A 72089-nucleotide genomic window follows, 5' to 3' on the forward strand; every position below is an offset into this window, starting at 1 on the left:
GCGGTTCGGAACGCTAAAAGGGGCTGTGGGGCCCCACAACCTACGAAAGTACGAACAAAGATCTAAAAAATTTCGGACGTCATTGCTCTAATGGGGTGCCGGGAAGTCTCTCACAGCTCAGATCTTATCAAGATAGGACGAACCCCCATAGCATCGACGATATGGTCTAGTATATTGAACTTAGGACGGGCGAAACGGCATTTTGAAGAGCTAAGCTGTAGCCCAGCATGGCGAAGAGTTACAGTACTCCAGAGAGGTTGGCCATGTGAGAGGAAAATGTGGGTGAAAACAAAAATTAAATCATTCATGTAGCACAGGGAAGAAGAAATTGGCATGGGCAGGACATGTAGTGCGAAGAGAGGATAAGCGATGGTCGCTTAGGGTAACAAACTGGATTCCAAGGGAAGGAAAGCGTAGCAGGGGGCGGCAGAAAGTTAGCTGAGCGGATGAGGTTAAGACCTCGGGACAGCCTCGGGAAGGAACAGCAGTTTACATTAGGTAGCGAAATACTGGAAGTAGTAGGCGAATATGTCTACTTAGGACAGGTAGTAACTTCAGATCCGGACCACGAAAAGGAAATAACAAGAAGAATAAGATTGGGATGGAGCGCATTTGGCAAGCACTCGCAGATTATGACTAGCAGCTTACCGGTATCGCTCAAGAGGAAAGTATACAACAGTTGCATCTTGCCTGTACTCACCTATGGGGCTAAAACGTGGAGGCTAACCAAGAGAGTTCTACTTAAGTTGAGGACAACCCAGAGGGCTATGGAACGAAAAATGGTAGGGGTAACATTAAGAGATAGAAAGCGTGCAGAGTGGGTCAGAGAAATAACTCAAGTTACCGACATTTTAGCAGAAATTAAGAAGAAGATATGGACGTGGGCAGGACATGTAGGGCGAAGAAAGGATAACCGATGGTCGCTGAGGGTAACAAACTGGATTCCAAGGGAAGGAAAGCGTAGCAGGGGGCGGCAGAAAGTTAGGTGGGCGGATGAGATTAAGAAGTTCGCAGGGGTCAAGTGGATGCAGCTAGCACAGAACCGGGCTAAGTGGAGAAATATGGGAGAGGCCTTCGCCCTGCAGTGGGTATAGTCAGGCTGATGATGATGATGATGATGATGATTATGATGTAGCACAGGGAAGTGGACCATATAAATCCTTGCAGCAAGGAGTCCATCATACGTTCGTTGTGGCTGGGGCGTTACATAAGCGGAAAGGCATAACCTTAAACTGATAAAGCCCACCTGAGCGGCAAACGGAGTCTTCTCGCGGTTTTGGTCATTCACTACAGTTTGCCAATAGCCAAATTGTGGGTCTATGGAGAAGAATTTGGCTCCATAGATCCAATCCTGGGCATCGTCAATTTGAGGAAGCGGATAGACATATTTTTAGTGATCTTATTTAGGTGACGGTAATCTACACAGAAGCGCCACGAGCCATCTTTCTTCTTGACCAGGACGAAGGGCGAAGCCCAATGATTGTGAAAGGGCTCAATAATGTTCTTCTCCAGCATTTTTGCCACTTTCGCCTGGATGACTACTGTGACAAATTAAGCCACGATGAGTCCGCACACATAAATGAACTATGGCTAACTTTCAAAGAAACTGTTCACAAATGTATAACACAATATGTACCCTTGAAATGTAAGCAAAAACGTATCCATAATCCGTGGATTACGAGAGAAATTCTTCAACTAAAAAGAAAAGTGTCCAGACGTAAAGGAAGGTTGCGGCGATCAGTGAACCCGGCGTTACGTGAGGACTTAACGACATTAAGTGAAAGGTTGAAATTAATGATTAAAGAATCGAAACATAAGTTTTGCAACATCACAATGAGTAAATATCTTCGTGAATCTCCCCAAAAGTTTTGGAGACACTTGTCAGCAACCAAGACACCAATAACAAAAATGAATATGCATCAGGGTCTCACTGAGGATAAGGCTAAAATTGCGGAGGCTTTCAATGGGTTCTTTGCAAGTGTTTTTACTTCGGATGACGGAGAACCACACAGTTTGCGTCGCATAACAATTTACCCGAATTAGACGAATTGCAAGTGTCATACGAGGGAATTCTGGCTTCACTGCTGAAGCTAGACACTTCAAAGGCTGCAGGCCCGGATGAAATACCGAATTTATTTTTAAGGAGGTACGCTGAATGGACGGCCAGGTATCTCTTCGTAATTTTTAAGAAATCTTTAGCCACAGGTATGCTTCCTGATGATTGGAAGATTGGTAAGGTTACCCCAGTTTTTAAGGATGGTGACACTGCTAACGTTTCAAATTTCAGGCCAATAGCACTAACATCAGTGTGCTGTAAGCTTTTAGAGCATATTGTATCAAAACATATTCGCCAGCACTTAACGCGCAATGATTTTTTTAGTGAATACCAACATGGCTTTCGGGAGGGCTTGTCAACAGTAACACAACTATTGGAATGTTGTCATGATTTTTGTAAAGTGATTGATTGCAGGGGCCAGATGGATGTTATATTCTTGGACTTCAAAAAATCCTTCGACAAGGTTAACCACAGAAAGCTTCTAATTAAGGTAAAAACTGTTTTGGGACATAACTGTGTAGTTCGATGGGTAGAGGACTTCCTAAGAGGTCGCAGACAGTATGTTGTCACTGGGGATAAGAGGTCCGATTGTTGCGAAGTTAGATCAGGTTTACCCCAGGGGTCAATTCTTGGCCCCCTCTTATTTCTGATATACATTAATGACATGATCCGGGATTCACTAGTAAAAGCGAGGCTATTCGCAGACGATTGTATTAGCTACCATGAAATCAGATCCGTTAATGACCAAATTCAGCTTAATGATTATGTACTCCAAATTGATAATTGGTGCACGGAATGGCAGATGTCACTGAACCCACACAAGACAGTTTGCATGACAATTACTCACAAGCTTGAGCCCCTGAACTATGTGTATAGCTTGCAAGGTAGCCCGCTTTCCAGAGTAAATGAATACAAGTACCTCGGCGTGACCATCACCTCAAATCTTATCACCTCAAATATTGACAACATTGTCGCGAAGGGAAACAAGCGATTAGGCTACATTAGGCGCGTCCTAAAACAGGCTTCTACGGACACAAAACTGACAGCGTACAAGATGCTTGTACGGCCTTTACTTGATTACGCATGCGAAATATGGGACCCATATCACAAAAAGTCTGTCTCTAAGCTTGAGCAGATACAGAGACGGGCGCTACGGTTCATTTTCTCCCGGTATCGACGATTGGATTCAGTGACCCCTCTTTATGCTCAAGCCGATGTGTCTCTTCTTTCCCACAGACGAAAAGAAAAAAGACTAACTTTGTTTTATTCTGTAATAAATGGTTTAGTCCTGGTTAAGAAAGAACAATACATAAACGAAGCAAAGACGCGCGTCACTCGTAATAAGCATAATAAGCACGTCCAGGTAGAAAATTTTTTTAAGGACTGTTTTAAATACTATTTTTTCCTGTCACATCATCCGACTGGAACAGCCTTCCTAACCACGTTGTGAATGCTCAATCCCGAGAGCAATTTGCTACCCTTATATGCAAACATTTAACGCAGGAGTGCACATAATTTGTACATTACATTGACTGTATTTTATGAACCGTGTTTTATTGACTGTACTTGCTGTTTTATCGTACTGGCCTGCGTTTATGAATTTTGATGTCAAACCCACTCCTATCTTAGTCCAGGTGGACTAAGATAGGAGTCATACAAATAAATAAATAAACTGTTGTTATGTATTGGAGACAGGGTATGGTCGGCGGCAGATAGGAGGAGCATCACCGGTGTCGATGCGGTAGTTGACAGTAGGCTCATGACTGAAGGCGCTGTTATGAAGGTCGAAGATGTCGTAATAGGACTCTAGAAGCGCACGCAGCTGACAATATTGGGCAGGGAGCAAATCGGAAGGCATAATTGCCATGATCGCGTCAATCTGAGAAGGGTCGTCGGCAGGGTCTGCAGAAGCTGGGGCATACTCAGTGTCCAATGGGGCAACTTGACAGGAGCCAATAGGTGAGGACGTCGCCACGCATATGACAGGTGGACGCACTTGGGATAAATAACTGAAGTTGATGAGTGCAGTAACTCAGAGTTCCCTTTGACTGTAGCGACGATATGGAGAAGTGCAACATTGCGGCGCAACAAGATATTGGCATTAGGTGCAACTTAGTATTCACCATCGGGGACAGATGCGATAGGACGCAAGGTAACGAATAAGACGTCTAGTGAGGGCAGAGAAACGTGTTCGGGCGAATACAGGCGGGGAGAATGCAAGTGTTCAAGATCGATGATTGAAAGATCAGGATACCTCGCGAGCAGTCGATCAGGGCAGAATGTTCTGATAGGAAGTCGAGGCAGAGGACGAGGATGAGGTCATGGGCATAAAGGATCAAAAGAGTGATCTGAACCGGGAGGTGATGGCCAGCAACACTAACGCGAGCGGTGCAGAGTTTGTCAACGCCAACCGTTTCCCCGTCCGCGACACGCACCCGAGACAAAGCCGGCGTGAGAACTTTGCATGTTTACGCAACGACGACGAAGATTCGAACACATAACGGAGATATAGGTCGGACCAAATCAGCTGACCCAATTCAACAGTTCCTTAAACGACATGTTGCTTTAGAAGCAGAAGCGCCGCACGAGCTGAAGGGTTTGGAGCCTACCGAGGGCCAGAGAAGGCTCTGTCGGCATTATTTCCCACCCGAAGCCAGCAAAGCTACTGAGAAGAGGACAATACGCCATGCAATTGAGTTACCCAAACAGCACATCTGTAGCACGCAAAGTCACAGCACTCGCTGAAAGGGAAGTCCTTTTGGCGTGAAATCATACACACACACACGCACACAAAAGCATTGGTGGCGTCCGCTTCCTGCAGATCTCGTCCTGATGACGAAGAACTGCTAGACACGCGAATTTGCGCACAAGCGGTGCTAATGCGTGGACATCTCACAGGCAGAGGCACAACATCAAAAAACAATTCATGTAATTGAAGCCATCTCTTGCAGATAGACAGGCCTGCGTGGTTCCAAAACGTAGAGCTCAGCGGGACATCTAGTTTTTGGAGGGAATGAGCCTGCTGCCCTACTTTGTGACCTCCGGAGAATCGACGCAGCCGAAAGGAGAGCAGCGCATACGACAACCCGGGACCGAATGGTGAGCCATCGGCCTTCTCCCCTTAACATCGTCTTATCGGCAGCGGCGAACGTTTCAGCAGCACAAGGCCTTGTTGAAGATGAGCGGCATGCATACAGACACATGCCAGACATCTTTGCGGCCATCTGTCTTTGGGCGGCTGCAGAGGCCGAACATGCCAATCCGGGTGCTGTCATAAGTGCTGCATGAGCCTCCTGAGGAACCAACTGAGCTGCTTAAAATGTAAAGGTGGCGCCTAGGGGGAGGTCACGATTCAGGGAAGGAGGGTTTGACGATTTATCATTGCCCTTCAGCCACGAAAGAGCTTACACCTTCCTCTATCTTTCGAGGCCAGTAGTCATCCTTCCTCCTGACCTCCTTTTTTTGGAGCTACTGCGGACAGGGCGAGGGGCTGCCCTCCTCTCGTATCCACAAGCAAGCTCGGAGGAGGCAAAGTGTGCGAGGCAATGACGTCCGAGAGAGGGGATGCGGTTCCTGCCGACGAATCGAGAACTCAATATAACAATACCAATAAACAGCTTGGATCCCAGCTGTGCCTCGGTGTGTCGTTCATCGCGGCTCTAGATCTAGCTTGAGATGGCTGCGCGGCGTTTGGCTTTTTGAGCAGAGGGCAAGTTCCCTTGAATCCCCATAATCTTAAAGAACAGCTATAAAACATTCTCTTGACGGACTGATACTACTCTTTTGCGCTTTTTAATGCGGGTAACAGGATTACCAACAGTCTTCTCGATGCGGCAGCACTTTTTGCTGTCCACATTAATTGTATCTGACCTGGCGTGACATTAGGGGAAGAATAATACGACGTAAATGCAAGTGGCAAATACTATTCTATTTGGTTGCTTTACCTCGGAGAAATTAGGTAAGATGCCAATTTAGAAAAGTCATTTACTCTCGTGCGCCATTCATTTCTTCCTCTGTTAGGAAGCCAGTGGGGGCTGTCTTCTCGGACCGACTTGTATTTGTCAAAACAGCAGCTCAGGATTTTTTATTATGACACCTTGACTTAACAACTATTCTCCATTAGGCGTTCTGTAAAATAAAGTTTTCCGCTACCCTCTCTGCTGTTCGCCCTTTACCTAACGCTACTGCATTAGTATCATGATTGACCGAGCCACCGTATCTTTCATATTGACACGGGTGTAGCCAAAGATGTATTGACGACAAGGATGTTTGGACGCTGTGTGAAAGGAGGACGACGTTCTGTGTTGGTGTACACTGGTGTCTCAGAGGTGCTTCTGACATTGATGTGAGACTCTTGACGCTCAGCAACAGCTCGTAACACTTTAGTGGAGCGTGGAGGGTAAAACGTACCTGGGCCCTCAACCTGGAGCTCAGAATTGGCCGCCTGCGTGATTCTTTTACTATAGCCTTGTGTACATGAGCCCGACGCAAGCAGGTCGAGTAGGGGGAGTCGGTTGTCGGGCTGAGCCAACCCGACTCGTCTGGGTTTATATGAACTCGTTTCTGTCGGGCATAAATCGCTGATACACCGTGCGTCGAGCAAGTGAACAGGGCGCAGATGGGAGAGGAGGATGAGGAGGAATGCTCAGACGAACAGCTCACGGTCCCATCCTCGACCAGCGAGGAGGCAAGAAAGGAGGCGCCGGACCGACGCGCCAGCATATGCATGCTCCTGGCCCGGTGGGTAAAGTCGAGCCAAGCCATCTCCTGCAGTCGGGCTGACGGGACCCGACCCGACGTTCGTCTAGCTCTACCCCCCTAGCGTATACATATGCCCGACAGCCGGTTTTCAGCCCGACAGGCCCTCCCGACCCGACTTTGTCTCATGTAAACCCACTGTATGTCGCTCAACACATCACTATCCACAGCGGCAACAACGGCGCCAATCATTGTCAATGCACAGCATCGGCAACCGGACACCTTTTGCGGCACCGATGAAGTCAATGTTGGCGATCGACGCTCCATATGTGAGCGGGTAAGCAAGAGCATCCGCTGGGACGCAACTATTATTCTTGCCAATCTGATATTCCACCTGGCGGAACCGGCGCGCGTCTGATTCGAGACACACGAGCAATATATAACATCCTGGGATCTTTTCAAGCTGAAGCTAAAAGACTTACTTGGAAAGGCAATTTGACGCAAGCTCAGCGCAAAAAAAGACCTTGCTTGTTGAGCGCAGTGAACCACTGAGTCGTGCGTATCATAGACGCAGGATGTTAATCAATCAATCAATCAATCAATCAATCAATCAATCAATCAATCAATCAAAGTATCTTTGTTTCACAACTTTACAAGGCGAGAAAGGTGGCCGGAGAAAAAGCTGCGTAATTGCAGGTTGACTGCGCTCCAGCCACCCATCAGCAGTGGAAACGTATTACATTAGAAACAAAACAAATATATTACACATCACGTACCAGTACAAGAGCGTATTGGCATGCAGAAATAAAAAATCCCAGTGATATTTGAATGAAAAATTAAAATGGTCATCGCACCGTTTTCATAAAAATAAGCATTGTGCCTTATTGGACAGCGCCATGTAAGAAACGGACAAGGTGGCCCATATCCTGAAATGGATCGTGGACGATGTATTCAGTCTTCTACTTTGCAAGGATTGCACCACCATTGACTCCGTCCTCCAGGTTTGCCGTCAGTTTGAACAAGTCAAACATCGAAGCATTACTCCTTGTTTTGAACGACTTCCAAAACCGGCTGCTAGGTCTTCCTGCTAGGACGTACCTAGTCTGTACCAGCCTTCACACCCAGCAAATATTACCCGGCTAGTTCATAGGGAATTAGAGGCTGTGACTCCCATTGCCTACATGTAAGCCCTCAGAAGCCATATTACACTCATTATGGCTATCGTTCATCAGAAGTTTTAGAACGCGGGCCTGAACTTCGAGACAGCCTCTGAACACCTATGTTGGCCACATGCTACACCAATACTTAATGCTGCTGCTCCCATTCAGCCCTTCACTGTGCGCTGCCGCTTCCGCAATCATTCAGAATGGCGCACCTCGGAAAGATGGCCCATTTGTTTCTACTGCTCAGGCGTTGGTCACGTTTTGCGCCTCCTCTACCTCGCTCTTATAATAAATGTGATGACTACAGACTCCGCCTCCAATCGCCATGTGATGACTCTCCCGTCGCCTTCAACACTCCTGCCCCACGCAGATCTAGCCGCTCACCATCCCCTCGGCCCCACCTATCACGATCTCCGTAACCTCGCCGCCCGTCCTCTACCCACTAGTATGACCTCCTTTAGGAAAACTAGCAGTGCAGCTCCCGGAGGTGATGCTGAAATCACGATACGCTCCGAAAATCCTCTCCTGACCATAGCTGATAAACACAAGCTTCTCGACATTGATGTGGATGGCGTACCTGTAACTTTTATTACTAGCGCTCAATTTTCTGTCATCACGTAATCCTTTAGTCAATATCTGAAAGGTACTGACCCCCGCCACGTTCTTCGCCATTCGTGTCGCCGATGGCCATGCAGCTGCTGTCGTTGGAATGTACACTGCTCATGTCAGTATTGTCGAACTTACTACTCCTGTTTGCTCACCGTTATAGACCGCGGTCCACACCACGTAATTATCGGGATAGAGTTTTAACCGCTCAAGCAGCCCTTATCGATTGGTCCACTGCTTCTACGCTTGAACCTCCCGCTCTGCTCCAACAGCGGCTCTCACAATTCTAAATTTGTCACCTGCCACCCGAAACTGCATCGATGTTCCCATGTCTCCGTTTCCTCCTGTTCGTGACGGCGCTTACCTTATTTTTCCTATCACTAGCGTTATTATTCAGCGCAGCGTCATCCTTCCTCACACCGTCGTCACCAGCACCGCCAAACCAAACCTACCTTCCGATTCTGAACTTCAGCCTCTCGGCCCAAGTCTTGCCACAAGGCATCGCACTCGCGGATCTGTTTTCCTCACCGAATGCGCACTTTCTGCTTTCACACCTGAGCTTCAACCTGATCATTGTGCACCCCCGCTCGCGGCCACTTCCCATTGCAGCATATCTCTGCAATGATCGTTCCAGATCTGAACAAGGCCACGCGTGAGCCCTCTGCAAACTCTTGCATTCCTCTCAAAGGTACTATCTGTCGTTTGTCATACAATTGGCAAAGCCTATAAGAATTGTAGCTCTTGAAACGTGCTTTTGCGTGTGAAGTGGACGTGTTTGAAACTGCATGGCCAGCCTGTGCGCTTCAAACTTTTTTTGCCCCCGGGCTCGGCTCACCTTCCGTATCCTTCCGTTAACAAACGCCGACACCGTCGCTGAGCTTCGTAATGGATGGTCGAGACCAGCAAGTCGGTTAAGTATGGCATGGAAGACGTCAACAGAAATTAGAAAGCTGCCTTCGCTCAGAGCTGAATTATGTTTGTAACATATCGAAGGCCTATAAAATTTTATGTACTCCCCAATTTTTATCCATCACAAGTGCCATTATTTGCAAACTGCATTAGGTTTGGTCGTGTAGCAGCGCGTACAAAATAATGGCATTACGCTGAACAAATGTCATTTGGCGGGACTGACAATACATGTTTAATTTAGCAGGGATATTGTTTTGTGTACAATAATCTAACTCGCAGCGAGGCGGGTTTAAGGCCGATATCGAGAAAAAAGAATAGGAATTTATAAATTTCTAGTAACTATTGGTAGCTCTCATATATGCCGGCCACTTGCATCGGGGTTTGTGAGTGCCTACACGGCTTAAAACGTTTATAGAATTAATGTTTCAAATGGCAATAATTTACCCTCATTCGAGGTCACTCGCTCGATCTGCCCTGATTGTCTATGCATGCCAAGTATTGGTCATGTTCTTTTTTGAAATTGCTTTTGAATCGCTAGCCCTAGCTGTCCCTGCCCGATGACATCGAGGAGGACTCACCGACTTCACAGTATGTTTCACATGGTGCCGTACGCAGCAACGATTGACGTTCGCGCACCCCTGCAGAACGGCAGCGGGTGCGTGCAGCTCGGCCGCACGCCGGGGTCGTCATCATGTGACGTCACGCAAAGCAGTGCTCTCCGGGCCCCGCTTGGGAGTTTCAATTTCAATTTAAGTTTTTCTTATTTGAGTTTTTCACACACACACACACACACACACACACACACACACACACACACACACACACACACACACACACACACACACACACACACACACACACACACACATACACACACACACACACACACACACACACACACACACACACACACACACACACACACACACACACACACACACACACACATATATATATTATAAAATAGGCATATATTTTATAAAATACGCATTGTTGAACTTATTCGTCTAACGGTGAAATTCAGTTCTCTTGCAAGCGCCCACATAAATCTTGCTAGTAGTTGTGGACAGTGTTTTTTTTAAACGTAGTTCCGCTGTGTAAAATAAAAGCGATGCCGATTCCTGCATATATTTCGAACCGTGTTTATATTACGGAAGCGTTGACCGAGGAATGAACTTCGTCCGACGAGAACTAGAACTTGTTGTGCACTTCTAAACCCAGGAACGTAAAAAAAGGAAAACCACCCGGGCTTATTGACGCGAGCCATTGCAACTTTTATTTAGTATTATTTTCAAGAGTCACCAGCACATGGCCTTATCACTGTGATTGTAGGGTACGGCACGATCTTGTTAATCATCGTTGTCGCGATATTCGGCTTTATCCCTTTCTTTTCAGTACCCGCGCGTCGAGATTTTTCTAGTGATCACAGAGCACCACTGTATCCTTATCGTTTCAGGTTTTCCCATATCCCTTGACTGGTTTATCTATATCTTTCTTTGTCGAATTTAAATTGAGCGCCGCCAGATTCTGCGAACCTTCATAGTTCGACGACCAACAAGCACGATTACTGCTTTGGTCGCCGCCGTTTCGCGGGCGCAAGTCAGCCTCATAAAATAGTTTTGTAGGGCGCACTGCGATCCCCGGGACAGGACGAGACAACGGAGAAGTGAGTACACTTTAACTGTTTATTCTTTGAGTCACTCGGTGAAAGCTGAGCGGCGGCAAGAAGCCCTCGACGGCACGCCGCCGCTGCGAGGATGAGAGAAAGAAGGGAAGACGCGCTGGCTCGCGCGGTGCTGTAGGTGAGGATGCGCATGGTCACGGTCATGGGATAGCTCAGTCACACACAGCTCAAATTGCAGCACCGAACTCTGAGAAGGAACCGCGCCGCTGCAGTTTATTTCAACGCAACGCTTGTCTCTGTATACGGCATTGTCAATACCCCTTGACCATGCTGTAAACTGTACAGGCAAAGCGACGAAACATAAACATACAACAGATAACTAGCCACCTGAGTGCCATGAAATTCGTTTTCTTTGTCTTACAGTGTTGACAAGGCCATTCGCATCGTCGCGTTGTTTGGCACCACACCGGTGCGGAAATCTGTTGCCGGGGACATCAACCGCTCGAATGGACATCTTCGCGTTGAGTGGTAAGTATTGTTGCTGAATAAAAACAAAACCAAGCATAATCACGTGTGCATGCATATCAGATCAAGCTGCTCTGTTACTTCAGAGACGGAGTCGAGTGAGTCGAAAATGGCTGCCGTCCGAAATGCAAGCTATGTGGCAGAACACATCTACTAGAAGACAGCCGCTCTAGGAGGATCTACAAGAGACCCCACACATAATAAAGGTACGGCAAGCAGAGAAAGAAGACAAAGGGCTACCCCCAAGCCAACCCTGTGAAAGAGGAAGGAGTAGGACCAAAAATGGACCGGTAACCCCCAATGGAAACTCCGGAAGGGGAAGGTCTTCCAGCAGGAGGAAAAGCCGCTCGAGCAGTATGATTAGAGAAAAACGGGGAGAGGGGGGGGGGCAAGGAATATGGATCAGCAGAGAAACAAAGGAGAGTGATCAAGAAGAAGGAGAGAGGCGTGACCTTCGCCTATGTTGTAAAAGAATGGAGCGCAAGCAACCTGGGAGACATCCCCGATACCGTGCAACATGTGGTCAGCGTAATTAAAGTGCAAAGGTTAAAGCAGGGCCTAAGGACCCTCAGAGAGGAAAAGAACAAGATGAAGATCGAGGTGAAGACCTTAAAAGAAGCTGCAGAAAGAAGCGACAGTCCACCCACCACTCAAGTATCACTGACCTCCAGGGAGAATGACATGGTGGTGGAACAATCCACCAGCGAAAGAAGAGGGAGAAGCTAGATACCTAATGATATAGATCAAGAAAGGTGCATGGAAAAAATCACAGAAATGATCTCGAAGGTGGAGCCAAATTTCGTAAAGATCATGGGCATCAAGCTAATTATCCACAGGGCCAAACTCTAAGGTTTCGAGCAGTTTATCACAGTAAGGTTAGGACTCCCTGTAGGTAATCAAGGACAGGAGTGATAAGGAGTCCATCATGGGGCAGTGGAATTGTAGAAGTTTTGGAAATAACACGGGAATAGCACAACCTTAGCAAAAAGTAATACATTTAGAAAAAACTGTAGCATATTGAAAATATATTTTAAATATAATTTACATTCACGAATGTGCTCAAAAATATATTAAAAATAGGTTCCTTAAATTTCTTACTCAATATTCAAAATATTTTCTTAATATATTTCAAAAATAATATATATAAAAGTATGCTTCAAACATATTTATTATTTATTTGTTTATTGTGATACCCTCAAGACCGGGTCGGGCGTTACAGAGCAGAGTGGTATACAAGGAAACATTTGATCAATAAGAGGAAAGCACAGGAAAATATATAAGAGTAGAAATAAAAAAGTAATAAACAGTGCAAAATTAATCAAGCGGGAGCACCAGAATGTGTTGTAAGAGCATTCTTGAACAGTTTTATATCGGTTATAGATACTAGCGCCGCATGAAGGAATAATTCGGATACTTGAAAAATATGTGTGTGCTTTAGCATGTGTGAAACGTATTTAAAGTCCACTTTCGTGAATATAAAATTAATTCCCCAAAAGTACATTTCAACTTTTTCTCAATATTCAAAATGCGTTTTTAATATCAGTCGGAAATGAAAGATGGGAAAGTACGCTTCGAGCATGCTTAGAATACGTGAAAAGTACATGTTTTAGCATACTTGGATTGTATTCAATATGTACTTTTGTATTAGGAAATTAATTCACGTACGGTACACTTCGGGTATTGCTTGACACTGAAACTTATTTTTAAAATGTGCTCTTAATCCTTCAGCTCTAATTTCCACCGCAAGTAGACTCTAACTTGGCTAGTCAACAGCTTGATACTACATTAAATGCATAATCGCGTGGCAGCAGCCCAAACGCGGCGCTAAAAATGGTTAAGGAACAAATACCTCATATATAATTCTCATAACTAGTGCCTTATGGACATGCAATAGGCAAGACATCTATTGCTGCAAGGTGCCTATTGCTTCCTTCATCTGCCAATAGGCTTAGACACGCACACTGAAAGAAGGGTGATTTATCGCCAATGGCCGGGGCTAGCAAGGCTAAAGAATGACTTTCGCCTGAAAATTTATGTAATGTCAACTCGTGACAACTTTGCAGAGCTCAATAGCTAGGAGCATCGAAATGTAGACAAAGTTCGCTTAATCCGACATCAGGGAATAATAATAGCGCAGTGTATCCCCGAGCAGAGCATGAAGAGACTATAAACTCTGGAATTGCACTGGATAGCATGATTTGCATAAAGGTTCTCAGGAATGCATCTTCTTGGTCACGTAGGAAACAAAACCTTAAAACCATCTGCCGCACATATAGATGCATTATAGAGACAACCCTCCGTCATTAACTCGCCGAAAGAGATTATCTCTGCTAATTCGTTCCCAGTTGGACGACCAAATGAAGACCGCAAATACACGATGGAACCTTTGTATATTGATTCGAGCACAATACAATACTTGAAGTAAATACATTATTCTTGCCACCAAAAAGGTATTGCATACAGTTGCACGGGCGAAAATAGAGAGGTTACGTCCCATCCATCCTTTCGTCCTTTCCCGTATTTCTTCCGCTTTTTCATTCTAGTAATTCGTATTTTCCCCGTATTTGTCCAATGGGACTCCCAAATAAACTCCGGGCTTTGTAGCCCCCCCCCCCCCCCCCCATCTTACTTCACAGAAAATTTCCGGTTCCTCTTTTCATTCCCCGTGCCAACTCCGAGACCTTTATTTAAATTAACAGCACTACCAGTCTGCCAGCAATACTTTTGTATTACTTTCACAGCTTCCGAAACGCTTTCGCGGTCTTTACAAAAAAGCGCCGCATCATCAGCGTATGCCAATATTTTCACTTCACATACTCCCAGCTTAAAACCCGGGATGTATTCGTTAGCAGTTACCATTCAAATGGTTCGAAATATATAGCAAAGAGGAGAGGAGACAGTGGACATCCCTGCCGCACAGATGCTCTTACATCAATTCTTTCAGATAACACTTTGTTAATCATAAGGCGTGTAGAACAACATGCGTAAGCCATTTTAACTCCTTTCAATACAACGGCACCAACACCAATATGTTCCAACAAACAGTACAATATTTCATGAGACACACGATCAAATGCTCTTTCAAAATCAACTTGAACCATGGCCACTCTCCTGTTTAGAGCATCGCAGCACTCGAACACACTACGCGCTACATGAATATTATTAAATATGCTTCTGGTCTTTGTTCCACATGTTTGATGAGGTCCAACAATATCTTTTATAATGTATTGAAATCTCTTAGCTAACACCTTCATCAGAATTTTATAATCAACATTTGTCAACGTGATCGGTCTATAGCTTGTAACTTTTAAAAGCATGGCTGGCTCATCAGTCTTGGGAACCAAGACCGTATACGCGTTGCTAAACGACGGTGGCAGATAACCACATCAAAGCACTCCTTGAAAAGCCTATAGAGCATGATAGATAACTCACTTTTAAGGCTCTTGTAAAAGGCCGCACTCAAACCATCTGGTCCCGAGGACTTTCCGACATTCAATTCATCAATGGCTTTTTCTATTTCTTCCACACTTATTTCGTTCTCTAACTCTTCAGTAACTTCTTTGCCTAATATTGGCATCAGAGGCAAAAAACATTCTTTTTTAAATTGCATGCAGGAACCCTCCCAGTCAAAACATGGATGGAAGAAAAGGGCCTTTTTGTACCTTGGGGCTCAAACTGTCTACTATGTAGGAAACCTGAAACAGTTGAGCACGTGTTCCTGGATTGTTGGGATGCGGTGTTTTACTGGGATGTGTTACAAAGGACACTTAAAAAAGACCTACCATTGACGACACGTGGAATTCGGTACTTGACAACTGTTAATGATGATTTTCAGTATGACCTCATCATGCTATTGGGCCTTCACAGTATTTGGAGGAGTAGGATGGCTTATAGACACTGTGACGTCGATGCACGATCTGTATGTGGTTATTTTGTTGAACAAGTGTATAAACTAAAAGAAATTTGGAAGCAGCAAGACGCTGCGGAGGAGGTCTTGAGTCTGATGGGCGAACTTGTGGTAATGAAAGTCCATTAGACACGGTTGTCAGCCAAGGGGTATGGCAACCACGATCCTTTACTGATGTATTTGTACCAATTCATGCAATAAAGAGAAAGAAAGAATCATAATAGCGCAGTGGTTACGGCGCTCGACTACTGTTCCCAAGGATGCGGGATCGAATCCCGGCCTCGGCGGCAGCTTTTCGATGGAGGCGAAAAGCAAGGCGCCCGTGTGCTATGCGATGTCAGTGCACGTTAAAGAACCCCAGGTGGTCGAAATTTCCGGAGTCCTCCACTACGGCGTCTCTCATAGCCTGAGTTGCTTTGGGACGTTAAAACCCCAAAAACCAAACCAAGCCAATAGCCGTTTCTGTTTCTTGTAGCTAGCTCTGAAGATTATTTCTCTTTTTTTATCTTCTTACATGGTTGATTCGTTTATTTATGATGCATTTTTAGTATTTTGTTTCTTTCGAAAAGTGCATCGTATTTCTGGTACATACTGAGTGTATTCGAACTATGCTGCAAATATACTTTTGGCATATTTGTATATGTTCTGTAAGCATAAAAAAAAGGGTCATGAGCACATTTGTAATACTTTGAAAGTATATTATCAGTCGAATGTATTAAGATTTTTTAGCTCTGTAAACAAGCTAAAGATTTTAAAGTCCTTTATAATATGTTAGAAATGCACTAAGCAGGCAAAAAGTATTTTTAACATAGCTGATAAAGTATGCAGTGTTGTACTCCTAGTATATTTGTAATGCATACATTCTACATTTGAAGTATAAAGTCGAAATATTTCGAAAGAAATATTAAATAATTACAATACATACATATAAATACAAGACGACACCGACCGAAGCATCATGCTGAACGCTGCTCTGACGTTTCAGGAGCTGTCATCGTTGCTGCCATTAAGCACATGCCCTTCTTGGAGCCCATGTACGCCTACCTGCTTCTTTGTTACTCCTGAGCCGGTACACCTTATCACCCGGAAAGCATCTAGGAAAGCATCTAGACTGACATCGAATTCCGAACTTGGCGCACGCATTCCGATTCATCTGGCAACATTCCTCGATCACGTCATCGGCACAGAACCCGACCAGCGCAATCCTACTGGAAATATTGTGCTAGACTCTGCGTGGTTAACGACCCGCACAGCGCGAGGATGTGTGACGCGAGGACGTGCGACGTGCGCACGGCGCGAGGGCGTGCACACTGCGAGGACTTTTATACCCGTGTCTTGTGTGTGCGGCTAAATCTGTGCATAGCTATCGACATTCAGAATGCATGGATGTGTGCACTCGCTTAGTGCAAGGAGTGAGGGCATTCTGAAGCTGCAAGACAGCTATGTGATCTCAGACGAGAGACATTTGACATGGGAATGCTACCATGCTATGGTGATACTCTGCATGGCTGCAAGGCTCCTACATCACTCCTCATGTTTGTGTTGCGCATAATACTAATGTGCCAGCTTTAGGTCTTGTGCAGGGCCTCAATCAGTGTCTGCTACAGTTGTGACACAATGTTTTGCAGAAATGATGCTCTCCATGAGATGAGCCTCAAATGTAAAGAATGCAAGCTTCCAAAAGACATACATGTGGTCACCTGGATTGGCTTGATTTGCTGATACACCGCGGTCACAAAACATCTGCTTTCGGTCCACCAGGTTAGAATTTGGATACAGGTTTTCTTCTTCAGCTGCTCTTGGCCTGTTGGATTCGAGCTTGGATACAGGTCTTCACTGTGCGACGTCTGCAAAATGCAAACAAAAAGGCAGGACTACATTCCAAAATCCAAAAATTCAGCTGATGTCTTTCCAAAACATTCTGAGAAAGGGATAAGTAGGTACTCTAATATTAATTGACAATAATTCAAAAGTATCGATTCTGAACTACAGAAATCTGAGGAACTGACACAAGCATGCAGGCTGTTCAGCATCAGTTCACCACAAAATCTAATACCTTAGTCGAACAGATATTTCAAGGGTCTTTGAACCATATCCTATCAATCAATGACATTTGAGTACTCCTTCATGGAAATCTACGATAACTACAGAGTCGACAGAGCAGTGCAAAACTGGAGATTTAAATGGCCTTTGAGAAATAGAAGTGTGCACTCTAGGATATGGCTCAGCACAGAGGGCTAATTGGAATAAAACCAAACCTGAAATGAAAAATTATGCAATCCTGCATATATGATCATAGAAGGAAAACAAAATTGCACACAGAACAGTGCGTAAAGTATGTCATCATTGCAACTTGTACAAAAACAGCTAACAACACATCTCCAAAAGTGCACGAGTATTACTTGAGCCTAGCAGCGAATTATCGATTGCAACAGGGGGGGTACAAGAGCTTACAGTGAGATGATGGTTTCTTTGAATGGTGATCGAGAATGCCATGTAGAAATGGCACAACTCCCCCCAAGTTTACTCAAGGCTTGGTTAGGATTCATGATGCCCCTAAGCCTTCCTTTCAATAAGGTCTTCTTGAGAAATACCCTAACCACCCGAGGCAGTGGAAACAGTGCATGGGGATCAGGTTAACTGATATTCACAAACATGCCTTGACTGAGACCTTTACTCCAAGCGGTCCTCGAGGCATTCTTTTTTTTTAGAAATGAAGCTCCACTTGAATTGCTCCTCGAGTGCAGGAAGAAAACGAGAATCTCGAAGTGGCAATGACACTACTATGGGGACACCTCGACCTCCACTTGCAAACATGGGGCATCGCAGCCTTCACACGCTGTGCGGAATTTGTTCTACTGCATACCAAGATTTTCAAGAGAGTGGATACAATAAAGATTCATAGACCCACTCTCTGAAGCATTGGCTCTGAGAACGTCAATCTGACTCAAAAATACTCAAACATCGTTTCAGGTACGACCAAGACAAGCCTCCTGAAGCTCCTGCGGCTGACATTGAGCATGTATAACTACCATTAGTTCCATATTTCAACGCTGTAGTTGATCATCGCATTACGCTACTGTGGTGTAGGCACATTTCAAGTCGTCACCGGATACCTCAGCAACATTTCAGAGCATGCCGAGTGCCAAGTTGCAGAAAGGATTTGATGGCTAAGAGCAATGAAGTATGTGCGGTGGTTTCTGTGAAACACTGTGGACAGTATTGCAATTGTGGGGAATGGCATATAGTAAATAGGAAGACAGCGAGTCACTGGAGGGGCAGTTGTGCCATGGAACACCTGTGCTGCACACATCAATGACTTCCTGATTGCCTCAAATATACCTATATGTCGAGATGCACAGTGCTAAAGGGAGGGGGGGAATTCTGTCTTTTTAGCTGCGGAGGGATATTTGCAGATGGTGAAAGGCATGGCTTTTCAAGTACGCATACAATTATAGCTCCTAGCTTGCTTGGAAACAGAAGCGGCATTTGCTTCTCGAAAGTCAAATTTGTTGGCTCTCGTGCATGAGCTACAGCATGCTTCTTTGCAGCTTACATGTGTTCAACGCTCGCCGCTGAGCACTCAGAGGGCAAATATGCAACTAGGTCACTACAGTTCACAGCAATTCGAGCAGTTCTCAATTCCTAAATCTTTTCTACATGAGCCATATGTCACCGGCAGCGAATGTTGGTAGAAGTGAATTGTTTTCAGCGATTTTTTCACAGCTGCTTTACTCATGCACTCTGCAAAACATGTTTTACTAGGCTGTGACTTTTTTTAACGTCCAATAGCGACTCAGGATATAAAAGATGCATCAATGGAGGACTTCAGAAATTTCGACCACCTGGAGCTCCTTAACGTGCACTGATGTCGCACCGCGCACGGGCTCCTTACTTTTCGTCTTCATCGAAAAGCGGCCGCCACAGCCTACTAGCCTGTGACTCTTGAGGCAGCTTGTGGATGCTGTTCACAAGGACTTGTCATTAGAAAATGAGCGTGTTACATGTAGTGGCATGCACTTTCCGGGCCAAATTTTGGCCTTAGTGTTGTCCCCGTATGCCATTTGTGCTGCCTGGGGTGGAGGAATATTTCTAGAGGATACGACATCGGAGGAAATGCTGAAATGCATTCAAGATTCTGAACTGAACCTTAAGTAGAGAAAATACTGTTTTCTTCGCTTTATGGAGCTGAGGTTGGGTCGAGGGGAGTCATGTTTGTGAATTCGGCCACAAGAGTAAAATTTGAATTAAAGACTATTCCACATGCATAATTAACACTCATGCCATAGCGTCAAGTCTTCTGAACATTCAGAAGCAAAGTCGATAATCACAGGCTAGCAGAACATGTTTCCCAGGCTGCATATAAAGACAGCTGTGAAAAACAGCTGAAAACGCTTATTGTAAGGCAATGTCGTTGCCACTGTTGTACAGTTCATGTAGAACATGACATACCCATTGAGAAATGCTATGAAATTTAGTGACCAAATTTGTTTATTAGGGTTTGGTTTGAAGTTGCTGCTACACTTGCTCTTTGACCATGCAGGGCTCAGGGTCGAGGGAAGAAAACATGCGTGCTGCTTCGCTACATATACACCCAAACCAACAAATTCAACTCGCTGATTTCAGTTTCCGAACCAAGCTGGGTGCCACGATGGTCACTGACCTTGAAAAGCCATGCCTTCTGCCTACTGTGAATATCTCTCCACCGAACAAGTGAACCAACTGCTTTGACAGCACTGTGTGTCCTAAGACGTACGTAGTACCTTGATGTGACAAACAAGCCACTGATGCCTGTAGCACAGAGGTTGACGTTGTTGACAAAGCTCAATCCCACTTCTAGTGGCCTTTTCTTTCCTTGCTTTATACGTACTTGCTAAGAGCAAAATGGGAATACTGCACAACTTGGTGGGGGGGGGGTTGCTACTTTCAGGCAGTGTCTGACGAGTCCTAATCTAAACATCCTTATCATACACACATGCAGCAGCAAGCATGCAATGCATGTCTAAAGGTGTGCGTCGAGATATCTGCAGGCCGCCACCGAGTGTTCTCGCTACGTCTCTATAGCCAACGCAAAACTTATCTTCGTGCCCACCACCAGGTCTTTTCCAGCATCATCAGAACGCTGTTTAAGTTTTTTAATGCAAAACCATAACTAGTGTGAAGAGGAAGAAGTGCACAAGGAACATGCCAGTCAGTGGAATCGTGATCGCTGCGCGTGCTGGATCTGACTGTGTTCGCTGCCGCTGTGTTCGCCGCTGATCTGCTCAGTCCTGCTGATCAAGTCCTGTTGATCTGCTGAATAAACCCCCCATTCTTACACTAGCCCTTTCACACGTAATTTCGACCGCGACCGTTGTTGGCTGCGATGGTTCTGAAAGAAGAGCAATCACCCCATTGTTGAGCATAGAGCGGCTTGGTAACATAAGGCATGCGGCTGAATTCAAGTCAGGAGGGTCAGATAGCATGACATTTAGGCAAAGCCTTTAACCGCAAGCGCACCGAGTGCCTGCCCTTAGCAAAGATCGAAAGAGAAGCCAAAAAAGCATCTATATCTACTAGACCCCCTCCCATTATCTTCACTCCCCCTTCCCACCTACACGCAGTTTACCGAGTGCCCAGGGCAGCTCGAAGCCATCACTCGTTTAAAGCGCTTCGACTGCCAACTTCCCAGCACCATTTTGTCCTTCCACCGTAGACTTGAGAAAGACCGTGTAGCCCTTTTCTCCCTCCCTCCCAGTAGAATTAAGAACTGTGGGCCTCAGCCCTCACTCAGGGGGATTCGTGAGCCGCCACCCATGCGACAAACGACCGGCATCAACGTGAACAAAAGAAACCGCTTTAATTTGAGCAGTCAAAAATAAACTCTATGATGAAAGGCATGGTGAAACGCATGGCGAAAGAAAACAATCTTGCGAGTTGCTGCACAGCACCGTACAAGGAAGCGAGCATCGATAACACGCCACACAACCAGGTGGAAACACAACAGCCAAGCCGCATGTGGCGAGGCCGGAAAGCGCCTGCGCTGCCAGACAAAAACGCGACGCTTCGAAAACGCACACACTCACGTAGAGCTCCCAGCGAACGCCGCTGCCCGGGCCGTCCAGCGGGAAAAAAGCCCCCTGCGGCTGTTTGCTCGTCGCTCGGCGAGTCACGTGCAACGTTACGCGCCAGAGTCCAGGCTGCCTGACATGCGCAGTAGCGTCGGCGCCGGCCGAGTGCGGCCGGCTGCGTTGTTGCATTGATATGCTCCAAAACAGAGGGGCCAAGGGCCCCACACTCTCCCTCTCACAAGACGGTACCCCTCCCTGGGGTTAAAAAGAGAACTGTAATATTGTTCATAATGGACAGAGTAACGTTCATGAGGTTCAAAAGGCACTGCATGGGTGTTCACGACAAATTAGACATCGTCTAAGTCCAAGAGGTTGTCAGCTGCCGCCGCGTCTTGAACTGCAGGCTTTGGCTGTGGATGAGAGCTGCGGCGAACTCTGTGAGCAGGCGGCGCCTGGCGTCATTTGGAGCACCCGGCTGCAGAGCCTGGCGCAATGTGTCGTGCAGCCGCTGCTGCTCCTGGTGTAGCGCACTGAGGGAGTGCGCCTCTTGAAAGATTATGCATGTATCGCATAGTGAGCACCAGCCTACGTTGGCTTCCTCGGGGAGGGGCCGGATGGGGTCTCTACGGCGATGCTCCTCCACGGTATGGCCGGTGAATGGCGGTGGTGCCGGTAGACTGCCTCTCTCCGGCCGTACCTGCGTCTCCCAGGCGGAGGCCGATGCAAAGCACGCCACCGTGCCGTTGCCGATGTGGCACCAAGTTGCCACGTGCCGCCAGCGCCCGGGAACCTCGCCCCTTGCTTGCCGACGCCGTGGGGGAGCAAGATAGGCGGGTCGACTGAACGGAGTCTGGACCGTCCTGCGATGACTGCGGCTGCGGTAGGCCGCGGAGCTGCCATCATAGCTGGGAAGGCTCCTTTCGTTGCGGTGATCACGTGGCATCCTGTAGAGCAACGGAAAAGGATGGGGACAACAAGGATCGGTCTGCGTATGGACGTTCCAATTCGGAGTGCAGCGACAATGATGAAAGTGTTGTAAAGTCCAAGACACCGTTACTAGTGGTTTAGACGCTCGTAGTAAGGTCTTAGATCATTGATGTTAACGGGGCCAATTGTCCGACCACCATGCATGTTTCGGAGAAGGTAGGCTAGACTGCTGACGCGTTTTATTATTAAGAAAGGGCCCTCTCATCGCGGCACGAGGGAGGCTGCAAACCCCTTTGCAGCATCGCTGAGTGGGTGTGTGCGGCGGAGGACCTTGTCGCCAGCAGTGAATTCCAGGTGTCGCCTTCCCTTGTTGTACTGACTGCATTGCTCCAGGCGGGCAATGTCCAGGTTTTCTCTGGCCTCCTTCAGGGTCCCGGCAAGGCGGCTCGATAGATCCTGGGTGAACCTGGAGTAATTGGATGGTGGTAATTCAGAGCTGGAAGTAACGTCGTGCTCGATAGGAAACCGGAGTTCGCGACCAAGAAGAATAGCTGCTGGCGTAAAACCTGTGGATCGGTTCACCGTGGTTCTTGTGGCGAAGGCCATCTCCTGGATTCGAGCGTCCCAGTCCTTGTGGAGTTCTGTGAAAGCCACCAGCATTGTCTTCAGGTTTCTGTTGACCCGCTCTGTAATGTTCGCTTGATGGTGGTAGGGTGTCGTTTTTTTGTGCTGTACTCCGAGAGCTTTACAAGAGTCAGTAAATGTCCTGCTCGTGAAATAACTTGCGTTCTCAGTTATAAGCTGCGCTGGGAAGCCAAAACGGGTGAACGTTTCTAGCAGCTTATCCCAAATTAGCTTAGAGTCGAGCTTTCGCAGTGCGTATAGTTCTACCCATTTTGAGAAGTGATCAGTGAGCACTAACAAATAGCGATTCCCTCTCACCGATCGGGGGTAGGGACCCATTACGTCACAGGCCACGATTTCCCATGGGTATCGACTCTCTACGGGTTGCATGAAGCCCGGTGGTTTCCCTCCCCTCGGCTTCGCGATCTGGCAAGTGTGACAAGCGCGAAAATACTTGAGGACGTCCTTTCTCATCTGAGGCCATGTCACGATACGACACAACTTGTCATACGTTTTCCTACCATCGCTATGACCCGCGAGGCATGTGTCATGGTAGTACTCGAGGAAGGCTTTGCGAAGGCTCCTAGGGACAACGACCCGAAAGGGGGACTCACCGCCGTCCGCATCAGCAGTAGGTATATACCGCAAGAGTAGGCCGTCAGCTGCTTCCAGGTAGCTGTCGTAGTTGCCGGCTGGTACTGTGCTGGGCCTGCTCAGACACTGGCGTATCTGGATGCACTGGTCATCAGTGTTCTGGGCGTTCAGGAGCTGTTGCCTAGAGACTAATGTTCCCCAGGCGTCTGCGGGCGCTGCTACAGCCAGGACTGCAGGTGTTGGCCCCCCTTCTCCGGGAAGTGGAGCTCTGGACAGGGCGTCTGCTACCTTATTGAAGGTTCCCCTGCGGTATTCCACCCTGTAATGGTAATTTTGGAGGGAGAGAGCCCAGCGGGCCAGGCGGCCAGCTGGGTTTTGCAACTTTGAGAGCCATGACAATGCCTGGTGATCTGTTTGAATGGTGAACTCGGCTCCATCCAAATACATGTCAAATTTCTTTAGTGCGAAAAATATCGCTAGACACTCCTTCTCTGTCACGCTATAGTTGCGCTCTGGCCCAGTAAGGGTATGACTCGCAAATGCCAAAGGGCAAAGCTTCCCTTGATTCTCCTGAAGCAATACCGCACCTATGCCGTACTCACTTGCGTCCGTTTGCACCGTGAATGGCAGGTTGAGGTCGGGAAGCCGTAGGCGTGCCGTATCCGCGATCGCTGCGGACAACGCTCGAAATGATCCATCCTCAGTGTCCGTCCAGGACCAACGGGCGCCTTTCCGAAGTAGCTGACGGAGGGGTCGTGCTAGGTCGGCGCAGTTCGGAATGAAGTGCCGGTAGAATCCTACCATGCCCAAAAAGCGCTGGAGGCTCTTGACGTCTGTCGGCGGTGGGAACTTCAGTATGGCCTGGAGTTTTTCTTCATCTGGGCGGACTGTGCCTTGCTCCACTACGAAACCAAGGAGGTTGATTCTATTTGCCACCAACTGGACCTTGCTGGGATTAAATGGTGATACCTGAAATCTGCATTCGCTGAAGAACGTTGGTTAGACGATTGAGGTGTTCTTCTAGACTCTCCGAGAACACTACTACATCATCCATGTATACCATAGCGTAGTTAAACTTAGCGTCTCCGAGCACAATATCCATTACTCGCTGAAAAGTGGCAGGTGAATTACACAAACCGAACGGTAGCCGTACAAACTCGAACAGTCCTCGATGGCAAGTAAAGGCAGTTTTTTCAGTGTCATTACGGTCAATCGGGATCTGCAGAAAACCTCTGCTACAGTCAAGAGTAGTAAAAAACTTTGCTGATCCAAGTGAATACATGACCGATTCGACAGATGGAAAGGGGTAGGAGTCTCGAACTGTTGCAGCGTTCAGCCGCCGATAACCGACGCACAACCATGCTGTGCCGTCTTTCATAGGCGCGAGAACAACAGGGAATGCCCAAGGACTTTTTGAGGGTCTCACCGCACCAGTGGCCAGCATTTCGTTGAGGGCACCATCCAACAGTGCTCGCTTGTGGACGCTCAAGGGCCTTGGGTTGAACCGGATCGGACGAGCACTGCTGGTGTCGATCCTGTGAGTCAGAACGTTGACCTTCCCAGGGGCCTCCGTGAACATTGCTGCGAAGGGCCTCAGTGTCCTCTCGATTCTGCACCTTTCGGCTGGTGATCCCCTGAAAGACTTCAAAACCGTGAGAATACCACTTCCAGTGACGGTGTCCGAATGGCTGTTTGTGGCCAGTAACTGTGAATGCAAAGCACCAGGTTGTGCTGTGAACTTAAATGCCGCAGTATTCATGCCGTACTGGTAAGTTTGGTTTCGAAGGTCTATCACGATTCCCGCCTTGGCTATGAAGTTACGGCCCAGTATCACTGGACAGGAAAGGCCGGGAAGGTGTAGGAAGCGCTGTCTAATCTTTCGCCCATTTATAGTGACTGTTAAACGGGCTGCCGAGGTGGCAGATGCTACGTGAGTAGACGCCATACGCAGGTTGGTGCTTACACTCCGTAACCGGAGGTGTTTCGCATCACAGGCGTTTTTAACTCTATCGCCGAAAACTGAAACTGTAGAGCCTGTGTCTAAAAGCGCAGGCACTTCTATTCCGGCCACATTCACCGCAACCAGCGGCATATTGTCAAGGTGGGTCTCATTACAACGAGATGTTGACGGAACAGCGCTCACCGTTTGTTCCTGAAGCTTTTTGGGTAATGCCGGAGGCTCCCACGTTGATCTGGGCAGGGTGAGCGGTTCTCGTCTCTGCTTCACCGGCGGTCGTTCACGGTTGTATTTTGTGGCAGCAGGATGGTGCGACGACCAAAATATCCTGCATCGTGGTGTGGTTCTGGCCCCCCGAACTCCGTCAGCAGGAGGGGGCGAACGACGACTTGCACCCACAACTCCGTCAGCAGGAGGGGGCGAACGACGACTTGCACCCACAACTCCGTCAGCAGGAGGGGGCGAACGACGACTTGCACCCACAACTCCGTCAGCAGGAGGGGGCGAACGACGACTTGCACCCACAACTCCGTCAGCAGGAGGGGGCGAACGACGACTTGCACCCGCAACTCCGTCAGCAGGAGGGGGCGAACGACGACTTGCATCTGACACCGCGGGGCAGTCGGCAGGTGCTGCAGGTTGCGTACACGGCACGCCTACCGGCACTTCATGGCAGGCTGCAAGGAGGCTGCGCGGCTGCAAGGAGGCGCCCGGGACCGGTAGGTTGCAGCCGGCAAGTGGTCATAACTGCTTACCGCCGCCGGCCGTCGTCGTTTCCCTGCTTACGAGAGCCGCGGGGACTTGGGCACTGGCTTCTGTAGTGGCCTCGACCACCACACTGGAAACAGACCGGAAAGTCAGTGTTTGTGTCGTCCATACCTTGCCACGTGCTTGGATCCGCAGACCGGCGACGGCCCTGGGTACACCGTGGGGGTGCTCCCGGGTTCCGGCCTCGGAGTGGGAAGGGGCCCGGTGATCCAAGAGCTTGGTAGCTGAACGGGTCCACCGAGCGAGGCAGGGGCGGAGGCAAACGAGGTCCCCCATTTGCAGTGAGCGCACCAGGCCACGCGCATGAGGGCTCCAGGGCGGTTTCTGGAGGGGGCGGAGGCCGATAGGTCAATTCGGCTAACATGGCGGCCTGGATATCAGAAGCCGCTTTTGCGAGATCGTCCAGTGACGAAAAGCTACGCCCCCGCAAATAGGCCTGAAAGCGTGGGTGGGCTTGGCGTATCGCTCGTGTGACCTTCTCTGTTTCTGGTGCAGAGGGGTCGGCACGCTCATAAAGTTCCTGAAATGAGCGTATATATTAAAAAAGGCTTTCCTCCTCTGCCTGTGTGCGAGTGTACAATTCATCTTTAATGCGGACGGCATAGTCGGGGGGAAGGAACTCTGCCCTTAGCAACTGCTCGAAATGAGTCCAGTTTTGAAACGGCTGTCGACGCCGCCAGCGTGCGGCGGAGCCTTTCAGGGCCACTGGCAAAACGCGTTGTAAAATAATGTCGTCTGGTAGGGCTTCCGCGTTACGGTAGACAAGCATTTCTTGCAGGAAGTCTGCTACAGATTTTTTGTCCGTGTGCCCTTCATATGTCGGCACTGCGAGCTGCAAACGGAAGGTGGGTGGTTCAGTTTGTCCCTGTCGCTCAAGCAGCGTAGTTATCCGGCTCAAAATGTCGGTCATATATGCCGCGGCCGCCCCTTTTTCCTCGTTGTCAGACATTCTGTCAGTCGTGTGGTTGGTTGGCTCGTTACGATTAGTAAGTTTACCTGAGCGTAGAAGCATTAGAAATGGAACTGTCCGAGGAGAAATGTTTCGCCCACAGCTTACGTTCCTTGACGCAGTTGTATCCGGCAAGTTACTGGGGCTGGCTCCGGACGGAGGTGGTTCTCTTGCATTGGCGGTCCTCGCGGCATGGGTGCGTGCTCGAAGTGGCGGGTAACAACTCCCTGAAAGCTCAGAAAAAAACCCGTTGGGCGCCAAATGTGGGCCTCAGCCCTCACTCAGGGGGGTTCGTGAGCCGCCACCCATGCGACAAACGACCGGCAACAATGTGAACAAAAGAAACCGCTTTAATTTGAGCAGTCAAAAATAAACTCTATGATGAAAGGCATGGTGAAACGCATGGTGAAAGAAAACAATCTTGCGAGTTGCTGCACAGCACCGTACAAGGAAGCGAGCATCGATAACACGCCACACAACCAGGCGGAAACACAAGAGCCAAGCCGCATGTGGCGAGGCCGGAAAGCGCCTGCGCTGCCGGACAAAAACGCGACGCTTCGAAAACGCACACACTCACGTAGAGCTCCCGGCGAACGCCGCTGCCCGGGCCGTCCAGCGGGAAAAAAGCCCCCTGCGGCTGTTTGCTCGTCGCTCATCTAGACGCTCGGCGAGTCACGTGCAACGTTACGCGTCAGAGTCCAGGCTGTCTGACATGCGCAGTAGCGTCGGCGCCGGCCGAGTGCGGCCGGCTGCGTTGTTGCATTGATATGCTCCAAAACAGAGGGGCCAAGGGCCCCACAAAAGAAAACAACAAAAAACATGCAGGATATGCAAGAGTGACATAGACACGTCCCTTTTGTGTCAACGAGGTATGGGTTGCTTTTCCCTGAGCAGCAACATAGGGAGCGCTAAAGATTTAATTGCTTTTCTGCACAGCGCGTTACAGCACAGGGCTGAATCGGCCGCGTTTGTACCTTACGTTAAACCCGTTATGTGAAACAACTATAGAGCCGGAAAATTGTTGGTTCATAAGCTAAGCCACATTTTTTATAAATTCACAGGTTAATTTCAAACATCAACGTATATCATTGACTCTCAATATGTACCTGTGTACGTATACCTAGCATCTGAACCCGGCTTGCAAAGATGTGTTATTTATAGCCTGGATCCTAAAGCACCTCCAAATGAGGTTATGGCGGATATTTTATCAGACACGCACTCTGTGCTAAATGCCCGCCAGCTAGGTAACCGAGGCACGCTTCTTCTGCTTTTGAAGGATCCTTTAGAACTCCCTACCCATTTTTTCTACAACGGGCTGGTCATTCATCCGAAGCCTTTCCGTCCTGCCCCAGTGTTTTGCTACCGATGCCTATGACAAGGCCACATCAAAAAAGTATGCCCTGCATCCGAGGATACTTTACCAAAACAGTCAGCGGACGACCTCCTCTTCTTCCACTCGAATATCCTGGGGGCTTAACCGTCATCACAAATATTTGTCTCCACAGATTGGCTTGCCCCTTGGGTACGGATCTGAAGATGGTCTTCAACTTTTTGTCAATGAAGAATATACTGTTATCTCACAGCCATCTCGTCTGCACAGTCGTAGCAACAGATATCACGAAAGCATATGTCAACATCCTCTACACTGCAATCCTCAATACTATGTCATCACTTGGAATTCCCTAACAGCTTTGTAGTGCAATTCACGCGTTCCTCTCCCACCAAACGTTTGCTGTCCGTGTAAATGGAAAACCACACTTCAATTCTAATCGTGGTGTACCGTAGGGCTCACTTTTAGCCCGATCTTTTTTAATATTGTATTTATTCCTCTCGTACATGCACTTTCCTCATTTCCTAATATTAAAGTGCTAGCCTACGCAGATGATAATACTATGTGGTCTACTAACCACTCTGTCCAGGTGCAGCAAGACTTTCTGCAAAATGCCACAAGTCTCCTTCAAGAATTTCTCAACAACACAGGCCTATTCCTCAACCTCACCAAAACATGCTATATCCATGTGGGCAATAAGGCTGGCCGCAGAACGTTCAAAGCTAATCCATTCGCGTTGACAATTGAGAATACCCTCCTCCATGAGGTGGAATATAACAGGATGTTGGGCCTCCATGTACATTCTTTAGGAAAAGGCACAGTTTGATTATCAGATGTGCGCTGTTACGTTTCTCCACCGACAAGTGGGACAGCTGACGCGGCCACCGCATAGCAACAGGCAGAACCGCGAGCGGATCGGCCATTTCGGCGCTGTTCATCGGCCGCGCAACGCTTCCTCCCGCGGACAAGTCTCAGCATGTTCCTGCCACGCGCCAAATGTGTGTGCGTGCGTGTGTGTGCAAACGCCGGCCAAGCCTGGAGCTCGTGAGAGAGTGCGCCGCCCTCGCCCGTCTGCAGGAGATGGAGGAGATGCGTTCGGACCACCTGCGATTGAGTCATCCCATCTTGCCCAAACGTGTTTCGCTCTCCCTTTCCTGTGAGTGTTTACCCTTTCCCTGTGAACTGGAAAACCTATAAAAAGTAGCGGCCGATTCCGCTGAGATAGAGACTACTTTGACGCGCCGTGGAGACGACGCTAGACACCAGCTGTGTGAACGTGTCTGTATTCTCTCTGGGTCAGCTTCTCTGCCCGCTCTTTCATGATGTTTTAGTAAAGGTTGTTTCGTTAGAAGACGCCTCGTCTTTGCTGGGACCGTTCATGCCGTCCGCCGTCCACGGAGCCGCCAGGCCAACACTACCGAGGGACCGCGCGCCGCATGTAACAACTGGCGTCAGCGGTGGGCTGAGCACGCGAGCCACACACGTAATAACTGCTGGCAGCGGTACGCTACCCAGGCGCTCGCAAACTCAAACCTAACAATTGGTGAACAGCGGTGGGACGACGACGACCAAGCCGTAACCGTGGTCGGAGGCACGAGACAGGCGATACCGTCGTCCAACAACTGGTGAACAGCGGAGAGACGAGGACGACCAAGGAGTGACCGTGGTCGGTGAAACGAGACAGGCCTGACCGAGGTGCAACATCTGGTGGGAAGAGCGGAGATGTCTCAGGCGTGACCCGTGAATCAAAGCAGCTATGCGGAAAGTCGGGAGCAGTGCAACGAGCCCTGTGTGATGACTGGTTGCCTGCAGCGGAACGACTGCGTTGGATTCTTGGCTGCGAGGTTTGGTGAGTGCGGGACTTTTTTCTACTGAGTTTTGCCAGGCTTTTGTTAAGTAGAGAACAGAGCTGGTAATTGTGTTGTCGTTGTTGCTGGGTTAATTGCAGCAAGGCAATAGTTGGCAGTAGAGAAGGCAGCACTCGGAACAGCCATGGGTTTGGATTTGAAGTCGTTGCGCAAATCGAAATTGCTGGAGCTTGCGGAGGAGTTGGGTCTGGATTTGTCAGACAAACTCAGAAAACCAGAAGTGTAAAGGCTATTCTTGCGTTCGAAGCTGAAGATGACGAGCTTTTGGAATGCCTTGAGATCATTGACGAACGTCAAGAGGAACGTGAACGTAGAGAACGTCACGAGAAAGTGGAACGTGAACGTAGAGAACGTAGGGAAAGTTACGAGAAAGAGGACGCCCGCGTAAGGAAACTGATGCAGCTGGAGATTTCAGCACATAGAATGAGGGTGGAAAAGATTAAAGCTTTCAATGCCATTCAGTGTAACGGTTCAATACCGCGAGACGGTACGCCACCGTTCCTCATCGCCGAGGATATGGCAGAGTATTTGGCAGACTTCGAGAGTGTCTGTAGAAGCAAACGCTTCGAGCGAGATAGTTGGGCACAGAAGTTGGTAGCTGTTCTCTCCGCTGAAGCGTCGGAAGAAATCAAGCGATTGGTTGGCGACCGCTTGAAAAATTACGATGCACTAAAAGAGTCATTGCTGATACGATATCGGATAACGCCTCAGGATCTTCGGAAAAGATATGAGAGCGAGAAACATTGTAACACGACGTACTTTGATTTGGCGTATCAGTTGAAAGCCGCTGTAAGCGAATGGCTAGACAGTGCGGAAGTTCCGGAGCAAATCAAACTTACACCGGAGTGTGAGACACAGCTTGGGGAAGCGGCCGAGAAACGTGACCGCAGTGGCGAGCCAACCGAGCCTCGAACAGAGGAGTATCCTGTTACCTTGGTCGAGACACTAGCTGAGACGGTTAGCACATGCTTAATCGGCGAGAAATCTGAAGTGACGCCGTTAAGCGAGGTGAACTGCATGCCGACCCAAGTAGCTGTAGGAGATACAGTTCCCTCAAATGAGTGTGGGGAACTGGTAGTAACTGAACCGTCTCTCGAGTCGAAAGCAGAAGCTTGTGTAGAGCGCGACGGAGATGAAAACGAGATAGGAGAAGAGAAAATTTCGGTTTCCGAAATCAGCTGTGTGGTAGAGCAGGGCACGCAGAAAAACGTAGTGCCGATCAAGGAAACTGCGCAGCCCGCGAGTTGTGATCAGCCAGGGCAGACCGACGAGGAGTGCGCGTCCGCTGTGGAGAGCGAGACTTGCGAAGGCGACAGCGAACGACCAGAGCAGAGTCAGAATCGTTCGTGCTCCAATACCACGCTAGGTTGTATTCGCGAAAGCAACCCCAGTGCGAACGCGGACGTGGCACACATGGCCCTAGCACAATCCGAAGCGCCCCAGCTGTCGAAGGAGCTTGATCGTGCGCCGGTTACCTCTGAGTGAGGCGACGCACTGAGTTGCGAGCCACCAGAGCAAATGCCTAGAAGGGGGACTGATGCGACTGACGTCAGCCGTTGCTGTTCGGACTGAGTCATGCGCTGCTGGCCACGATGCAGACGCGGCGCCGCAATTTGACCACTTTGACGACCCCGGTGTCCTACTAGTTCCGGTTACCGCTAAAACGTTGACCGCTAGCTTGCCGGAGCTCGCGCCGAAAGAAGGTGGGACTAGAGTATTCAAGTGCTGCCACCGAAAAACGCGGAAAGGCAGGCGCGAGAAAGAATGCTGCCATCGTAAGGAAAGCAGAAAAAAAGCAGAAGGCTAGTATTCCAGTGCTGCCGACGAAAAACGCGAAAGGGCAGGCGCGAGAAAGAATGCTGCCATCGTAAGTAGAGCAAACTCAAACGATTGCAAAAAGAAAGCAGAAAGCATGTGTTCCACTGCTGCCGCAGAAAAAAGCGGAAAGGCAGGCGCGAGAAAGAATGGAGCAAGTTGAACCTATCGCGAAAAAGAAAGCGACTATCCCAGCGGCACAAATGCGCCCGTGCAAAGAAAACGCGTGATTGGTGCGCCACACGTAAGGAGAGGGATAGGTTGTTTAAAAAAATGAGTGATTCATGCTCAGGTGTTTCTTTGTACAGAAACAGGAAGGCAAGGTTGTTCCGTGAAATGGACAGCCGATGCTTTAGTGAAAAGGGTGATCTCAACGGTAATGCCGATGGCTTAAGTCGGAGCCCATAATGTGAGAAGCCCCCCCAGTTTTCACTTCTTTGTGTTTTTCTTCTTGACATAGGATTTTGAACATTTGTATTGTATTATCTTTGTTTGAAGTGCTGCTTTGAAAATGCGTTTTTCAAATTTGTGGACGCGTTCCAAGTGCTGCTAAGCGACCCTTTAATATAGAGGGGGCATAAGAGGGAAATAGTCTGGCAAAACTTAGTGCAGTTTGTGCCGTGCTTGCTGGCTGAGCGGTTGAGTTTTTAACGTGGTTGTGACGTTGTGGGTTGTCAGAAATCTCTCCTGAAGACAAGTTGCAGAGGGCCTTGGAAACCCGGACTTGCCAAGGAATTCTTCAGGCTGACTGGCTCAAGAGAAACAGAGTCGGATGTCCCCGGCCAGCAGCAACATCCCGATGCCTCCGGACAGCGGATGCAGTCCCCTGCCCTTCGGGATCTCCCTTCCCCGGCGGGGCAGTCTGTTACGTTTCTCCACCGACAAGTGGGACAGCTGACGCGGCCACCGCATAGCAACAGGCAGAACCGCGAGCGGATCGGCCATTTCGGCGCCTTTCATCGGCCGCGCAACGCTTCCTCCCGCGGACAAGTCTCAGCGTGTTCCTGCCACGCGCCAAATGTGTGTGCGTGCGTGTGTGTGCAAACGCCGGCCAAGCCTGGAGCTCGTGAGAGAGTGCGCCGCCCTCGCCCGTCTGCAGGAGGTGGAGGAGATGCGTTCGCACCACCTGCGATTGAGTCATCCCATCTTGCCCAAACGTGTTTGGCTCTCCCTTTCCTGTGAGGGTTTACCCTTTCCCTGTGAACTGGAAAACCTATAAAAAGCAGCGGCCGATTCCGCTGAGATAGAGACTACTTTGACGCGCCGTGGAGACGACGCTAGACACCAGCTGTGTGAACGTGTCTGTATTCTCTCCAGGTCAGCTTCTCTGCCCGCTCCTTCATGATGTTTTAGTAAAGGTTGTTTCGTTAGAAGACGCCTCGTCTTTGCTGATACCGTTCATGCCGTCCGCCGTCCACGGAGCCGCCAGGCCAACGCTACCGAGGGGCCGCGCGCCGCATGTAACAACTGGCGTCAGCGGTGGGCTGAGCACGCGAGCCACGCACGTAATAACTGCTGGCACCGGTGCGATACTCAGGCGCGAAAGTGCCATGAACACACTTGGAATAATTCGAAGAATAGCAAATCGTTCTGGTGGTGATCGATCAGATAACGCTCACCGACTTCTTCGTGCTGTCTTTCAACCGCGGCTTCTATACCAGGCACAGTTTCAGAAACTGACAAAACGGCAATGGTCCACACTCGAGGCACTCAATCACGAGGCCATGCGAGTCATTACTGGACTGTCTGGATCAATTCTTATCCGTCTACTCGAGGAGTTCGCCAACCTTAACACGTTGGCAGAATTAACTGCCGAAAGACAGACAAACAGAGCAAGAAAAGCTTCCCTTCGTCCTGAATTAGAGAATCGACCACCTCCATGAGACTACTACCACCTTACTTCAATTAAGCTTCTACTCACCAAGAAGTCGCCGTTCTCATCATCATAATTCCCAATAACGTCTTTCGCAACACCCGATGACTGTATTATTTACACATATCCAGCCGTAATTCTAACAGGTGGTTCAGTTGCTTTTATAAGCTCAACGCACCCTCACCTGAACACCACTCGAACTTACCTTACCAATACCAAATCAACTCTTGCCTTCGAACTGCAAGCTATCTTAAACGCCATAGAAGCGTTATCTGCCGACCTTACGTTTAAAGAAGTACACATAATCACTCACTCCAAAGAAGCCCTAAGGCATTTGAAGACAGTCTATGGCACTCTTAGGGTCGCACAGACTATACATGCTGCTTATCATTACCCAATGACTATAATCATTCACAGGGTCCACGACAACACAAATTTGAATAATTTTGCAACAGACGTGCTTCCTCGAGCAGCAGATGTGTAGCAACCTATTCATGATTCCTTGCCACCGGATCCACTTCTGACCCATTTGACATCATGACCATCCCTCAGGCAGCGTACACGTGCTCTAATTTCCCCTTGTACGTACCCCCTTCCCCCCAATCTGACAAGGTTTGAGGAGTATGAAAAAGCACTGAACAAGTGTAAATGGTGGACGGCTCAGTTCGCAGGTCGAGCCAACGTTTCGACAAGTGGACTTGTCCTCGTCTCTTGTCGAAACGTTGGTTTGACCTGCGAACTGAGGCGTACCCCATTTACCCTTGTTCAGTGCTTTTTCATACTGTGTAAACCATATTCTTCCTCTCGTTCTACAAGGTTGGAGGAGGTATTTCTGAGACGGCTAAGAGTCGGAGTGGCTCTTAGATCCGCCGTTCGACACCTGTCGCACAGTCCTACAATTCCAGCACCCGACAAATGCCCACACTACGAAGAACCCGCTTGCGACACCACTGTCCGGCATCTAGTATGGACATGCCCAGGAACTTCGCATATGCGCAAGACCATTCTACAAAAAGTTAGACTTTCGCCGACTAATGACTCTCATTTCCACATATAGATAACAAACAACATTTATGCACGCAGTTTATGTGACTTCTTGCACATGGCTGCACTCCATACTTTCTGCTACTACCACCACCTTCTATGCCGTGTGGCAAACTCAGCGCCATAAAAAAATAAATAAATGTGCCCTTAGGCGATGCTCTCAGTCTTGACAGTCATTTCATTTCTACCACTACAAAACTGCATGTGTGTGGCGTGCATGCGGGCAAATAACTCATGCACTAGCACTAAATAAATTCGCAGCCCCGCATAGGGTCAGTGCCCTTGCATGTTTTAATTACAACGAGGAAAGCAAATGCACAATCCCTGCAGTGCACTGTGAAGAAGCAGACTCTTGAATCCGTGTTCTTGCATTGCTCGAATACCAGCAACCCTGCCAAACCACTGGAAGAAAAAGAACGAAAGCTAAGGAAAAGACTGCGAACACACAGAATCGGCGCTCACTCTACATTCCCCTGCATCGTGCCTTTTGACTGAGCAGCGCTTCTCTTTTAGGAAAATAAAAATACAAACTACACAAGATATGTGTACGTGACATATAGGCTGTGTCACTGATGAATCACGTGATTGTGCACTGAGGGCCTGGAAAAATATTCACCTAATTCCCTTTGGGGCAGAAGTTGGCTGCAATGTTGAATATTTCTGTATCAAGCCTCATGTTATGCACGAATCTGACGAGGAGCATGCCTTCACTATTGAAAACCAGGAGGGGCGGGGAGGGGGTTATGAATGGTACCTGTGAGGTTAAGGTGCTCTTAATCACTTAATTCCCTAAATAGTGCGAGCAAAACAAGGCAGACTGGAGAAGATAATGGATGGTCATTGTCACAAGAGATGTCTCCTGACTGCACCTTATTTCTACCCCCAAAACAGGTTTGGCCACCACGGGGAAGGGGTTTTCGCCGAGGTGAGAAGCATTGCAGAAGTAGCCTGCCAGAACAACCCCATACTGCCATTTACATTTGCTAAAACTTGAGTCCTCCCTCCACACTAACACTATCAAATCCTGAGGATGTGCTTTGATTTACTCTCCATGAAAGGGGTATGGTATCAGTTACCTTTAGGCCTCAAAACAATTAATGATTTTCACAAACACGCCCATGTTCCAAGATGGAAGCGAGGCCCCCTGTTTCTAGCCACATTTGTTCCCCTCAGAGGCTCCATTTCAATGAGGGCAGAAACCAACAATGATTTCCTTAATAGTTTGTAGTTCCTCCTTAGCCAATACGGCATGCTGACAAGTAAAAACTGCTCGATATCATCACACACGCACAAATTACATCAGCTTAATGCTTAAAATACAGATAACACTGAGTTTTTCAATCCAATTAACCACTCAACCACTTCCTTCTCAGTGGACGAAGTGCTACTGGCATCCAGGTACGTGGCATCCCTGCCATTGTGGTATGGCAAAATTCTGCGACCAGTAAGAACTCAAGAACTCTGATCATATGCAGCCGGCCTGCTACCATTTATAATACTGGTACTGATCAAAACGAAAGATGGCAGTACTTATGCAAAAGTAGTGCAATGTCAAGCACACTGAAACCTATATCGACTGCACTGTCCCTGCGGTGTTCCACTAATTTAACTTGCAGTCAGAGGAATATCAGTAGCCCAACAACTGCAGCAACCAGAGTGAAGGTGCGTGAGCCTTCACTTCACGGCGTACTATCCTCACATCTAACAGGTTAACGTAGCACATGCCTCTGTGCTATGAGCTTTTCTACCACTACGACCATTTTCTGGCATCCTGAGTGATGCTGCAAGAAGTTTCTGAGAGACATGCATACCTAGAGAGTATGTATGTTAACCAGGCATCAATATTTCTAGAGTCCCAGCAAATGGAAACATTCTATGTAAGGTCCTGTCTTTTTTTTCTTCTGGTTCTGACTGCTGCTCACTTTTCTTTAGCCGAGGGTATGCATATTTGTATTGGCCATAATACATTTAGTAGGCACTTCTGCTGCACGCCTCTCACCAAAATATGTGCCCACTACTCCTTGTCAACTCACGCAGTTAGCCACTTTTATGTAGAGAAAATCACAAAATGACGTAAGCAAAATACACACAGGAGCTTTTATTTCGTGCAGCTATCAACACATGCCTCGGTCAGAACAACCTTGATTGCAACACTGCAGTTTAGGGCCATTCCAGACATTTTATTACATACTACTACATTTAGTGACCTTTAAAATTTGCAATGCTTCAGCAGCAAATTCACTCTGCCATAAAAAAAACATAAACAAATGCTAACGCATAATCAGCAAGGAGAGGCTTGTATGTGGCTCCTAGATAAAGGAAAATTTGCATGATAAAGCACAGTCCGCAGAGTTTTTTTACAAGTCAAGCTCCTGTAACCCTTGCCCCTATTTCAACTTAACAAAAAAAACCCTGTTTATTGTGACAGAGCAGCTTACCGCACCTACATACCAAAACTGAATACTACTGATGATTTTACAATACTGAAGGAAAGAAAATAGACATTGAATCGCACCATGATCTTGTCACGTCTATTAAGCATTAGGCCTCAGATTTTCCTAACCCACACTGATAAAGGTAACAGTGAAAACGGCACCTTAAACTCCTTTACCATATGCCTGCTCATTCCTTGGCACGTTTGTGGTCCATGATTACATATGGTATAGTATTATCAATACCACTCCTCTGTGTTCTCTTTTCAGGGTCCGTACAAAATTTATTCAGACTCAATTTAGTTACCAAAAAGGTGTAGGGGGGCCTTTTAGAGAGAAAATTTGTTGGAGCTGATTTATAAGAAAGCTGTTCTTAACAGGTTTAGTAGAAAACCGGAGGACTAGAAAAATAACCTTTCAAAAAAGTCTTCAAGGAGTTACAATTTGAGACAAATTTATTCACATCAGTTTATATAAATAAGTGCAATTTAGGAAAACAAAGAAAGACATGCTGAATAGAAATTAAATAGGACAAGAGAAGTGGGAACTGCGAAAAAGTAGGCCACCTGTAATCCTGGCCTAGCCACGTACCAGGCTGTCACTTTGGGTTTATATTATTTAGGCTCATGCTCTGTTCGATTGTTCCTTCTGAAGTGCACTTTTCGTTTTCATGTAGGCTCGCTTTTTAGAGAAAACCATGTAATGTTTTCGAGAATTTTAAGAAGCAAATAATTTCAGGAGTTCCAAAGCTCCTTGAAACAGTTCCTGAAAACCAAGGCTACTCAATGATATCATAGGCCTGTGTAAACCCCACTACATGATCCCCATATTGAAGTGAATGGCTGACTAGCTCTGCCTGTGGAGCCTGTACCCAATAAATTATGAATGCGTCATGTAGCACTTATGAAATCAGCTGGTAATGACATCTGTTTCAAAACTTCTCGCTTTTCCCATCTTAAGAAAGCCCTCATTTTCCGCAAATAGCACATAAGTGGATAGAATGCAGTAATCTATACAAAAAGCCAGCTTCAGTTTGTCCTCAATGTCCTTTTATTAAACTAAATCTGAACATGAGCTATGAGAGACATCATGGAGGGCTCTGGGTTAATTTCCAGAGCCCTCTTTCACAGTTCTTTAAGCTATGCACTGGCACTAGCCAAAATGTGAGCAATGGGGCCTTTGAGGATTGAATAAATAAATAAATAATAATAATAAATTGCATTTGCCTCTATCAACAGGCTACAGGCACCATTCTATTCCACATTCTCAAGCTCAGCAGCCAAAGGTCACGGCCAGTAAGCAATGGCAGCAAGCAAAGAAAACACTGAAGAAACCTAAATGTCAAAATAAACATCATCATCATCATCAGCCTGACTATACCCACTGCAGGACGAAGGCGTCTCCCATATTTCTCCAATTAACACGGTTCTGTGCTAGCTGCATCCACTTGACCCCTGCGAACTTCTTAACCTCATCCGCCTACCTAACTTTCTGCCGCACCCTGCTACGCTTTCCTTCCATTGGAATCCAGTTGGTTACCCTAAGCGACCATCGGTTATCCTCTCTTCGCAGTACATGTCCTGCCCAAAATAAACATGAGGGGTCACAAATGCTGTAGTAGGTGAGGCAAATAAAAACTACACGTGCTGAAAGATGTCTTCAGTGCTTACATCTATGTCCTGCTTCTTGCCCATCACAGCACTGCATAATTCTGGCAAAGGGTATAGAGCTTGAAGAGCCATTGCTTATGAAGCCACATGGAGCTTGCTGTAAGGTAAAAGGTACCATGAACCAACAAATTATTCAAAGGGTAATATAGTGCAACACGTACATGCAGAGGCTTTGTGAGCAAGAAATAAAGGCACAGGGTAGGAACACTACAATACTGTGTTTTTTTTAAATGATGCACGACATGCTGGTGTAGGTCACTGCATGAAATTTGCCTCTGCCTGCTGAATAATCGTAAATTAATGTTTTTCTTAATTTAAAATTTCACTTTGAGATCGAATTAGTTGAAGGGCGATGGCCTATAATGCCAGACAAGAAACAATGTTGACATCACCCGAGACATACCAACACAGATTGCGCACAGGTCCTTGAAAACCTTGAAAACCCTTGAATTTGAAAATTTTGTATTCAAGGCCCTTGAAAATTCTGAAAATTTTGGTGCTCCTTGAAAATCCATGAATTCCCAGCTTACTGCATTCAAACGGTTATTATTAAAAAACGCGGTTAAACGCGGTGAAAATTCAAAATATCTGTATTTTCAATACCGTGTTTCAGTATCTGTGTCTAAGGTGTAAAAAGTTACTTTGTGCTAATATAGTCAATGTTGCGCGACGGTTAGCCACACTGGAGCCACTCTCTCGGAAGCCAACTTGAGCCGATGCAATCCAATCCGATTTTGGCGCTTTGTTATGGTGGTTGACGGCACTGTATTTTATGCGAAGCACATTAACGTATGTTACGGGCCTTCGCGCGACGCCCGGCGGTGGCCACCATTGACCCTGAAGTGGGGTCACGTGACCTGACTTCACGTGATGACGTCACACCGGCTGCAGATGGGGCCTCATATCGCGCCGTCGGTCGCCTCCCGGCGGTGGCCACCATTGACCTTGAAGTGAGATCACATGATGTGACGTCACGTGATGGCGTCACACCGGCTGCAGATGGGGCCTCATATCGCGCCGTCGGACGCCTCCACGCTTCGGTTCGCGCCGTCGCGCGCGACGCGGCGGCGGCGCCACCATCGCTGCATCACGTGATATGTGACGTCACGCCAGGGATGAAGCGGCGCGCGCCCGCCGTCGCGTCAGTCTCTGTGCCCGCAGCCGCGGCAGCGTCTGTGCGCCGGGCGTGTATGCGTAAGTGACGTGCAAACCAAGAGTCATGCATCTACGGACCATAAGAGTGTGTTTGTCGGGCTGCAAAGAATAAAGTACGACGATTAACCTAAAACCACGTCTCCGTTACTTAGCCCCATCCACACTGAGGCAGCTGCTTAACATGCTTCGCATCCACTGGGCTTAACCTTGATAAGCCTCCAATTTTTGACGTCGGATCTGCACCCGACTTGCTGCGGCTGTAGCATCCGACTCAAAGAAAATGCCTGGGAAATGCAAATTTCGAGGAGCGTAGCTTCACAACAACGCTTAAAAAGACTGGATTGCACCATATAAGACGAGTGAACACCGAGCAAGATTCAAGCCTTTCAGCAAGATGTTCGATGTCACCACCATGGGCGAGTCAGCGTTAAAGAGCCATATGAAGAGTGCCAAGCATGCTGATGTCGTGAAGATTGTAGCCGACAGCTCGGTGCGAACTTAGTTAGTTCCAAGTACGAGCCAACAGTCAGCCGTCTCGCCTCCTTCGCTATGGGGAAAGCTAGACGATGCATGCAAGGCACACGAGCTGGTGATGAACGCAGATTCTGCGGACTTTGAAGGTTGTCACATCGCATTTCTCCTATCGGTCATCATCAGAAGCAGGTCAGCTATTCCAGCGTATGTTCCCGGACAGTGACGTGGCCAAAGCGTTTTTTTTGCGGAGAGAAAAAATGTGCCTGCGTGACATGCCATGGTCTGAGGCCCTTATTTTTATCTGCTTTGCAGCGGGAGATAAAAGATTGTGATTACTACTTGGTACTCTTCGACGAGTTCACGAACGACTATCTCTAGCGGAAACAAATGTATGTTCACATCCGGTTTTGGAATTCATCTCACAAGGTGGCAACGAAGTACTATAGCTTGGTGTTTATGGGTTTATGGGGCACGCGACATCCGAGGACATCCAAGGAAAGCGGCTGAGTGCGCTCAAGCCTTTCTCTCTTGAGAAAATTCTTCAAATTTCAATGGATGGCCCCAATGTTAAGTTACTCAAGAATTTCCAAGAGCACCTGCATCAAGCGCACCAATTTCAATGTCTGGACATTGGTACATGTGGCCTCCATACCATGCACAATGCCTAAAGGGCAGATGTTACAGCAAGTAAGTGGGGAGTTGACTGTCTGCTCTCCAGTGTGAGCGCGCTTTTCCATAGTTCTCCTGCAAGGAGGGAAGACTTCTCAGCAGTTACCGGTCAGGAGACTTTTCCCTGAACTTTGGAGGATGTCCCTGCAATAGAGAGAGCCTTGCTATTGTGATGAGATATTAAGAAGTTTATGACAGCTGCAAAGAAGAAGGAAGTGAGCCCCCCAAAATGTGGATCATTTCTCAACTTGTGCGAGTTTGCCAGTAATGTATTGCTGCTAGCAAAGCTAAATTTGCACTAGGTGTGGCCATGGCCCTCAAGCCATTCCTCACTGAGTACCAAATAGATCAACCCATGGTGTTCTTTCTTGCCAGGGACTTGGAAACTGTAGTCAGGAAGCTACTGACGAAGTTTCTGAAGTTCTCGGTCTTGTCTTCAGCATCGTCGGCACAGCATATACAAAATCAGGCCATCCGCATTATCACCTGCAGGACTTTTTCCACTAGCGCTCGTCCCTTATTATATGAACATCATATCTTATCAGTCCACCAGCTCTTTCAGTATCACCTTGTAATCGCGTTCTTTAAGCTATTGAATGGCAGCTTGCATTTCCAGTTTGTTAATCCGTTACTACTTTCGAACTATAACTCTACAAGATTTGCAGCGAATAACAATTTACTACTCCCGAAAGTTCGTACTAATTATGGAAAAATGACATCTTTTGCAGCCATTTCATTTTGGAACTCATTGCCTTTACCACTGAAAACTTATATGTCCTTGCCCACATTTAAGAATAACTTGAAGGAATATTTGTTGAATTGCTGATGTTTTATATTTTTTATGTCTGATACCTCTGTTAGTGCCTTTGCTTTTGTGTAAAACTACTGATTCGCCTAATTCATGTGTTAGTGCCTTTGTTTTTGTGTAAAAATACCGATTTGCCATGTTTTGTATATTATAACCTTTCGCTAACTTTGCTGTCATTATTTATTTTGTTGTAGTGATCTATCGAGGGTCCCGGTGCATTCTTATGACTATGGGACCCTAGTCTGTATTTTTATGCATTTTGTAAATATGTTCAATCTAATAAACTTTCACTTTCAGAAGGAGTCACTGGTCTCCTGACGGTGGACATTGAAAGCACCAAGATCCACATTTCGCTTGAAAAGGTGGAATAGGCTATGCCGCTGAACAGACTGTCAAGAAAACTGAAGCAAGCCAGAAGGTTGTGTTCCAGTTCCGCATGGAATGCAAACACTTCTTGATCAGTGTGACAAAGAAGGTGCTTGAGAGAAGCCCACTGAGATTCTCAATCGTTAGGAGTTTGTACTCTCTGGACCCACGACAAATATGTACTAAACCAGATGAGTGCCTGTCCAGCTTCAGAAGAGTGTTGGATGCCCTCATTACAGCAGGCAGAATGTCTGAGAACCAGAGACACCGTACTGGGGGAGTACGCTGAGTTCCTGCAGGAAGAGATGCATAACCTGCGAATGTTTGAGAGGAATGTGAACAGGTTGGACGAGTTCTTGTCTGAGCTGATGAAGTTTATTTTATCATAAGGGGAACTCTGAAAAGTTATCAAGCTTTTGCTTCTGCAAGGGTTAAGTGTGAACCGCCAAGTTGCCGTAGAAAACCTGAAGGACCTCTCGCATATTTCGCAACGTACTGTATGCGACGCTGTGGACAAGGAAGGGGGCGTTCTTAACGTCCCTGCTATGAAAGACCTAAGGAATGCTGTATCAGCTGCCCGGCAACAGTATGCTGCACACCTGGAGGTAGTAAAAAAGAAGCAGTGTGATGATGTCAGAGAATCAAATAGGCACTGCATTGACGAAGAGATCAACGCGATGAAAAAAAAAAGAAAATAAACTCGAGGCAACAATAGCTGACCTCCAGGCTTCAGCAGATCGTTAACGGTGTATGCAGTGTGTACGAGTATAAATCTGTAACTGGGTAGCATTCGATACGGTGTATATTACCATGAATGAAGAACTGAATCCCCTTTTATCGCTAAGTGAGGGGCTGAGCGAGAAGCCTCCTGGCACAGTAAAAGAGCTAGCGAAGACTCTAGTCGACCTTGTGCAGAAACTTGAGTCTGCAACTACTTTCATTAGAGCTGACATCAGAGCTGTTGCAGCTGATAACAAGGTTGCGCTCAGCGAACTACAAGAAGTTAAGGATTCCATGACACACATGAACTCGGTTTTTGAAGGCTTGCGTGTAGACGTACAGAATGTTGTGCAGGACCTGACAGCTGTCAAGAATGAGCAGGCAGAGCACCGGAAGGAGACTTTGCGACTACGTAAAGAACTAAGTGAAACGCGAAGGGAGGTAGTCGAATTGAAACAGTATTCTCGCCGAAACAACATTGAAATCAAAGGTGTGCCGCAGTGCGCTGAAGAATCACTACCTGACATGATGCTTCAGATAGCGAGTCACCTAAATGCTGATCTTAAAGCAGAGGATATCGATGTCATTCATCGCGTTCCTACCAAAAAGAAAGATCAATCAAACATTGTCGTGAAGTTTTTCTCTGGAACGGTTTGTGACCAGCTGGTACAAAAGGCAAGAAGGCAAAGGCTCTCTACTTCAGTCTTAGGGTTCGAGGAGGGGAATCCACTCTTCCTGAATGAACACCTATACAAGATTCTCCTTGGTAAAGCGGTACAACAGAAAAAAGACAAGGGCTGGAAGTTTGCCTGGGTGTCACAAGGCAAGATTCTAATGCGGAAAAGTGAAAACTCCCATGTTTTTCATATAGCTTGCGAAGAGGACTTAGCTGTAGTTGTCTGAAAGTGGTTTACCAATTTTATTTTATAACTTCATCTAACAACCATGGCTTTCACGGTTGAACAAGTAAACAATGTATTTACAAAAGGCTCACGCTTTTCCTTACTTCATTGTAACGTCCGTAGTGTTCAAAAAAACCTTGACTTACTTCTAGCATTTGTATCTGAACACGAGTTTAAATTTGATGTTATAGCTCTATCAGAAACCTGGCTGAGAAAGGGTGATGAACTTTCTATTCCTGGATACAACTTTGTATCAAGCCCTAGAGAAGATAACCGACGTGGTGGAGGGGTGGGACTGTTAGTTAAATCTACTATATTGTTTAACATTATACCTGAATGTGGGACCAGGAATATAAATGTTGATTCACTATTCATTACATTGTCTGGAGGAATATCGGTTGGTGTCGTATATAGACCCCCAAACTCTGATATGACCCAGTTTTTAGACTTCATGGAGAGTATACTGAGCGATATAGCGGACAAACCAATGGGCTCTGTTTTAATCACAGGCGACATGAACATCGACGTATCTTCTAGCATATGCAGCGACTACGCATTTTTGTTGAAATCATATAACTTTGAGAATTTAATTTCTGATCCAACAAGGATCACCGCTACATCAGCAACTGTAATTGATCACTTAATATGCAATGGTACGGACAATGTCTTAGCAGGGGTGTACAATACCACTATAACAGATCACTCGCCAATCTTCTGCCTGCTGCCCATGAATATGAACACTCCCATTCGAAACAGGTCTGCACCAATTGCGCGAATTGATTATCAACTATTGCAGGAGAAAATATACAATTTAGATTTCAACAACGTGTATCATACAAATGTACACACTGAATTTGAAAATTTTGTTGAGGCTCTTGAGTCTGCCATATCGCAATGCACATCATGCACTACCCGCAGGTACGAACAACCTTTGTGCCCGTGGATGAATGAGAACATACTTGAGGCTATAAAAGAGAAGGATAAATGGTATCATAAGTGGAAGCGTCAGAAAGAAAACGTTTACTATTCAAAAAAGTTCAAATCCTCCAGAAACCATGTAGTGGCATTAATACGGATTAGAAAGAAAGAATACAACTCTATGCTAATAAAGAGAGCACAAGGAAACAGCCGGAAAATGTGGGACGTAGTCAACAATGTGATCGGTAGACAAAACAGCACGTAGTTCCTGAACACATTGATGAAAACACAGTTGATAGGTTTAATAATTACTTCACAAACATCGGCCCAGAGCTTGCAGCTAATATCCCTAATCTATCGTGCTCTGTTAATGACCCGCGTGTTCATGACACTTTCTTACTGCAAGCCATTGACGATTGTGAAATCACAGCAATCGTGAAAACTCTCGCCGCTAACAAGGCAACAGGACATGACGGTATTACAGTGAGAGCGTTAAAAGACAACATTCACCATCTTGCACCATTCCTGGCAACACTAATGAATCACGCAATTTACGAAGGTATTTATCCGAATATTTTGAAGATCGCTAGAGTTACACCAGTTTACAAAAAAGGGGATTGTAATGATCCAGGCAGTTACCGTCCAATCTCGGTTTTGAGTATCATTAACACTGTGTTCGAAAAACTTATCGCAAAGCAACTAAATGACTACTTGGAGAAAACTAGAATCATATCTCACTGTCAACATGGCTTCAGGAGTAACAGGTCTACATCTGCAGCAGTAATGGCATTGTCTCAGGAGCTATGTTCATCTTTGCATAATAATGAAATGTCCATAGCCTTGTTCCTAGACGTAAAGAAAGCATTTGATACTGTTAATCATAACATTTTAATTCAGAAGCTAGAGCACTATGGTTTTAGGGATTCCACTCTTGATTTCTTTACAAGCTACCTTACCAACAGAAAACAATTTGTTCATCTAAAACACTTCAAATCATCTCGACAAGCTGTCTGTGCTGGAGTGCCCCAGGGGTCAGTTTTAGGCCCTGTGCTGTTTTCTATTTATGTCAACGACTTTCCTCTCTGTTTGCAGAATTCAAAAACGGTGATGTACGCTGATGACACTGCAATAGTTTTTACAGGCAAAACTCTAACTGAAATTGAGGCTAAGACACGCGATTTAAGAAACATCTCTGCATGGTTTAAGGCAAATAAAATGACATTAAATGCTGTGAAAACAAAGTACATCCTGTTTAGGTCAAGGCACAAACATATCACAGATACGCGATTACATATTTACCTCGACAATGTTTTAATCGAGCAAGTTGACACCATTAAATACCTCGGCGTAACCCTAGATAAGAACCTTAATTGGCATGAACATATTGATAGCCTGTGTTCCAAGCTTGCTTCAGCTTGTTACATTCTATATAGAACACGGGGGCTGCTAGACATATCTGTGCTGAAGATAATCTATTTTTCTCTTTTTCACTGCCATTTGACGTATTGATGCGAGTCATGGGCTAGCACATACAGATCTTACATTCATCAAGTTATCTCTTTGCAGAAAAGAGCACTAAGAATATTAACATACTCTAATAGGTATCAGTCCAGTGCTCCTTTGTTCAATAGGTTACAGGTTTTGCAGTTTCCATTGTTATGTGAAATGAGAATCGCAATGTTAGTAAATAACATTATACAAAATAACTACCCGCTTTAAATTAATATTTTTGTGTTGCCTATCAGGAGCACTAGAAATGCTAGCAATATTAACTTTAATTACCCGGTAACCCGCAATGCCTATGGTCAGCGCCTAATTCAATACTGCGGGGCGAAAATATGGAATAGTGTACCACTCGAAATTAAAATGGCTAACAATTTCCTGTTTTCAGTTAAGCGCTTCTACTTCTCGATGATTGAGAATTATGTTTGTTGATCTTTTTATATCTGCTGTTGAGTGTTGCTCGCTATTACTTTGTTCACTGATCATTTATAACCGAGTCTTATGTTGGTGTCTTCTGTTGCTGTTATAACAAATGTGTACAATGGGCCTATACTAGCTTCGGCTATTGGCCCAGCAGTTTTTGCAAACGTTTTGTATATGTTATGTGAAAATAAAGAAAAGAAAAGAAAGATACGTATGCTGAAAAGGCAGAGGCAGCTAATGATCTGAAGTACATTGTCAGATCCAATAGTCTGAGAAAGGCTGCACGAAGCAAGACTGAAGAACTGTGTACCCTTAACGAGAAGATTCAAGAAAAGCAGCAGGAGCTCCCCTGAAGTTGCCATTAGCAGTTTTGCTGAATGGATTGCCCTTCGACATTGGAGCAATGCACTGCAGTGTGTTTTTCAAGACTTAACATTTTTCAATTATAGTGGCTTAGTGCAATACTGGCTTTATTATGTTGGCTTAGTGCAATACAAGCTGTTCCATGAAAATGTATCTTTTTCGATTTTGTTCAGTAAACTTGGTACCTGATATTGAAAAATGCTTCATGTAGCATCGTGTTGAGTCCTTGAATATACTCCAAATGGTCTTTGAAATTCCTTGAATATCCTTGAATTTGCCCGTTTTGAATCTGTACGAACCCTGCAACACTGAAATAAAATAACTCCTTTCACTCCATCTCGTCGCCAGCCTGGCAAAAGATCAGGTCAGGCATCACAGTGCCCCTAGTTACAAATAAAAAAGCATTTACTTGGTTTTAACTGCAAGTGCAATTTAACATCAACCTATCCATAATTCACTAGTGCCCACTAAGTTCGACATCAGAGAAGCCGTCCCTTTCTTTGTGCTTTACATCGAGCGAGCATCTTAAGTGGCACTGCAGGGCCTGATACATGCCTGCCACTACAACACTACTTTTCTAAGAAATGTGGAACTTCATTATAATTCATTTTATAACCAAAGTAGCAGAGCTTATATTTTATCTTGAAACAAGCAGCACAAAAAACAAGGGTATGAAAGGAGACAAGACGGGTGCTAACTTGCAACTAATATTTTTTGAAGCAAATATGAACTATATAAACAAGTCAAGCAACAACACAAACCACTCAATCACTGATAAGCAAAAAGCAAGATATGAGTCACTAAACTTTAAAAACAGTTCCCTGGCCTAGATAACCCAACTCGTTGCATGTTAACACAATGAATAGTTCACTAACACATTCATTACCTAGTTGTAAAATGTGTCTAGCTTCAATGATTTCCCGGCTGATTTGCAATGGATTACAGCCAGAATGTGCGCAGCTGAAAGAAACTGAAAACAACCAGTGTATTCTTTACAGTGCACAGCCAAGTTGATCTCTACCTATATCTACACGGAGGGAAGGAAGAGGAGGTTTCCGAACATCTGAAGCTAGCGCTCTTCCACTTTTCTGGATTTTATATCGCTGTGAGCTATTTGTGATCTCGTCATCCTTCGGGATGGCGGGCGCACTACCCCTGCGCCCACCCGCCACCATCGAACAGGCTACGGCGTACTCGACGGGTTACCTCGACGTCGCGGACGTGGAGCTTCCAGACTCGGCAGATGACTCCACAGTGACTGAGATGGATTCTGACAACAGCTACACGCCTGTACAGTCGCGCCGCCTGAAAAGGAAGCTGCGCCGAACATCAGTAATGAGTGACACCAAAGAAGAATGCTGAAAAGCAAGGGATCTTTTCCGTGGCCTTCGTACCAACAACGGCAACGGCGAATCTGAATGTGATAAACAGACAGCACCTGACCCAGTTTTTCGACCAGCTGGTTCCCGGTGAAGTTGACGAAGTCAGAATTAATCCCTGGAAGAATGTCCTGACCGTGGATGTCAAATCCCAGGCTACAGTGGACAAGCTGAAAGGAATTGGTGCGCTAGGCAACATGCCGGTCCGTTCCTTTCTTGCACATGAGAAAAAGACTACTGCAGGTGTAATCACCGACGTTGACCCCGAGATAAGTGAAAGCGATCTCTGCACGCTGATCAAATCTACGCGCGCATTGTGGATGTTCATCGTTTCGGCCGCTCAAAGTGCGTTAAATTAGTCTTTGAAACTGAATCCCTCCCATCCCACGTTAAAGTGGGCTATGTGAGACACCCAGTTCGGATGTATGTTCCAAGACCTGTTCAGTGCCACAAATGCCACAAGATCGGACATGTGAGCACCGTTTGTCGAAACGAGGTATACTGCCGTCGATGCGGCGGTACGCATCCTCATGACACATGCCAGACGGAGACTGTCAAGTGTGCGAACTGCTCGGGTGCCCATGAAGCGACGGCTAAGGACTGTCCTAAAATTCGGAACGAAAAACGTATACTAAAAATGATGGTGAGAGATAAATCGACTCATCAAGAAGCGGCCGCGTCTATTCGTCGTCGCAAACACCGTTCCCGACGCCGACACAAGGAATCGGAAGGCAAACCTAGCCTGGATAAGTCAACTTCAGAGTTAACGTCAGCTCAGGTGCCACAACAGATTGAGTCTAATCCCGTTAAGAGTACTCTTGCTGTAATGTCGCAGACAGTGTCACAGGCCAAGGATCAGACAGAAACTGTTGTATTACCTACCGCCTCTGATGTTGAGTGGCCTGCTCTACCATCAAAGGCCAACGCCAGGCCTCATCCCAGTTTGGTTGCTACACGTAATGAAAATTCCGACAACCCCGACAGCCAGCAGGTAAAAGAAATGCTGAAACAGCTGGTTCGTTCAATGCGGGTGCTGCTCTCCAGCATCAACACGCAAACAGCAAAGTTTGCTGTTCAGTTTTTGGACGCATTTGAGCCGCTCTTGTCGGCATTGCAATTCACAATGGCGCAACAAACTAACACCACCTTTGTGATGATGCACTTGCGCCGCAGTGTAGTGATGCAATAGAATGCCCGAGGCCTGCGTGGTCGGCTGAGTGACTTCCGACAGAAGGTACAGAAGTACCGCTTTCCTGTGATTTTGATCTGTGAGCCCAACATGCCGGCTGCTTTCCGCCTTTCTGGATATGTTCTGCTATGGTCTAGAGAAGCAGACGAAACAAGCAAAGTGTGGTATGTGTACGCCAAGACATTGCGCACGTCCGCCATGCTCTGCAGCCCCACAACACGAACCACTACATTTTTTTCACGTTAACCCTGAAAGGACGAGTATGTTCTGTAATTGGCGCTTATATTCTGCCGAGGGATGGCTTGGACAAATCATATCTATTTTCAACAATCCAGTGCTGTGCAGCTCCTCGTATTATTGTCGGGGACTTTAATGCTCACCACCCTCAGTGGGGTAGTGCCATAATGAGCAATAGAGGAAGAGACCTGGCAGACTTTATGCATGGCAGACTTTATGACTTTAAGATCTCGTCAATATAAATGACGGCTCACCGACGTTTCTACGCGGAACAACCTACAGCTGCTGCTTGGATGTGGCGTTTGTTTCCAGAAGCCTCCATCCCTCCGTTTCTTGGTGTAGTGATGTGGAAACACATGGGAGTGATCACATACCAACGTACATATGCATCAAGTGGTTTGCACCTGCCACTTTACCTCGTGTGCAATACACAGACTGGCCCGCCTTTAGGGCAGCGGTGGAGACTTCCAGCGTGGACCTCCAGTCACCATCTCAAATAGAGGGACTCATTACTTCCTCTCTCAGTGAGAACACTCGCTATGTTAGCGTGCCGGTGTCAGTGTCCAGCATCGACGTGGAATTCGAGCGGCTTACAGAAGGAACTACAGAAGAACGAAACCCGCGCAAGATCTCGCACTTTCTCGCCGAGCTAAACGACAAGTTTTGCGCCACCTGGAGAGGTTAAGACGACAACGTTGGAGACAGTTCTGCTCATCACTGGATCCCCGTAAGCCCCTGTCGCGTATCTGGCATGTTGCGAGAAGCTTGCGCCCACCTCCGCGAGAAAGGCACCCTTTTCGTGCCCTGGCCCTTTACCAATGCCGCAATGAAGTTGACGTAGCTGAAGATTTTTGTAAAATGGTTGTGGGCACAAATCAGGCACAGTTACCAATTTCAGAGGTTTTTGCACCACCTTCGCCGAATGATCAATACGACGTGCCTTTACAATAGCTGAATTAGACGCCGCTCTTGCTTCTTGTCGGCATTCATCTGCGCCTGGTCCTGACGGGATTACTTATTCAACCTTATCAAACCTAGGCAAGGATGGTAGAACTGGACTACTTAATTATTTCAATGATATATGGGCTTCTAGTACTGTTCCTGAACACTGGAAAATTAGCTGTCTGGTTGCTCTTTTGAAGCCTGGAAAGCCTCCTCTCGAACTTACCTCATACCGGCCAGTTGCCCTAGCAAGGTGTGTTGGAAAAGTTATGGAGCGTGAAGGTTTATTTTTAGCGGCAGAAAAGCATGCAGTGATCGCGTTTACGGGAAAATGTGTCAGCCGCTACCCGGCGCAGTGGTAAGACGCCCAACTACTGTGCCGGAGTTCCCGGGTTCGAACCCGACCACGGCGGCTGCGTTTCGATGGAGGCGAAACGAAGTGGCGTCCGTGTGCTGTGCGATGTCAGCGCACGTTAAAGATCCCCAGGTGGTCGAAATTACTCCGTAGCCCTCCACTACGGCTCCCCTTTCTCTCTTTCCACTTTTACTCCCACCTTCCTCCCTTCCCTTACGGCGCGGTTCAGGTGTCCACAGAGCAAGTGTGACAGATACTGCGCCTTTCCCTTCCTGTGAACCAACCAACCAACCAACCAACCAACCCGATTACCCTTCATGGAGTCGTAGTACCATACGTCTCCAGGCACAGATTCTTGGGAGTAATTATTGACCACCGACTATCTTGGTCGAAACATATTGCTATGGTGAAGAAAAGGCTATTTAATTTTTGCCATGTACTTCGTTACATAGCTGGCATCAAATGGGGTCCAACTGAGCGCTCCCTAATACGGCTTTACGAGGCTCTGTTTGTTGGCTACATCCGGTACAGTCTCCCAGTACTCTCTAGTATGAGCATTTCCTGCTTGCGGACTTTAGACAGCGTGCAAGCGCAGGCACTGAAAATATGCCTTGGACTGCCCAGATGCACCTCTAACAAAGGCACAATTGAAGAAGCACGCGCTCGACCAATGTCCATATACTTTCACACGAACCACTTCGTGTATATTTACGAGCACTTACAAGACACCGTTTTCACCCACTCAGCAAGATTCTGGATGAGAAGCCGGACTGCAGTTTTACAAGTGCACTCCGCTGCCATCAGTCGCAAGTACCGACAGGATATGCCCTCCCATATCACCCACCCAACCACCATGGACGATGGATAAACCTTTGGTGCATCTTCGTGTTCCCGGAATACTAAAGAAATCAATAGTACCAATTAGTGGACTCAAATAACTTACTCTGGCACACATCTGGTCAGAATATCCCAATTATATTCACGTATACACCGATGAATCTGTGTCAGCACAGGCATCCGCTGCAGCTGTGGTCATACCAGCTCAGAAAACGACTCTGCATTTCCTTTTGGGACATACCTCTACATCACCCGCTGCCGAACTTGTAGCCATTCGGGAATCTATTCGCTATATATGTGGGGAACCACCTCAAAAATGGTGTATATTCACGGACTCGAAGACTGCATTACAAATTTTGGACAACTTCTTACGCCACACTGCCTATCAGTCCCTGGCACTAAACATTATGGAGCTCATCACATCTGCCCAGCTGCAAGGCTACATGATAATGTTTCAATGGATCCCTGCCCACTGCGGCCTCCATGGAAAGGAGCAGGCCGATGTTGAAGCGAAAAGCACATCGACCCAGACTATGACGGACAACATGTGTGTGAACGGTGCAGTGACCGTGTAGACTTAAACCGTATGCTGTGTGGTTGTGCATCGAGCGACGCCTACGCCAAGAACAAGGAACGTTGGGACAAAGTTTTAAAAAGTGCTTCACTACATGATCAGCTTCGGGCTGTCCAGGAGGCCCGCGCGGCGGCGGAGAGCTTCGGGCTCTCTGTGCCGACGTGGGAGCTGCCCTCTACACCTGGCGCCTAGCCGAGTGTCCTCCAGGACCCCTACTGTGGGAAATAAAGTTTTACCAAACCAAACCAAACTCATCAATGGCTTCCAAACAGCTGTGCCTTTTTCAAGAGCGGATACGACGTGTCTTCTAAAGAGTTGTATGAATATTGCTACAGCAGCTTACTGGGCTCAACCAGACGCCCGACACATCCATCTAAGAAGGCTCGATCGAACATTTAAATTTAATGTTCCGCGTGATATTCCGCGTCATCAGGCATGCTTGATACATAGACTTCGGTTAAACGTGGCTTTCACGCGCAAGTACTTACATTTAATTGGACAGATGGACTCACCCAAATGTTCAACTTGTGGCATCCCAGAGACTGTGGACCATGTATTATTGGTGTGCCCAGAGTATGCGAACGAAAGCAATGTGCTAGCTGCTTCCTTGAAGCGTTTAGACAAGAGTCCTCTGTCGGCGGAACTGCTGCTGGGCGCTTGGCAGGACAAGGGGAAGGGCGTCCAGGCAGTGCGTGCTCTTTGCAGTTATTTAAGCGCCAGCGGACTTGATTCGCGCTTGTAAAGCAAGCTGCTGTGTCTGTATATATATATTTCATATGCCTTCTCCCACATCGTCACCCATCATGACCTTCTTTCTTCTCTCCTTCCCCTTCCCCAGGGCAGAGTAGCAGGCCAGATTTGAATTATTCGGGCCAACCTCTCTGCCTTTTCCTTTCCTCTCTGCCTTTTCCTTTCAATAAATCCATCTATATCTACACAATGGGAACCGTTCGGAAATTTTAGTGATTCATGTTTGGCTGCCTGCTTATTGGTGACTGAGTGGTTTGCGATGTTGCTTGAAATTATATATTTCTTGTTTCAAATAAAATCAAATCGTTTATTTTCCCCAGGCGTTTGCTGGTTGGAGCACCTGGGCTAAAAGTTACTCGAGGCAGCTTGACGAGGCCAGGTGACCATTACAGAAAAAAATAAAAGTAAAAAAATATATAAAAAACGTTGCGAGTCAGCACCTGCTTGCCTCCTTTCACGTCCTTGTTTTTTCGTGTTACTACTTTCGAAATGATACCTTACCAACTCGCCCAAATTGCCAATTTTCTGATTGTATTTTAGTCAGTGAAATTCCACTTCATGAGGTACTAATCGACACACATGATCAGGTTTGATGAAACTTAAAGCCAATCAATGAGAGCATTATCATAAAGCACGGAAGTTGGCTCAGACGTGCAGCCCTCCATGCCAGCATAGCTTGCACAGGCATGATTTTCTGTGGTAAACAAAACACTGGATGTTTGCAAGGGGGGTTCAGAGAAAGCAGAGGGTGCTCTGACACTGAGAAGAAATGTGGCATTGAATCTTGCTGTACACGGGGACAATGTTGTGTGGCTAAAAGGAAAGGAGACAAGTTTCTGTCCCCTTGCCGTGGAGAGTGGTTTGCTCACTATTTCGGCTAGGAATGTACAGGGAGGAAGTTAGAAAGTCAATGCAAGGTCACTAAGGCTGAAGCAACCCCCTCTACATGGCAAGGGGAGAAATGTATGTTGCCTCCTTCTTCCTGCCTAGCTTCACCTGCACAGTTAGTTATCCCCGAGTATAGTGATGTACTACCGTGATCAGGACTTGTAGAATTGAAAACTGAAAGTAACACAGGAGTACGGCACGATTAAAATATCCATGGCTTACAGGTCAATAGCACGCTGTACTCCAGGTTTGCTGACGGCATATTTACTTATTTTATATTAAAAAACAGAAGTTAGCATCCCATAAATATGATATTTCTGATATGAGGATTCCAGAGCTATGTAAATTGCATGAAGAAAGTGAAACTATGGATAGCTTGCACTGACAACTCACCAGGCTCCTACTGGTAAACCAAAAGTGGAGCAAAAATCTGTCTAATCTGCATTCACCACATTCATCATGAAGGTATTGCAGACACTAAGCATAGTTCACCATCATAGCACTTATGATATCAAATCCAAGCCATCTATAAAGCTACCCAGCTTGTCACACGAACATTTCAGCAGATGACTTTTCAGGGTCATATTATGACACTGACCAAATTATCATGAAATAAAAATGTTTATGACCAAATCAGCACTTTTCTCGGAGTTCACTGCATGGGAGTGAGATATGCTTTTAAACTTATTTTCGTCAACTGCTACTGCTTCAGGAAACGGGATCATCAAGCTTAACTGACCTGAGTTGAGTTGCAAACAACGAAATTTCGAAGAGTGGTGACGGGCAGACTTTGTGACATGGCGAGGGTCATCTACTAAAGCTAACAGTAGGCAGCCTTGATTTGATCATAGAGTTCAACATGTCAAAGAAACTTCGACTATGACGGTCAGTCATTGTAGGTATCTCTGGATAATTTCGACCATCTACCCTTCTTTAATCAGCACTGACACGTACCGGTAACCGCAGCCAACCTCGTCAGTACATTCTGATCTCTGCAGGTTTATATCAGCCGCACACACCTTCCGTATAGAAAGTTCGTAACTTTTTTGAGCTTTCTAAAATTAAAATGTTTGTCCGCTCGGTCGATTAGTTCTCCAATCTTCGTCAAACCGCTTTTTCTACGTCTTTTATTCAGGGAAATGAAGTTTGATTGGTTTATTGAATGACTGATTGATTGACTCACGAAGTGAAATCAAACACTGCCTTCACTCTTACCGTTCGTCTCGTCAGGAAATAACTTTAAATACCTAACATACAAAAACTGCGCTTGAGGTCAGTATGCTTATAATACCTCGCCCGTCATACCATGTCTGCATTTTGCTGCTTGTTTTTTCCACTCCTGCATTTTATTACACTATCGATTGTAAAGTTCATCGCGTATGGTACTCAGATTCATTCTAATCTGTTCAAAGTCAGGCAGTCTGAATGATTATGGGGGACACTCAAGTTGCGCTTTTAAGGGTATGACACGATAGCATAGACTACCATCGGACGGGTGAAGTGCACGGTTGCATCGCCCTGGCCGCGGGCAGCACGAGCGGAAAAAAGGACTGCGATATGGGGACGTGTGCGTGTGTTTGTGCGTGTTAGTGAATGCGCGCGAAACGGACCGGCCTTGGCAGACGCGCCGTTCCGCTGAACGGCTCAAACTGTTAAGGTCTGCTGGCTGGTACCTCTCGAACGGCCAGCGCAAGAAGAACGATGCCGGGAGCAGCAAAGCGTCGCCTTCGAAATGAGACCAGGCGACCAGGCCAGCGGGAGGGCCTTCCGAGAATTGCGTTCGCGGCCAACTGCGGTAACAGCGACGAAGAAAAGATAGCTGGGAAAGAAGGTATCGGCAGAGCTCGGGAGGCGGTAAACAAAGTTGGAAGGAGAGCAGGGAAGCAGGAATCGGAGGGGAGCGGTAACTATAAACAAGGCGGCGATGTGGAGGAATTGAACTCGGGTGTCGAGACGAGAGGCCGCACTCTGAGTGAAACGAAGTGTTCGCCGTTGTGTAAATAAATTTCTTGTAACCTTGATTTGCCAATAAGGGTGGAGTGAAGGACTTGCCAGACTCCACGTATAATATCCCGCTTTAACCACGCCGTATGAAGTTCTTGCGTGGATCAGGGGTATCGTGAATGCAACGGTCCTGGCAGGTTGATTCAAATATCATCATCTCATATGAAAAGAGAGACCCGAATTGGGAAATTCCTGCTAAGCGTAATGTCAGCCAAACCTACGTCCAGTCAGTGCTCGGACATGTCAACTCCCAGTTACCGGCTTCCAGCTCCATGCTCGTGATTGTTCGCTCACACCACCGGCGCCGGTGGACGGCCGCCGACACCGGGTGTTCGTTGAATGGGGCCTTTAACGATATCATGCGTAAATACTGAACTTAAACCATTTTAAACAAGTGTTATTGTGTTGGCTAACGGTTTTTCCTCGGGTTTATAAGTGTATAAAAAGCCAGGGATTTTTTTTATTTGATCATATCTGCTGCCGGGCATCACACTACATTACAGAGCAGTCCTATCGTCTGAAGACTATCATCACTGTGTTTTCGGCACATGTTATTTACACCACGTACTAATTACGCTACGCGGATTCCTCAAATTTCATCCACATCCTTAAGCAATGTCTTGTCACTTAACCCGAGAACGCTATTCGGATTCATAATTGTCTACAGGAAATTGTGGCCGTGGTAGCGTTGGCTTGGAACATAACAACGTTTCCCTTTTTCTTTCCGAACTGGCACTTTATTTTCATATCCAACGAGGCGTCCAATGCCCTTGCTGGAAACCACGGCTCTTTCGCCGACTTTACCATTTGCCACACTTCGATTGATGCGCATGTATCGAATGGTATGTTCTTTACAGCACGCAAGAAGACTTGGCAGCCCTCTAAAAGCAACACTTGCAGTGAGTTAGATTTCTCTGCCTCTGTTGTAATGTCCAGTCCTAGGTGGAGATGTGGCTTGTTGAGTACAACATGTTGCAGAAAGATGACACGGTCATGCCCAGCTTTCCGGGACATGTACTACTTACGTCATCTACCGGCAAGTAGCGGCGACAGGGTGCATACCTTAATGGGAACGGGTACAAGAAATACGTAAAACGTGAACAAAAGCACGTACACAAAATGATTCCGGGATTTATATAATACACAGTTAGTCGAAGATTGTGCCGAAGTTTCAGTTCTATGCTATTATTACACGAGCTTCTCAGCGCGTCTGAATATTATGCATTGCTTGCTATGGGAAGGTGCCAAAATTTCCCTCTTTTTCAGACTTAAAACTGTATAGCGTAGTAACGCGGATAGATATCGAAAATGATTCCCGGTTTTAGGTATCCCTATGCTGATTAAAATGGTTTGCGTCGATCTGGCATAGCTTTAAGCATCCTGGGACCGTTTTATGTGTAACCTGATGTCGCCTCGCTTATGAAACACTGCGCCTGCAGTAGGCAGTTAAGCAGAAGAGATGGTTACGTGATTTCCCGTAAGATGGATGAAAGCGTGGCTGGTCGAAATTTTTATGTGACGTTTCCTGATGTTTAAATAAAAAGATATCTGCAACTGATTTTAGTCCATACTTGTTTTCTATAAGCACCAGGTATAAGTAATGGCGAAGAGGTCTAGCGGTGCGATTAAATGCTCTGGTGTTTTTGCTAATTTGTTGTGAAGTACATAAAATGTTAAAGATATATAAATGAAAATCGTTCGACTACATATAAAAATGTTTTTACTTCCGCTCAGTTATTTTAATTTTTGTTTGTATAGCGAAATTTTTTAACGAACCGTCAGCCTAAGGAAACGTCTTTTTTTTGCTATTTTGCATATCTAAATAAAAAAGAAGTTACTACAAAGCAGCAGTAATTTGCATTATGTTGCATGAAAACTTATCAAACTGCTAGCGCTCCTATCTAACATTTCCAGTCAAGCGTTATGATCGGCCTAACTTCAACAAACGCTGCGCAATGGAAAATTTGAACAACAATGAAAATACTTTGTATTTCTTCAACTTTGTCCACATATTCTCCTCTGCATCAGCTCACATAATCACTAAAATCTTATTGCCTAATTGCCTGGGTGGCAGCTTTTCGATGGAGGCGAAAAGCAAGGCGGCCGTGTGCTGTGCGATGTCAGTGCACGTTAAAGAACCCCAGGTGGTCGAAATTTCCGGAGTCCTCCACTACGGCGTCTCTCATAGCCTGAGTCGCTTTGGGACGTTAAACCCCACATACCAAACCATCATTGCACTAGTAGTTACTGCTCCTTTAATGAGATCCCTGCGCAAGGCTCAGTGCGCAATGTGGGTTGTAGAGTCTACGGGGTCATTCCAAGCCAACTCATCCAGACTTCGCACTTGACCGTCTTCAATTTCTTTTTAAAAAATTAGGGCCACGGCTCCTTTAATGAGATCCCTGCGCAAGGCTCAGTGCGCAATGTGGGTTGTAGAGTCTACGGGGTCATTCCAAGCCAACTCATCCAGACTTCGCACTCGACCATCTTCGATTTCTTTTTAAAAAATTAGGACCACCACGGCTCCTTTAATGAGATCCCTGCGCAAGGCTCAGTGCGCAATGTGGGTTGTAGAGTCTACGGGGTCATTCCAAGCCAACTCATCCAGACTTCGCACTCGACCGTCTTCGATTTCTTTTTAAAAAATTAGGACCACCACGGCTCCTTTAATGAGATCCCTGCGCAAGGCTCAGTGCGCAATATGGGTTGTAGAGTCTACGGGGTCATTTCAAGCCAACTCATCCAGACTTCGCACTCGACCATCTTCGATTTCTTTTATAAAAATTAGGGCCACGGCTCCTTTAATGAGATCCCTGCGCAAAGCTCAGTGCGCAATGTGGGTTGTAGAGTCTACGGGGTCATTCCAAGCCAACTCATCCAGACTTCGCACTCGACCGTCTTCAATTTCTTTTTAAAAAATTAGGGCCACGGCTCCTTTAATGAGATCCCTGCGCAAGGCTCAGTGCCCAATGTGGGTTGTAGAGTCTACGGGGTCATTCCAAGCCAACTCATCCAGACTTCGTACTCGACCATCTTCGATTTCTTTTTAAAAAATTAGGACCATCACGACTCCTTTAATGAGATCCCTGCGCAAGGCTCAGAGCGCAATGTGGGTTGTAGAGTCTACGGGGTCATTCCAAGCCAACTCATCCAGACTTCGCACTCGACCGTCTTCAACTTCTTTTTAAAAAATTAGGGCCACAGCTCCTTTAATGAGATCCCTGCGCAAGGCTCAGTGCGCAATGTGGGTTGTAGAGTCTACGGGGTCATTCCAAGCCAACTCATCCAGACTTCGCACTTGACCGTCTTCAATTTCTTTTTAAAAAATTAGGGCCACGGCTCCTTTAATGAGATCCCTGCGCAAGGCTCAGTGCGCAATGTGGGTTGTAGAGTCTACGGGGTCATTCCAAGCCAACTCATCCAGACTTCGCACTCGACCATCTTCGATTTCTTTTTAAAAAATTAGGACCACCACGGCTCCTTTAATGAGATCCCTGCGCAAGGCTCAGTGCGCAATGTGGGTTGTAGAGTCTACGGGGTCATTCCAAGCCAACTCATCCAGACTTCGCACTCGACCGTCTTCGATTTCTTTTTAAAAAATTAGGACCACCACGGCTCCTTTAATGAGATCCCTGCGCAAGGCTCAGTGCGCAATATGGGTTGTAGAGTCTACGGGGTCATTCCAAGCCAACTCATCCAGACTTCGCACTCGACCATCTTCGATTTCTTTTATAAAAATTAGGGCCACGGCTCCTTTAATGAGATCCCTGCGCAAAGCTCAGTGCGCAATGTGGGTTGTAGAGTCTACGGGGTCATTCCAAGCCAACTCATCCAGACTTCGCACTCGACCGTCTTCAATTTCTTTTTAAAAAATTAGGGCCACGGCTCCTTTAATGAGATCCCTGCGCAAGGCTCAGTGCCCAATGTGGGTTGTAGAGTCTACGGGGTCATTCCAAGCCAACTCATCCAGACTTCGTACTCGACCATCTTCGATTTCTTTTTAAAAAATTAGGACCATCACGACTCCTTTAATGAGATCCCTGCGCAAGGCTCAGTGCGCAATGTGGGTTGTAGAGTCTACGGGGTCATTCCAAGCCAACTCATCCAGACTTCGCACTCGACCGTCTTCAACTTCTTTTTAAAAAATTAGGGCCACAGCTCCTTTAATGAGATCCCTGCGCAAGGCTCAGTGCGCAATGTGGGTTGTAGAGTCTACGGGGTCATTCCAAGCCAACTCATCCAGATTGCGCACTCGACCATCTTCGATTTCTTTTTAAAAAATTAGGACCACCATGGCTCCTTTAATGAGATCCCTGCGCAAGGCTCAGTGCGCATTGTGGGTTGTAGAGTCTACGGGGTCATTCCAAGCCAACTCATCCAGACTTTGCACTCGACCGTCTTCAATTTCTTTTTTAAAAATTAGGGCCACGGCTCCTTTAATGAGATCCCTGCGCAAGGCTCAGTGCGCAATGTGGGTTGTAGAGTCTACAGGGTCATTCCAAGCCAACTCATCCAGACTTCGCACTCGACCATCTTTGATTTCTTTTTAAAAAATTAGGACCACCACGGCTCCTTTAATGAGATCCCTGCACAAGGCTCAGTGCGCAATGTGGGTTGTAGAGTCTACGGGGTCATTCCAAGCCAACTCATCCAGACTTCGCACTCGACCGCCTTCAATTTCTTTTTAAAAAAATAGGACCTGTTGTATTACTATGAATATTATCCTGGCCTTGTTTTAGCGGAAAAACATTTTCCAATGTGGCCGCCGTTTGCAAACAGAGCGAAACCTAGCCGCACCATCAAATTTGTAAAAATTAAAGTTCTTGACACGCAACTTTTAAACCTTTTCATGCAAATAAAACAAGCATGTTTAGATTGAGTACACATATCGATTATTTATTCTAATTAAAACGCGCATAATTGAGATTTACAAACATTTCAAGCTGTGAAAGTTATATTTCCTTTTACTTTACCCTTTACAGGAGGCACTCGAAGCAGCGGAATAGGTCTCTTTTTATGCCGTCGCAGTCAACCGCTTCGCCCCTGTTACGCTAGCTGCTAGCTTTACTGAAAAAAGGCAGTTCGTTTTGAAAAAGGCAATATAGTGCGAACATAAAATATTTTATTACACACTGTCCTACGCAACAATCGGAAACAAAATTTGCGCAGTCAGAATCACCGCGTCATTACAATGTATAACTGTTACACATACAACCTAAACAGTCCACTACAGATGTCGCTATAATATGAATGTAGCTAAAAATATTTCACAACAGACAGGACACATAAAAGAAGCAATGCTTTAAGAAAAAAAAGGAAGGCAAACTTCTCGTCGGTTAGCAAAGAATATCAGTCAGCAAAAGTTGACGTAATTTGAATATAAATATGCTCACGGTTTATACAGGCGATGCAGCTTATGTCAGGCAATGTAGCAATATCCTTGAGAGTTTCAAATGTTGTGGCTCGAGCTCCCAGATGGTGATGAAACAATCACGTGCAGGAATAAGCGGACAAAGGAGTCAGGCCCTCTTAAATAACCTCGGGCGTAATTTTCGCGCCTTTTTTTGCCAAACAGGAGTGCTTTCTTCTATCTTCAGTCCTGCTGTACCTGATTGGTGTATTTTCCCTCGCCGGAGAAGCCTCCGTAGTCTCACTGACTTTAGATATTTCGCTTTTGGCATCGCATGTGTGTGTGTGTGGGTGTGTGTGTGTGTGTGTCGCGGTCCTGGAGCCTAATATATGTACAGCCTCGTCCACTTCTAGCTATAACACGGTCACTGCTTTCAAAGCGTCATTGCGTCCGACTCGGCCAAGCAATATAGCTTAGTGGCAGGCCATGTGAAGCAACACGCCCGGGTCCTTCTGTGCTCACATCGCTTTGCATCGATATATGCCTACGTCGGGCGCAATGTTGCTTTGAAAGCAGTGACCGTGTTATAGCTAGAGGTGGACGACCCTGTACATGTTTATTTATCCACTGCACAGACGAGAGAGGTTTCTCCTTCGTCTCAAATTTAGTGCGCCGCCTGTGCTACGCTATAAGCAAGGAGGGCAGGCGAGTAACCCTTAGAATGCTTCTTTAGAGGACCTGAATATATACATTACACGTTCGCCACTCCCAAAAGCACAATTCAGCCCCATGTGCCATTTCGTTTCTCTGTATGTGTACATGAAGCGCTCCTTTCCACCCATAAAGACAGGGCAGTAAATCGTGACTACTCAAAGCACTCGAATGCTGCGCCCTCGTTTTGTTGGCGCATTTGTCCTGACTCTTGGTGCATACATCAACATGTCATCGGGAAGGCCAAGTTGCAGCCATGCCAGTTACATAGAACTGACAAAACGAATGCCGATGCAGGAAAGAAAAAGACGACATGTATGGTGCTCTTTGTTTTGGTGCCTGTGACGGGCCTAGCTGGGTTTTAAAGCGAAAAAAGAATAAAAAAAGACCCGATAATAAGCCCGTTTACCATGCGTTCAGCAGGGAATCTCAGAATGTGCGAATACGCTTCCAAGAAAAAAGCAATTCCCCTGCCCGCAGTGGCCCACGTGTCCGAACTCCACTTTGTGGAGACAGACATCTTCGTTTTTAGATGGCCTCTAAATACAGGAATCAGCTAATCTGTCATAATGATTTCGTGCAGCTGTTTGGACCTGCTTTTCACGACGATGGTGCATTCCTGCATAGTAGATAGGTCAACACTTCGATTTTGAAATGAGGTCAGCACTTGCAATTGCCTGCTACATTATTTCGCTATTACGCCATATCGGTGTAAGGTGCTACATTATTAGGGACGCTTAAGCTCATCCTTTAAGGGTATAACGCGAGAGCTTAAGCTACCAGCCCACATGGTCACGCTTCAACCGAGCCGTATGACCGTACAGTCATGAGCAAAAGGTATATACAAAACTTAGGCGGTTGGAAAGAAGTGATGCACCCCGGGAAAGAAGGGCGCAGTTACACACAGTGTGCCATGTCTCTCCACGTAATGCCAACTGGCCCAAAGCGCCACCTTAGTAAACTCAGAATTACACCCGTGATCAGAAGCCAAATTAAAGTTTATAAGAACATTTACGAAGTCAATGATGCTGAAAGCAAGGGTACCGGGTGTTTGGAGAAGCATCTTTGGGAGAAGGCAATGAGGGCGTCTAACGGACCAATCTCAAAAATCATTCAGGGGAGCTGCAGGTTGCCTCTAAGATTATAGAATTGCTTTCGCCTGTCTGCTGCGGCTGAGTGAACCAGCTGTTTCATCGACGTAATGCTAGAACGAGTTTCGTGTCCGGAACTTTTCTGATATGAACCAAAGGTCATGGATAGCTGCGCTCTTCACGAATTTTCTGACGAGAGCGAGACACTCCAGTACAAGCTGAGGAAACAACGTTTTCTAAGACGACGAATCTCGCTTCGTGCACGCTGAGCGTTCATGAAATGAGCTGCCAGCAGTGACAAAAAACACTCTCGAACTTTTTCGGAAACTTTGGCTTTAGCGAACTGTAGCAGAAGCACGATCTTCATGTTTAAGTACTCAGTTCGCGGAATTCCCGACTGATCAGAGTAAGGATAATCCCCCCATAAACAGCACCACCACTGCTCTCGCAAAACGCTGCACAGAGAACGAGTAGGATTGTTCGTTGGTTCTTTTACATAGTTGTCAAACAGATCTATGTACCCTTGCTTGCGTTCGTTTGTTCAATTTTAATTTAACGGTTCCAACGACAACATAAGCACGTAAACTTAATTCAATATTCCCCTACGACATTACGTCATTCGTCTATCCCGCTGAAACAAAGCATGTCGCTTGTTTAAAATGTAGGCTGCACTCTTCACGACTCCAGTGGTATGTAGTCTTAAATTTACAATACAAGGTTACTGTGAAGTTAACCCCAAAGCTGCGTGGGGCTAGAATAATTTTTCTCTCTCTTCAAGCGTCGTGCGGGGGTCCTTTGTTTTTGGGAAAAGTAGGGGCTATTGGGGTCGGAGTACAAAGCCCTTTCTTTCCGGGCGTGCTGTCTTTCTTGGCTTGCGAGCGCCCTGATCCTGCCGGGTCGGTCTACGGATGTTCAGTCTTTGTGCGCGAGAGGCATCCCCTAGAGGAGGAGAAAAAAAAGGAGAGGGAAACCTGCGAGCAGCGTTTCGGAATCTGCCCTCGCTGCATGGAGCCTTGCTGTCAAGGGCAAGTTTGTTTTCAAGCAGATCCTACAGTTGGGCGTAAGCCTGGTGGAGATAGGGTTTTTATTTTCGTTATTTTCCTTTTGTTCTTTTTTGTACAGTCTTGCTCTTCAGTGGGTGCACAGCAGGCGGTCAGTTGGCTGCTACTTGCAATATCTAGAGTACTGTTCCAATTTTGTTTGTGATGGCGGTCGCTGGTCTCACCTTCTTGCCCCAGGACTTGCGCACGTGCTCCGTGCATAGTGTGCATTGCGTGCTGGATGAGGTTGGCGCAATGGCTGCACTGCGTGGCCGAGAACGATTCCATCAGATATTGTAGCCCTGACGGACGTTTTCTGAAGTTTGACGCTGGTCACCTTTCATGAGCTTCTGGTCGTGCGAGAGTCAGACATTGTTAAAGCTTGACTTCGGCTTTGCGTGTACAGTAAGAAAGTTTAGTTCTCGTTTTCGATCCACGGGGTTCTATTTTGATTAATCCTCTCATGTTATCAGCATGTTGGCAGCGTAGTACGGCCTGAGGTGCTGGTTACGTAGTATTTTGTAAATACGTTGAAGTAGGATGGACAGTTGGGCGAGTTGGTACAATTGCATAGTGGGTTGAACTGCGCGAAAAGACGAAACACACAAGAAGAGACGTTCGTCCGTTGTGCGTCTCTTCTTATGTGTTTCGGCTTTTCGCGCTGTTCCACACACTATGTTTTGTAAATGTTCGTGCCAAGAGGGTGTGATTGAGAACGGGTAATAAGCAAGGCGGCAAGGCTCATTGCTTCATCCAGTGCAGCGAGTGTTGTGCTATCTTTAATGACTGTTGCTGTGCTTTCTAAATTGCAAAACATTTAAAAAGTGGGACATGCGGACATTGTCCGCTTGATTGAGAGCGTAAGTGCGTGGAGAATTCTGACTATGCCGTGAGCATGCTCCACCCCGAACCTGCACTCCGTGAGTAAAAATCACTTACACCTGCGAGGCACTCATCAAAATCAAGCCGGTGTATTCTTAATATAATAGTAACTTGTTCTTCCCAGTGAGGTTCATGCAGTCAGAAAGTGGCGGATGGCCGTGCTACTTTCCTAGCACGAAGCAGAAAAAGTAATGGTGAAATAAGGAAGAGGCAAACTTTTCTAGTGCGGTGTGGAAGGTTATGGTCGGGCCGCACAGAAAAGGCAAACTAAGGACTGCCGACCTATCTTTGGCATCCAAGTGAATGTCGGTTCTCCGCGTGGATTTTCATGATTACTCATAGCCTGCCCTGCGTGACTCGCTTAAACGTTTGTCTCAGCTCGTCATTTCTGAAGGTTGTCTTTCCTGACAATTACCACAATGAAAAACTACGCCATTTTCAAGCGTAAGCAACGTAAGCTGAAAACAAATGCCTTCATAATACAACTCGTCAGAGTGCTATTATTCTTACTGAGCTTTACCGATCTATACGATTTAGAAAGCATCACCAATGACGCATCACGAAAAAAGGGACACTCAGTCGAAATGAATTTAAGTATGCTCCACTGACTAGACAACATAATCCAAGAAGCTCGGCATACTGTTTAAATTACAATTTTTTTTGGAAACAGCTTCCGAATTGAAATGCCCTGGAGTGTATATTAGAGAGGACATTTTATGGAGAACTCATATAGAATATGCAACTAGCAAAGTGTACTTAGTATTGAATATTTTGGCGAAAATTTCACACAGCTTCAGATGTAAAATATCTGCTGTACCTCACACATATTACATCGATTCTTGAATATGCCAGCGCCGTGTGGGATTCACGTATGGCTACATTATCAGATATCTTAGAACGCGTGAACCGTGTAATCCGCTCTGTTCTGCAATTTTCAGCAAAGCGTTTCAGGAGTTTGGCTGGGAGTTTCTTAGTAGTGCTAGTAGCAGCATACACAGCTTTATCAATCCTAATTTTATAAACACAGAGTACAGCCGCCTACTAATAGCAGTGCTATAAAATTCCCAACCAAAAGATTCCATCACGGCTGAGACGTTGTTTTGCAAATTGTAGCTTTTAACAAAAGAGCTGCTCACGGTTTTGTTTGCGTTCTAAGAATCTCATAATGTAATCATACGTGGATCCTACACTGTGCTGACATAATTGAGAATTGGTGTAATAAGTGGGACGTACAGCGGCTCTTTTACATTTCAGGTTGTGTGAAGTTTTCGCTAGAAATTCAATATTCTGTATACTTTGCTAGTTAACTATTCGACATGAGTTCTTCATGAAATGTCCTATATTGGTATGCACGCCCACTAATTTATATTCGCAAGCTTTTTTCCAAAAGATTGGAATTTAAACCGTATGCCGAGCTTCTTGATATACGTTTTCTAGTCAACTGAGCATATTTGCATTTATTTCAATTGAGCGTCCATTTCCCCATGAGGCGTCAATTGATGAAAGCTGTCTACATCGTATACTGTAAGGCGCAAACGTTGTATTCGTTGAATGTCGAGCTGCACATGATGCAGTCTTGTGCGTACAAGCGGATTTTAAGTGAAACTTTATGAACAATAGTGTTGCTAAGTATTAATAACAATAAAGATGCCAGAAGAGACCGCTGAGGTAGACTGTATGTAGCATATTTTAAGACGTAATAAGATCTACTAGACCGGTAGAGCTCACTAAGTAATAGCAGCACTCTGACGAGCTGTATTATGGAGGTATTTGCGTTCAGCTTACCTTGCTTGCGCTTAAAAATGGCTGGGCTTTCGTCGTGATAATTTTCAGGAAAGACAGCCCTGACAAATTACGTGCGGAAACCACCGTATAAGAGATTCTCGCAGGGCATGCTGTAAGGAATATTGAATAGAATGGAAGAAGGCTTCCAACTGAAGCGGTCATCGAGCGCCACACCAAAAAATCCACGTGGACTACCGACATCCACTTGGCGGCCAAAGATAGGCCGGCAGTAATCAGTTTGCCCTTCCTGTGCCGCCCGAGCATTACTCACAGCACCGCACTAGAAAGGTTTACTTTTTCCTTTTTGACTATTATTTTTCCCATTCCGTTCTCGGAAAGCAGCATGGGCATCCGCCACTTTCCGACATTCATGAATCTCATTGGTCAAGAACAAGACCCCTTCAGATTAGGAATACACCGGCCTGATGGCAATGATGAACGAGCACGCAAGTGTAAGTGCTTTTTACCCACACCGCAAGAGTTCAGGGCGGAGTGCAAGCTCAAGGCACACATTCAGAATTCACCACGCACTTATTACACTCTCAATCAAGCGGAATATGATCTCATGCTCCACTTCGTAAATTCTTATGTGTGTTAATAAGCACCGCAAGAGTCGTTAAAGACAGCACAACACTATCTGCACTAGATTCAGCAATGAGCCTTGCCGCCTTGCCTATATTCCCGCTCTCGATAACACCCGCTGGACCGTTACTTCGACTAACATTCAAAAAACACTACGCAACCATCACTTCAAGCGGTACAACATTGCCAACGTGATGATAACATGACAGGAATAACTCCAATTAGGACCCTGTGCATCGTAACCGAGAACTAAGCATTCCAACTCGTACTTCCAAATCCGAATCCAAGCTGGTATACTGTCGGACTAGCGCAAAACCAGAAGCTCATGTAAGGTGACCAACGTCAAAGCTCGAGAAAAGTGCGTCGGGGCTACGTTATATATCTGATGGAATCGTTCTTGGTCACGCAGTACAGCTATTGGACCAGCCAGAGCGCAATACATACCCCGGAGCACGTGCACAAACCCTGAGGCAAACAGGCACTGAGACCAGCGACAGCCATAACAACCAATATTCGAACAAGATTTTAAATATTAAAAATGCAAGTCAATTCACCGTCCACTGTGAACACGCTGAAGTGTAGGGCTCCACTTAAAAAAAAAAGACCAAAGTAAAACTACGAAAACACTAACCCTCCTCCCACCGGGCTTACGCCCACCAGTTAGGATCCGCGAGAAAAAGAACTAGCACTTGCCAGCGAGCGTCCATTCCGAAACGCTGCTCGCAGGTTTCCTTCTATATATATATTTTTCTGTTCGCCCCCTTTGTTGGATGCTTCTCGCGCTCAAGGCCGGAACATCTGCAGACCGACTCTGCAAGGATGAGGCGCTCGCAAACACAGAGAAAGGGAAGACGGCGCGCTCAGAAGGAAAGACATTTGTATTCCGACTCCAGTAGCTTCCCCTACTTTTCCCTCAACCGAGGGACCCGCGGACGACCCATGGCGACACAGTGCCAAAATTACTTCTAGCACCACGGAGCACTGCGGTTAACTTCAGAAAAACTGTATTGTAAATTTAAGACTACACACCACTGGTGTTACGAAAAGTGCAGCTTATATTTTAAACACATGACATGTTTTGTTTCAGCGGAACAGAGTAACGACGTAATGTCTGTCGTGCGGGAATTCTGAATTAAGTTTACATGCTTATGTTGTCGTTGAAGCAGTTAAAATAAATTTGAACAATCGAACTCAAGCAATGGTAAATGCATCTGTTTGACAACTATGTAAAAGAACCAAGAAATAATCCTACTCGTGCTCTCTGTAGCTTTTTACGAGAGCAGTGGTTCTGGTGTCTATGGGGGATTATCCTCACTCTGGTGTCGGCAATTCCGCGACCTGCGTAAATAAACTTGAAGATTGTATTTCTACCACAGAGTGTTTTTTTTTCACTGCTGGCCGCTCATTTCACGAACGCTCAGCGTGCACAAAGCGAGAGACGTGGTCTAACAAAACATTGTTTCCTCAGCTTGTACCGGAGTGCCTCACTTCCGTCACAAAATTCGTGAAGAGCGCAGCTATCCGTGATGGTTGGTTCATATCAGAAAAGTTAAGTTCCAGACACGAAACCCGTACTAGCATTACGTCGACAAAATAGCTAGGTCACTCAGCCGCAGCAAAGGTGAGCGAAAGCAATTATAGAATCTTAGCGGCACCCTGCAGCTCCCCTGAATTATTTTTGTGATTGGTCCGTTAGATGCCTTCACCCAAAGATGCTTCTCCAAACACCCGGTATCCCTGCTTTAAGCATCATTGACTGCGTGAATATAGAATCTTAGCGGCAACCTGCAGCTCTCCTGAATTATTTTTGTGATTGGTCCGTTAGATGCCTTCACCCAAAGATGCTTCTCCAAACACCCGGTATCCCTGCTTTAAGCATCATTGACGGCGTGAATATTTTTATAAACTTTAATTTGGCTTCCGATCGCGGGTGTTAATCTGAGGTTACTAAGATGGCGCTTTGGGCTAGCTGGTATTACACAGCGAAACTATATGGCCCTGCGTGGAGAGACATGGCACACTGTGTGTCACGCCCTTCTTTATCGGAATGCTTCACTTCTTAGCCTCCTGGAGACTCTTTTTGCAAATCTTACAACTACAGTTAAAACCCTTTTATAAGGTACGTGCACTGGAGAGCCGTTTTATCTCCAATATCAGAGGTTCCTTATAAGCAGGGTATGCAATCCCATTTTATAACCAGACCTTATTTCGAGTTGGGCATCCTACGGGTAAAATGCTCAAAAAGAAAATGTATATCCTTTAGCATAAGCGTTACTATCGCTTTCATTTACATACTGCATTTCCTTGATGGACCACCAAACACTGAACACACTTCGCAATTTTCTTATATTTGCGAACTGCGTTTTCCCGATTGCAAAGTGCCATCGTGATGTGACGTGGCACCGCAACTAGCGATTCCCAACTCTGGAAAAAGTTGCGTCTCGTAACACTACACGAACTCAAGTACAAAAAAAAAAAAACTCCACGATATCGTCAATGTAGCCAGCTTAGTACCAAGGTGCTAGAAGCAGCCAGAACTATAAAACATCACCAGCAGAAATATCACTCGGACATTTTTGCTTTTTTGTCAAAAGGTAACATCGGTTGTGAGTAACAAACTTGTGAATGTCGCTAATGAGATGAAAAATAAATAAAAAGCCAACAGGACATTTATGAGTGGAGTTGAAACCATGGTTGAATAGCAACCAAAGCAGTTTGTTTGTCTTGGCTAGAGCAGAACCACTTCTTTTATGTTGTTTGTTTTGGTCTTGGCTTGGATATGTCTTGCTTTCTAGCCACAATGGTTTGTTTACGTCAGCAGCACCAGCTGATCGCTTTCTTCGCATTTTCCGGATAAATTATTCATATTGGAAATATACAGCGCAAGAAGACACAAGACGAACTGTCACAACTGCGTAAAAGATGAAAAGAGAAAAAAACAACAACAAAATCTGCCGCCCTTTTTGTTGCGAACACTAAGATTTTATTTCGACACCGGGATAAAACAATAAGAGAGCTGATGGAGGCCTACTTCATCCGAAAAAGACAGTCGCAATGTTTAAGCCAGCCTTCATTATATTAGTAGATAAGGAGCTGTCGTTCCTGGATAATTCATATCCTTGTCCTTAGATTTCACGCGAGATAGGAGGTATACATCCCCCAAAAATATATCATCCGGTGATTGTGACTTATGATATATTTTGACCTCTTTCAATGTGCTTCGCGAAAGTGCTATAGGCTTCTTGTTATTGCTTGAAAGACTTGTATAAAATAGTGTTTCTTTCCAATAAAATTTTGTTGCGAGTCAGCGCACGTCTATCCGTCTTTTTCTTTTCGCCTTGTGTCTTTTTGCGCTGTACCTTTCCAATATGAACCAATACCAACTTGCCCAAATGTCTATCCTTCTTCGGATAGATTGTTGTTTATACTGAAATTCAAAGTAATTGACAATTCCCACTGCATTCTTCTAACTAGCGGACACAACATCTGCGGTATATCCCTGATTGGAAGCTCCAATAATTGGAAAACCCAACGCGCATTCCCGGTAGGCTCGCGCAGATGCTCGCATGTGCAGTCGCGCTTGTGCTCCTCGCGGCAAGACTGGAGCTCATATACGTTGCATTTCCACTGCAGGTGCTTCTTTTGTCATCTGATAGGTGCTGACTTGGGTTTTGTTTACTGAAGTTATAATTAATCATGCTGACGCAAGCGTGTCTTCCTTTTTTTTGTTTTCACTATAGCTGCAACTGAACTTGGCGATCGATGGTGCCCCACCTAATGTTAAAATGTTTTTACAAGCGAGA

At 46.4% G+C, this 72089-nt stretch overlaps 2 pseudogenes; one reads left to right on the forward strand and one right to left on the reverse strand.

Moving 5' to 3' along the window:
* Positions 1 to 21896: 21896 nt before the first annotated feature.
* Positions 21897 to 27422, reverse strand: LOC146182682 (uncharacterized; annotated as a pseudogene).
* Positions 27423 to 40824: 13402 nt separating this feature from the next.
* On the forward strand, positions 40825 to 47680 carry LOC146182683 (uncharacterized; annotated as a pseudogene).
* Positions 47681 to 72089: the final 24409 nt, after the last annotated feature.

This window comes from Amblyomma maculatum, chromosome 7 (assembly GCF_055883805.1).
Source record: "Amblyomma maculatum isolate TAMU_Amacu chromosome 7, ASM5588380v1, whole genome shotgun sequence".
NCBI lineage: Eukaryota > Metazoa > Arthropoda > Arachnida > Ixodida > Ixodidae > Amblyomma > Amblyomma maculatum.